The sequence below is a fragment of the Medicago truncatula genome, chromosome 6 (genome assembly GCF_003473485.1).
Source record: "Medicago truncatula cultivar Jemalong A17 chromosome 6, MtrunA17r5.0-ANR, whole genome shotgun sequence".
NCBI classification, from domain to species: Eukaryota; Viridiplantae; Streptophyta; class Magnoliopsida; order Fabales; family Fabaceae; genus Medicago; species Medicago truncatula.
Genome location: NC_053047.1, coordinates 32407254 through 32479342, shown reverse-complemented (window position 1 = coordinate 32479342; position 72089 = coordinate 32407254). Strand labels below are relative to the sequence as shown.

The 72089-nt window shown below is 32.6% G+C and overlaps 3 protein-coding genes and 3 long non-coding RNA genes across 11 annotated transcripts; 2 read left to right on the top strand and 4 right to left on the bottom strand.

Moving 5' to 3' along the window:
* Positions 1 to 12268: 12268 nt before the first annotated feature.
* On the top strand, positions 12269 to 13447 carry LOC120575887 (uncharacterized). Its single transcript, XM_039826722.1, has 3 exons — positions 12269 to 12391; positions 12497 to 12844; positions 13206 to 13447. Exons 1-3 carry the CDS (start codon positions 12326 to 12328, stop codon positions 13284 to 13286), a joined length of 495 nt encoding a protein of 164 aa, XP_039682656.1. The 5' UTR covers positions 12269 to 12325; the 3' UTR covers positions 13287 to 13447.
* Positions 13448 to 23921: 10474 nt separating this feature from the next.
* Positions 23922 to 25321, top strand: LOC120575907 (uncharacterized). Its single transcript, XR_005642153.1, has 3 exons — positions 23922 to 24054; positions 24507 to 24701; positions 24961 to 25321. It is a non-coding gene; the product is annotated as an uncharacterized lncRNA (long non-coding RNA).
* Positions 25322 to 30024: 4703 nt separating this feature from the next.
* On the bottom strand, positions 30025 to 32710 carry LOC25496607 (uncharacterized). 2 transcript variants are annotated; one of them, XR_003012837.2, is made up of 5 exons: positions 32523 to 32710; positions 31831 to 31906; positions 31535 to 31605; positions 30483 to 30795; positions 30025 to 30402 (listed from the first exon to the last, which is right to left on the bottom strand). It is a non-coding gene; the product is annotated as an uncharacterized lncRNA (long non-coding RNA). The 2 variants fall into 2 exon arrangements; XR_003012836.2 differs by having other exon boundaries at positions 30027 to 30795; positions 32523 to 32702.
* Positions 32711 to 41535: 8825 nt separating this feature from the next.
* On the bottom strand, positions 41536 to 45077 carry LOC25496606 (uncharacterized). The gene is made up of 2 exons (XM_013597170.3): positions 44817 to 45077; positions 41536 to 42362 (listed from the first exon to the last, which is right to left on the bottom strand). Exons 1-2 carry the CDS (start codon positions 44982 to 44984, stop codon positions 41829 to 41831), a joined length of 702 nt encoding a protein of 233 aa, XP_013452624.2. The 5' UTR covers positions 44985 to 45077; the 3' UTR covers positions 41536 to 41828.
* A 543-nt stretch (positions 45078 to 45620) lies between these two features.
* Positions 45621 to 49261, bottom strand: LOC25496605 (uncharacterized). 5 transcript variants are annotated; one of them, XR_003012785.2, is made up of 7 exons: positions 49045 to 49261; positions 48356 to 48449; positions 47825 to 47897; positions 46898 to 46979; positions 46436 to 46540; positions 46204 to 46299; positions 45621 to 46063 (listed from the first exon to the last, which is right to left on the bottom strand). It is a non-coding gene; the product is annotated as an uncharacterized lncRNA (long non-coding RNA). The 5 variants fall into 5 exon arrangements; XR_003012787.2 differs by lacking the exon at positions 46204 to 46299 and having other exon boundaries at positions 48356 to 48472; XR_003012784.2 differs by lacking the exon at positions 46204 to 46299.
* A 7532-nt stretch (positions 49262 to 56793) lies between these two features.
* On the bottom strand, positions 56794 to 59883 carry LOC25496603 (uncharacterized). Its single transcript, XM_013597167.3, has 2 exons — positions 59575 to 59883; positions 56794 to 57504 (listed from the first exon to the last, which is right to left on the bottom strand). Exons 1-2 carry the CDS (start codon positions 59740 to 59742, stop codon positions 56974 to 56976), a joined length of 699 nt encoding a protein of 232 aa, XP_013452621.1. The 5' UTR covers positions 59743 to 59883; the 3' UTR covers positions 56794 to 56973.
* Positions 59884 to 72089: the final 12206 nt, after the last annotated feature.

The following is a 72089-nucleotide window of genomic DNA, read 5'->3' as shown; positions in this document are numbered from 1 at the left end:
TGATGGCATGTGATTGGAGGGTTCATTGATTTGAGAACCACTTTATCTGTTTATTTTCTTTGAAGTCAATTGCTTTTGTTCTTCATCTTCATGTTCTAAGTTAACCATGACTGGTTGTTTGTCTTAATAGAGGGAATGAGAACCAAAAGTTAAAGTAGGGCAAGATCCACAAACAAGAGAGTTAAAACATAAAATAATTATAAAAATTACCTTTCTTTGTAATTGATGGCATTCTGCTTAGTTGGTTTGATCTAGAGCCAATAAGGCAGTATACTGATATTAACGAGGAAGGTGGAAAACGAAAGAAGGTAGAAACTTGTTTATTTTTTTTGGCTTGTTGGTTGTTGTAAAATAAATTTCACATCAAAGTTGATTGTCTCGTGGTCATTGAGATTTATAGTATTCTTTAGAGAAAACCATTAATATAAAAATAAGAGGAAGAGGCTGGGAAAGGCTTGTATATTGGAATATTTTAAATTATATAATTTACAGCATGCTTTTTTTTTTCCTTTTCAAAATATAGTATTTGAAAAAGGAGTAAAATAGAAAATGCAGACTGCATGCGAGAAGTATAAGGGTGGCAAAAGAAAAAGCGTTTATGCATTTGTTAAGATTGGATCTTTTTGTCAAGGCCCAATCCACGACCTCTAACCCTAATTTATGTCTATCTTATTACTCATTATATAAAGAGCCGCCGATGCATATCTTTTTCTTATGCATTTTTATTCTTTATTTCTCGATTTTGATTTCCAATTTATATATATTTTTTTTTATCAGCTCTTTGTATCATTTGTTATTTGTTTCCAGTGTTGTTGTGTATTCTTTGTTCTTATACAACAACTCATCGCTTAAACGATTTATCGATTACTAAATCTATGATTTGGTTTACAAATTGAAGAGCAAATCGAGTCTCTTAACAATAGTACAAATGATTTCTATAGGAGTTTTGATCTTACAATTTTATAGGATCGACTATGTTTTTAGTTTTGGGTAAAGTTAAGATCTACGCTCAATAAAGATGAAGGCAAATATCTTGTCAAAAAAAAAAAGATGAAGGCAAGGATGATGGGTTAGATGAAGATCTTCTTTAAAAATTAATTATTTATCGTACATATCAAATCGCTGAAGTACCACAGGTATATCAAATACTTGTTAATATTTGTCTTTATTATAAATAGGTATTGAACTTTCAATTTTATAACACAAATAAATTATTTATTGAATTGATCATATTTTTATCCATCTATTATTTTCTTTAAAATATTTCTGCATTTATATCATTTTTATAATCTTATGATGTATGTGATAGTATATTATCTTTGTATTTAATTGATGTTTCTATCTAATCGTATTTTATTGTTTGTTAAAACTTTGTTTTAATTTAAAGTTTTTATTCTTTCTCTATAACATTAATCAAATATTCACTAAAATGATTGTTATTTGATTCATGTGTTTTTTATACTTTAATTTGATGCTTGGGACTCCAACATTTTTTTTGTAGTATTCATAAAATCATATTCTTCTTTATGCAGTCCCATATTTGAAGCAATTTTTAGCTTAACTGTATCTTCACTTCTCAAATAACTACAAGTGTGCTAAAAAGATATTAATGAACCTTAACATTAATTCAAGTGTATATAATCATGATCTTTGACAAAAGGGTATTAATGAACCTTAACATTAATTCAAGTGTATATGATGATCATAACATTTGACAAAAGTGTGTTTAATGAACCATAACATTGATTCAAGTCAAATGGGTGTTTTCTCTCATGTGAAGGTTCATATAATGCACTATAAATGCTTGACATTTGGGCATTAGTTTAACACGACAACAACAATTATACATAATTTTGTACAAAATTATGTTACATTAACAACATAATTCTCCATCATTCTTTTACTTTAAATCATCCATCAATTCTCTAATGCATTAGTGAATTGTTGGAACCATAAATTTGTAAAATACTGTTAGGAGATACGCATGGTGTGGTTGTGCAATACACATCAAGGAACTCATAGTATTATGAAGGGGATTCGCCGATCATTCCTATTGCATCCAATATATAGTTATTGGTGGGGGCGAATCGAACCTAAAGGTTAGTATGGCAACCCCATGCGCTTTGAGTTTTACATGCATAACCATTAAACTTTTAAGGTTTCAAGTGCAACAACCTCTTCCCAACAATCAAGATATACAACAATATTTGAAATTTTTGTGCACTCTTCATCATCTTCTTGGTGAACTTATTGCAGCAGACCTCCAACACAAACAAAATCCAACAATATAAATCGAACCTAAAGATTGTTGGATTTTGTTTGTGTTAGGGGTCTGCTGCAAAAACTTGACCAAGAAGATGATGAAGATGAGTATGATGAAGTTTGCAAATAAATTTCAAAGATTGTTATATATCTTGATTGTTGGGAAGAGGCTGCTGCACTTGAAACTTCAAAAGTTTAATGGTTATGCATGTAAAACTCAAAACGCATGGGGTTGCCATACTAACCTTTAGGTTCGATTCGCCCCCACCAATAACTATATATTGGATGCAATAGGAATGATCGGCGAATCCCCTTCATAATACTATGAGTTCCTTGACGTGTATTGCACAACCACACCAAGCGTATCTCCTAACAGTATTTTACAAATTTATGATTCCAACAATTCACTCATGCATTAGAGAATTGATGGATGATTTAGAGTAAAAGAATGATGGAGAATTATGTTGTTAATGTAACATAATTTTGTACAAAATTAATGCCCAAATGCCAAACATTTACAGTACATAATATGACCCTTCTCATGAGAGAAAACACCCCTTTGACTTGAATCAATGTTATGGTTCATTAAGCACCCTTTTGCCAAAGGTTATGATCTTATACACTTGAATTAATGCTAAGGTTCATTAAACACCCCTTTACCAAAGGTCATGATCATATACACTTGAATCAATGCAAAGGTTTATTAAGCGCCCATTTACCAAATGTTTCAATATATATGAAAGATCACCTAACATGTTGCTGTAGAACAATCACTATCAAGGTGATGCATGACATGAATTTGACTTCATGAATATTGAGGAATTTTTCATTACGTAAAGTCCATAGCTTGCATCATTCTTTTAGTGAATGATCTAATGTATAATTTGCCCTTATATATAGTTAAGCTCCAACTTAACATTGCAATGCTTTTGTATCATAAAGAGAAAATAGATTTTTCCATGGAATCCAGTTCCAAATATGAAGTTTTAGACAACCAGAAAGTAAAATATTCTTCTTAAAGCGATATGTTTTTTAGCGGACTTCTTAAGGACTGTATAAAGATGTAGAGTATGAGTTTTTTTTTTTTTTTTTTATAATACAGAAAGATGTAGAGCCAATAAGTGTGGTGTTCCCTCATGCCAATATGTGTTGTGTTCCCTCCTACCAGAAGCAAAATGCCATTAGTTACATAGAAAGTTAATTTTATAATTTTTTTATATTTTAACTTTCTTGATTGTGGATATTACCCTTCTTTAACTTTTGGTTCTCATTCCTCTATTTAGATAAACAACCAGTCATGGTTAACTTAGAAGATTGACAAAGAATAACAGGAGCAATTGACAATTTTTAATACCTTATTATCATCAAAATTCTCAAAAATTAATGTTAAATACATTTTATTCCAACACAATTTTACCTTAAACCCATAGTTCTGTTTCATCTCTTTCAGTACTCCATACCGATACATTGTTTCTGATTTTGATCTCGGGTTGTTCTCCACAACGATTGATTAATTCTTCCCCATCCCGATCGTGTTTCATTCATTCATTCCAATCATTTCAAGTATACCAAATAGAACCTATTGCTTTTAAAGTGAATTTAAAATTTGTACCACATGAATGATGGAATTTTCATGTCTATTGATTTTGGATTAACATATGATGTCTTTAGCTATGTTTTTAGTGTAATTATTTGCATTTGAAGGTAAATTAGAAGTCTATTAGAGGAATTGTCAATAGTTTGAGGAACTTTTTGTATTGTTTTCATTCGTGTCGTTTTAATTCACACTTATCTAAAACTCATTTGGGTTGGCCTAGTGGTGTTGGCTTGGGATCTTGGAGTTTCCTCCTCCTCAAGGTCTAGGGTTCAATTCTCTCCGATATCAATTTAGGTGGGTTAGTTTAGCTTCTTCAAAAATTAAAAATTCACTCTTATCTAAATCATGCAACTCAATAGGTGTTTTGAGTGTTTTGTAGTGAGAAATCCTGTAAATCAACAAATCAAGACATCACGTGAAGGATTGACGATATGAAGATTGAAGACAATGGTTGTTAGAAGTTTTATGAAGAAAATACAAAAGTGAAGAAAATTTATTTCAAGTTCCAAGGCGTCACAAGATCGAAGAAGGGCCGAAAAAGGGTCGAAAATTGCTGATAACACACAGGAGAGATGCCTCATGCGCCCCTGTGCATGAGGCCACGCGCCCTGTGCATGGATCATCTTTAGCTTTTGTCCTATGCACATGAAACCATGTGCCCCGATAATGGGCACGACCAGGAGTTGCTATTTTCCAATCCGTTTTGGGTGGAAAATGTAACACCCCATTTTTCCAACATATAAATAATATTAAATAAATCAGAGTTCATCGCAAACAGGATGTCACATTTCGTTCTTCAAAATATCATTAAATGTAAATAGAGTTAAATCCACTATTTAATTAAACAACTGCTTTCAATAATTGAAACAATGTCGCAGCGGAAAATATTCAACGTTTAGACAATCCTTGGCACTAGGGCCTCAACATCAACAACATAATAAAATTTCACCTAAAAGTAGTCCAAGATCAACTTAGAAAGGGATACGTAACAAAGGAAAACAAAACACATAAACTTCCTCATCCCGTTACGTATCAGAGCATGACTCCTATGACGACACGAGGAATCAACTCACATCAGCGGTTACTCCTGGTTATCTGCACGTTACCCAACTACAAACAGAAGGGGTGAGATTTCACATTCAATAATAATAAGTAATAATTCTATAAAAAAAATTAACAACACAAAACAGCATCAATTCATCATTAACAATACTAATAAGCAATAATTCATGTAAAAGAATTTAATTAACACAAACAGCAACAATTCATCATCAATAATACTTCACAGAATTCCACATATTTAGGCTCTCTGGAACTCGACATATTAAGGCACTCGTGAGGCGAGCAAGGTCCACTCGCCGTGGCGAGCGATGACAGCTCTCTGGAACTCAACATACCTAGTCACTCGCGAGGCGAGCAACGTTCGCTCGCCGTGGCAAGCGATGACATATAGCTCGACGGGCAGAAACCAGTTTTCACCCAAAAATCCCAATTTTAACTTCCTAAATCCCAAATTTGATAAGAAACATTGCCTATTATTATTCTAAAACTAGAACATCAATTTTTATACTAATTCATTGGATTACCTACACTTTCAACAATTAAATTACAATTTAAACCTAACTTCTATAACATCAAAACTATCAACAACTACAAAATTAAACCCTTTTTCAGAATTATATATGTTGAGGCAAAATCCCTAATTAATTTTAAAGATAATAAACTTTAATGATTAAGGATTAAATGGACTTTGATTAATTCCTTGCTATTTAACTTGTGCTCTTGAGTGTTTTCACTATGACAGGAACAAGGTTTGAATCATACTAAGATACATAAAATCAAAGGACATTGAATCCATGAACCAATTCTGAAGTTCAGAAAGTTAGTTCAGAATGTTGATCAGAGAGTTGATCAGAACGTTCTGATGATAGTTCCGAAGGTTGTTCATAAGCAACCCAGATTCATCAATAACATGAAGAACATACAAATACACTTGACATGAATAAAAGGTCCAGAAAAGTACATCTGCATGGATCTATCAACAAATAAAGGCATGGACAAGGAACTATGTCAAAAGGATCTTTAATGTTCATCCAAGACTATGAACATTAAAGTACTAGGAATATTCCAAAGAGAATATTGTCCTAGATAATGCATTCAGTGCACTTCAGTTGTATCTTACTATTAGGTTTGATTACATTAAAAGTTAAGTCTTACAAATCAACCTAAAGTAAGAACAAATGGAACATTCTGAGATCAGAATGTTTACTTCTGCACATGTTTCCATCCATGAACAGTGTAGTTGGTAGAAAGATGGAAAAGCTAGCAAAAGGATATCTTGCATCAGAGATAACGTGTACTCTGATATGAATCAAGCAAATCTCCTTGAAGCATGGGCCTGAAGATGCAGATCCACTATCCTCTCTCTCCTGCACCAAATCCAAGACAGATTTGATTCAAATTTATCCTACTTTTTCAAGAAACTTTTGATGCATATGGAGAAGTAACTTTTGAAGGATAAAACTTGAACAAATCTCATGTCACGTATTGAAGGACCCAGAAACTCATCAGACATTCATCCTTGATGAACCCAGATGAAGAACATCATGAATATCAAACATTCTGATGAAGAACACAACAACATTCTGATGTTCATCCTGGGAACTCAACAACATTCTGAAGTTCAGAATGTTCACCCATATTTTCAAGTAAAAGCTTGTGGGGCCCAGGACACGTGGCATAACACCATTGGTCACCTTACAAGGGCTATATGAGCCCAAAGACTCTATAAATAGAGATCAAAAGCTCAAAATCCCTAATTATATATGTTGAGGCAAAATCCCTAATTAATCTTACTCTCCAGCTCCCAAGTCAAACTTTCACCAGTTACTCCACCCCAAACAACCTTCACTAGAGGTATATCTTTGCCTCTCAACTTCTTCACCTCACGGTCTTCAATCCTCAACGGTAAGGTCTCAACTGTAAGGTTGTCTCTAACCTGCACATCATCTCTCGGAATAACATGCGAAGGATTCGCTACATACTTCCGAAGTTACGACACATGAAACACATCATGCAAGTTCGAATGATAACTTCTTCTTCATCCTCTGTTTGATTCTCAAACATTTAAACTCCACACAAATTGCAAAGCATACATGAAAAACAACTTGAGGTTGTTTTGAAGCTTTAGCATCTGAATTGATCATCACTGAAGATTCTTTATTATCTTCTTGTAGTGTAAATCAATTCTTTCTGTTATCTCTTTAAAGATAACACTTCCTTCCTTTATTCTCTTGTCTGATTTCAATCATTCAAGCTTCAAACATCTTGTAAAATCTCATCCAGCTTTAGGGGTACTAAAGTGTTAGTTTGAGCTAAAGGTGCAAAAGTCTAAGTGGGTAACTTAGCAAGAAGAAAAGAAAATCTTATCTAGCTTTAGGGGTACTAAAGTGTTAGTTTGAACAGAAGGAGCAAAAGTCTAAGTGGGTAACTTAGCAAGATGATGAGTCATTTATTATATATTTTAATATGTTATTTAGTTTAGTTTTAATTAGATTTAAGTTTATTTTATATTAGTATTATTTCCTTTTCGAGCTATTTTACTACAATTGCATATTGTTATATTTCAAAAACGAATATTTGATGGATTGAGTCTTGGAGCAAAAGAAAGAGGTTTTAGAGCTGATTCGGTACGAAAATATGAAGATTCGGAGACAAAAATATATCTCCCTAAAGTCAGAAGCTTGGCACGGCCCGTGCTAAGGTTGGCACGACCGTGCCACCTCCCAGAACAACTTTTGCTGCTTTTGCTTAGATTTTAAGCTACTCTGTTTTAGTTTACTTGTGGAACATTCTAGTGATTGCTTAGATTTTAAGTCGAATGTAAACTATAAATAGAGTAGCTAGCCATCACAAATATTCATCTTTTCTTGAAATGCAATATGTGACAATTGTCTTTCTAATAAAAGTTCATTTACTTTCTTGTTATTTACTTTTATGCTTTCTCTCTTCTTCTCCTTGTCTACGATGAACATTAGTGAGTAGATTTCTTCTTGTCTTGGGATTGTTGGATAAGTCTAAATAACATAATCCTAATCAAACCAAGCTCTAAGCCTTAATCTTATGTAACCCTAATTTCTTATCTAAATTCACCGCTTTAACATGGATCAACCATTATCAAACTGTGGAAACGAAAGTGGAGGGTTTGATAATTGTTTATCCATCATCTCAAATATCAATTCATAAAACGAAAGTGGAGCTTTGATATTCGAACAAGTGAATTTAGACAAGGGTTTCAAAGGCAGCGAAATAGTCTTTGAAATCTTTGAGACATATAGTTTCGATCTTCAAGGGAACTAATAATGATCAAGTCAGCGAAATAGGCTTGGTTGTTAGAGGAACCAAAATCTAATAGTAATCAAGTCAGCGAAATAGGCTTGGTTGCTAGAGGAACAAAGAGAAACTGTCTTGAGAAATTAGGTCTAACATAAAGTTATAAGCTTATAGTTTGGTTTGTGAAGGACTTGTCATTTAGAGGAACCAATAATCCCAAGGCTTTTATCTTTTCTTTTATTATTTTCTTTTAATTAAAAATACAAACTTTTCTACCTTCTAAACCTTCAGTCTAATCATTATTTAAAGTTAATTGAATTCCTAACTCCCTGCCGGAACGATACTCTATTTTTACTACTTCGGTAAGACCGTGCACTTGCGGTTTTATCCCATCACAAGAAGAAAAACAAATTTCATCTAGCTTTAGGGGTACTAAAGTGTTAGTTTGAGATGAGTTTGTAAAAGTCTAAGTGGTTAACTTAGTAACAAGGTGCAAGCCTGCTGAGGCTTAGAGAATACAGAGTTGTAAGTGTTCAGGTGAACACATATTGTAAGGTGCAGGATTTGAGAGGTTATCTCAAGCATCATAGTGGAAACTCTCACAAGATTGCGATGAGTGGACTAACCCACATTGGGGGAACCACTATAAATTCTCTGTGTTGATTCTCTCTTCCCTATACTCTTTACTTACTGCATACACAACACACACAAACACATTTACTTTATTAAACTGTTTTTGCAATCAGACATCAGAACGTTCTGAAGTCTGCTTTTAACTTAACCATTCCAAGTTTCAACTTGAGAATCAATTTTAAGTTACAGGTTTAATTTTTTAAAGGGTCACAATTCAAACCCCCCCTTCCTTGTGACTATTTTATCTACTTCAATTGGTATCAGAGCCTGCCTCTTTGGGTTGAGCACTTAACAGTGTATGAGGAAAAGATCTAGAAAGAAGTAATGTCAAAACCTGCAAACCAAAGTGCATGTCACATATGCAACAATGTGGGATATTTCAAAAGTAAAATCCCTCTGAAGAAGAAAATGCAAAGATGACAACCAGAGATGATTTTGAAGAAGTCAAGACATGAGTAAAAGACAACACATAAAGTGAAGAGGTAACAAATTCTAATGCTTATTTTTTATATAAAGTGTTTAATAATATGTCATATGACTCATGCATTTTATCTCAAAAAGTATGAACTTTTAAAATAATAATTTTTCTTGCATAAAGAAAGAAAATGTGAAACTACTAATCTTGAATGATATTTCTTAAAACCATTCAAAAATTGTAGCACTCTCATTTTAAAAAATTTGAGAAACATAAGATTCTCAATGAGCAAAAATCGTAAGATCTAGAAAAGTCTAGATTTTTGAAATAAAATGTTATTTTGAAAAAGAAGTAATATTTTGAAAAAGGATATAGTGAGATGGGATCTTAGATCTAGGAGTTTCTAGGTTGAAATCAATACGGGTAGGTCCTAGGTCTTTAGTGTAAATGAGGAGTTTGCTGAGAGCTATAGAATAAGGACTACACTAGTGGATTTCCTTTCTGGCTTGGTAGCCTCTAGAGTAGGTGTGTTTGTCACCGAACTGGGTTAACAAACTTGTCGTGCCTTTTATTTTCTTGTCTTTTATTTTGTTTCGTTTATGTTTACTGCTAGCACGATGTTGGAACATTAAACGGAACATCTGCTGTCTGTGCATCTGAAATTGAAACATCACATAGAACAACTTCTAACTAACGTGCTAAAATTCAACATATGTTATATTTGTCTTGATCTGTCTGTTTTCTGCTAGCTCGATGTTAAAACATCTTACTCGACATTATGTTCGTATCTGATGTTGAAACATCGTATAAAACGTCTGAAAGCTAGCCAGCCAAAATTTCAGAAACTCATCATTATAGTGGAATAGAGAGCTGCTCTCTTCCCCTGAATAGGTCAGTATTATACCGAACTGGGTAAACAACTTCTTTTGTGTTTTTCTTCTTCTCTCATCTCTTGCTATTATTATTCTTGCTTGTTTTATAATTGTCATCCATTTGATATTGGTTGCTTGGTTAATTTACTCTACACATCATGTTTTATTGGTGTGATTTTTCAACGAATTCACAATAATCCATGTGTCACATATGGAGTGGTCATTATATTAGGGAATAATGAAGCCTTAAGATAGGTTTTCTTCTTCCTCATTCACAAAATTATATTTACAATAATTTATATCTTGCTAAATGATAATAAAATTTAATCATTTTATTTAGTCACATTATGTAAAAAATAGGCACATTAAATACACGAAAATCCTGAGATATGAGGGAATTCGAAGGACTAAAGTCATGTGGAGAAAACAGGAAAAGAGCTGAAGTATGTGACCTATCATCATATATGTCTAACCATTGTTTTTTCTCTTACTATGGTATGAAATTACTTGGTTTGTTGTAGTATTTTCTTTTTCCAATGTATTTTGCTTTGATAGTAATCTTTTTTTCTCTCTTCTGTTGTCTGGTCTAGAGAATAAAAACCGAGCTCATGATGGTCCCGTAGTGGCAGAGTCAGGATTATACTAAAGTCTGGGCAAAAAAAATTACAACACATTTATAAGGGTTTACATATGAAATTGCAAGCAAATAATAAAAAAATCTAAAGAAATTTCTTTAGATTAGAAGTTAAATACTTTCATGAATGTGTCAATAAATTAGAAACTTTGCTGATTGTTTGATATAGCAATATAGCATAATTGTTATAACCACTTTGTAGTATTTTTTGGGCCTGTTGGTGTGTTTGTGTGAACTGTGATGCTTTTATTTGACTAAGTTATAACAGCATTTTTTAGCTTGTCACGTAGGTGTTTTTGGGGGGCTTTGCTGTCATGTAGCTCTGTCATTCTTTAGCTGTGTTTTTTGCTACAACATTCATGCATAAGTTAGAAAAATTACTCATTTTAGCATAACACTCTTTATACGTGGTTGTAAAGAATTAAGTCAACATACTACAATAATAAGTACTATGTCACATTTGAATTTGCGATTAAATTTCTGCCCAGGCTCTAAGAAATTTCTGGCTCCGCCACTGATTTTTTATGATATCATAACACAACAAATTACTTTAGTATTATTCAGGTTTTATGGTTTTGTCCCAGTTTCATTATTATCTGAACTATATGATGTGAAACCCTTGAATTGAAGTGATGATCCATCTGTTAGCTTTCAAGATAGTGTTATATTTTAGAATCTCAAGTGGATTGTATAATGAATCTACCCATTATTGGTCTGTAGATGCACTAGGTATGCTTATATATCGATATAAATAGATTTAGTCTTGTGGTGTCTCTTGTTTACATATTTTTTTAATAACATAACATTCATATCTCAACAGATGAAGAGAATGATGCAATTCGAAAACTCCATTTGCTGGTTAAGGACATCAATAACTTGCCTGATGGATTGCGAGTCATTGTGGATTTTGATGAACAACATACACCTATTGGAGAGGCTGCGGGTTTTCTTTTTGGAGTATGTGGATTAGTAGCAACACATGGTCCCTTTTTCCCTATAAGTTTGGATAAGTGGTCAGATATGCCAGCTAATTATTTTGAGACACAATGGAAAGAACTCTTTGAGGTAAAATAATTTTAACTCTACTTATGTTTTTTATAGTTTGTCTTTGAGGGTTCAATTGGCAAAAAGTGGAGAGAGTATAGACTTAAACTATTTGATGATAACTTCGATCCTACTTTGAGCAAGAATGAAATTGTCAACAATAGACCTGAGAATGTTCCCTTGGACCATTGGGTGAAATTTGTTGAATATCGCTTGAAACCCGAGACTATGGTATACTTCATTTTTCATTATGTATTGATTTTTTTTTTAAATAATCAGTTGTTAAATCATAAAAAGTAATATACTCTCACTTGTATAGGAAATGTGCAAGCGAAACAAAGAAGCGAGAAAGAAACAAATTTTTAATCATACGTGCGGCGCCATGACTTTCGCGAGAAAAAGACATATCTTAGTATGTTTGTCTATTACTATATGTAACTAATTCATTGTTTAAGTTGACTATTAAGTTATTTGATTCATAATTATACTTTTTGTTCTAGACTCTTGAGGCTGGTAAGCCTGTCGGTCGGGGTCCAATGTGGGATATGACCCACAAAAGGGTAGATGGGAAGTATGTGAATGAAGAAGCTCAGAAGATAGGGGTAAATTGATAATCTACCTCCCAATTTATTTTAAATTTATGTTCATTGTTTTAGAATTGAAGGAAATGAATGTCATTCATTGGTTATTTATTATTTGGTTTGTAGGAGAAAATTTGCAATCATATAGCTGAAAACCCTGATGCTTATTCTGAAATTTCTCCAAATGATATTGTTGGCAAGATATTTGGAAAAGAGCATTCTGGCCGTGTTCGAGGAATGGGCATGAGAGTGGTTCCTACTATTGCTTTTAAGCATACTACCACACAACTTAGCGGTATGGAGTTTGGCTCTTTTCGTGGTAGTACTTCAAGCGGAAGTTCTGCATTGGTGAACCAAAAACTTGCAACTATGGAGGCTCAAATGACAGCACTTGTTGGCTACATTAAAGCAAAGGAAGGTGGTTCACTACCTCCAGAGTTAGCTGCTGCCTTATTTCCCAATGATACACAACAGGTATAACAACTACTCAAATGCATTTATGATTTTGTGCATGTGTCTTTCTGGAGTAGTATCGGCGCTGCATGCTTGGGAAGCATTGATATTATTTGATGATATTTTACAAAATGGATCTGAATGCTATTGGACTAATGAAATCAATACTGCTAATTTATTTTCTATCAATTAAATGCATTTCTCTAAGTTTTTCATCATCAATCTTTATATTCATCAATTATGAAAAATTGATTTTAGATAATACTATCAATTTTAGATAATACTATCTTTACTTTGATAATAACTTTTACTTTGCTTAGGTTCTTGAATTGGCAATAATATCTTGCTTAATATGAGTTAACAATTATAATATTTTTCGCAGGTATCAAACGTAGGAAGTGAATCTCCAACATCCAATGACATAACTAGATCATCAGATGAAAGCAACGCACGTGGAGCATGAGAGTCCTAATTTTATTGACATCAGTTGTCTAGTCATTTTTATGTTTTGAAACTTGTTATTTTGAGAATAGCTAAAGATGGTGGCAATGGTTTGTGTAACTTTATGTTTGGAGACTTGTTTATATTTGAGACTGGTTTTGGATATTTGTATCAAACTTCACTTGAGTTGAATTATAAATAAATATATCAATGACAATGTTCAAAATTTGTTTGTCCTTTAATTTTGTTCAAAAAATAGAAATGTACAATTATATATTCCTATGAAATAATAATATTATAAATAAAATAATTTCAATTTTTTGAGCATTGTGTCATTTTATATGTCAATTGTGGCGGCTCAATAATTAAATATCAGAAGTAAATTCTGGCGGTTAAAACCGCCGGTACTTTCTGCATGTTCCGGCGGTCAAAAATGCCAAAAACACCTATTGGCTTTGTCACAATTATGTAATTAATGGCGTTTGAAACTGCCGCTATATACAATTAAATAACCGTCACTTTAAGCCAAGTATAAAACGGCGGACAACATGGCGGCTACGTAAAAACTGCCGCTTTAAACATTGTGGCAGGCAAAATTTCGGCAGTTTTTAAAACGCCAGAATTGTGCATAGTGGCGGCTAAAACCGCCGGAACATACATTTTTTAGCCGCCGAAAAACACGCGTTTTTTTGTAGTGAAATTGCCCAATTTATAGGGGTTTATATAAGAAATTCAGAGGAATTTACACAAAAAATTGCAAAAAATTTGGGCCGGAGCCTGTGCAACTGCCCAGGCTCGCCGAGCCTTAGAACCGCCTATGCCGTAGAAGGTCCTTCCATCAAATCTGCCAATAGGACTCAGTTTGAGGTTCAGGGAGAAAATGTAAACTTTATTATTTGGAAGTTATTTCAACAATTTGTATGTCATTCTTGTTTTCCATTGCCTGCACCGTGCTCTTGGTTTTGTTTAGTTTCTATTATGCAATCTATCCTTGAAGAAAGTTGTTCAAAATTCACAAGAGCTAAGATGCCATGCCACAAAACTTTTATGATCCAGTTTTTGTTAATTATACTAATTTCTTGTTATCCCATATAAATGTCCTTGGTGTCTTGGTGAGTGATTTTAAAATTTTCTTATGCTCGTGTATAGTCAAAATACTCTCGACCTGTCATAACCCGGCCATGGTATCTTTATTCTTCGTTGTGTACTTTTAAGTGTGGTCAACTACGGATCACAAAGAATTATAGTTTGTTCAAATTCTCCTACACTAAAATGTTATAGCCCCGCTATAGCCTTTATTTTTATTTTTTTGTGGTGGTTGGGTTCGAACCCCATACCTTGCATGATTTATGCATTATCCATACCAATTGAGCTAAACTCACGAGGACATAGCCTTTATTTGACAACGCTGTTAAATAGTGTACCGTGGAAAAATATCAATTTGTTCAAATTCCACAATGCTATAGCCGCTATTCGTCCATCTACTAAGGTTATATGTTAGAATAGAAAACTTTTTCCAATTACTGTGTTATAGGATCATTGCAGACAATGTAAATTTATAGTGTTATGACTCATTTTCTTGTAATTTTATGACTCAACTTGAGGAGAAATCCAATGAATCAGCTGAAGAGCAGAAATCCATTTCTCCAGCTCAAGTTTCAGACTCTGACATGGTAACTGAGAATGCTGTACCTAATGCCCATTCTATTAAACCTTGTTCAACAACCAAGACTCATTTCCCTAGGAACACAAGGAGGGTAAGGAGTTTGGTCCTTAAGAGTCTGATTATTTCTTCAAGAGTTTGTGGATGCAGTGAGTTACAACATCATAATGTGTAAATTCTGGTTTAGTTGGTATTAGGTATATATATATTTTGCTGCACCAAGAAATGAGTTCATTATTACTAGGGTTGTTGGTGGGTGGGTTTGGGTTGGGTTTGACCAAACCCAAAACCAAATTAAATAGGGTACTTCAGTTTGGGTGGGGTAAAATAACCATCCGTTATACTATTGGATGGGTTTGGACAAACCCATTAATTTTTGGGTTTGGGTTGAATTGGGTAATGAGTTACTTAACTTATTTTTCTATTTTTTTAATATGAAATGACTAAATGACAAGTCCTCATAATTTTGTTTTAAAATAGTACTCTATTTTTAATTTTCTTAAAAAAAATGTCTAACTTATTTTACTATAATTTTATGCATCATAGAATATCTAATAATAAACTTTATCATAAAATACTTGCAACAAACTAAAGTTGAATGACATAAAATTGCATTAGTATCAAAATAACCAAAAAGTGCAGCATATTGATTTGTAAGTGAGTATGTTTTGATTTTCAACATATAGAGTAAAATGTGTATGTTTTGGAAATATAACTTTCTTCTACCTTATGAAAATAAAGATAAAAAATATTAACATTATTGGATAAGTGAGTTTTTTGGATTTGAGTCTGGTTTTACCCGAAATCCATTTATTTGTATGGATTTTCTATTTTTAGAAACCATACCCACCCAATTACCCAACCCAACGCATTATTTTAGGTTTTTTGGGTGGGTTTGACCAGGTTTTCTGGGTCGACCCAACCCATGAACACCCCTCATTATTACATTATGTGAATATGTGGATCATGCTCTTTCTTGAAGGATGCTTTTATTTTTATTTATTGGAGATATATTATTTACGGAAGTACTGTTTCTTGATGTAATTGGGAGATTATTACTTCAATAACTGAAAATACAGTTTCTACAAAGTTATTGGCATTATTCAGTTAAATATTATACAGTAACTAGCTTATAGGCAAAAGAGTCGAGGAACGTGCAAATGCAACTGCAAAGGTGCACTCTGTAGATGTCATACTTACAATTTCGAGCAACGACAATCTATATTTATTAGTTTTGTATGTGCTATCCATAATCAACTATAAGGAATAATGATATGTAAGGAATAATGATTTTTTGCTATATCATTCACAAGGTATATTGGCACAATATATAGAAACATATTTGTTGTCCTAATAATTGCTTCCTACAGCTATGGTTTGACTTTCTCTAATCAATTACAGTGTGATATTATTTCTTGATCACAGATTAACTCTCATCTTAAATGCTTAATAATACTAGTATCTCTTAATTTAAAAGCCTTGGTCCTGTAACCTTAACACGCCCCCGCAAGATAGGGGTACCGTCAGATACGCCTATCTTGAAACGAAGATCTTGATGACGTTGCCTAGACAGAGGTTTGGTGAGGCAATCTGCTAGTTGATCTTTAGTGGAAACATGTTGAACCCGAATCTTTTTATTTCTCACATGATCTCTGACAAAATGAATATCTATGGCAATGTGCTTCATGCGACTATGGAAGACGGGATTGACAGTGAGATAAGTGGCACCAAGATTGTCACAGTAGATGGTAGGAATAGTGGGTAAACTGACATGAAGTTCAGAGAGAAGTGATGACAACCAGAGAACTTCTGCAGATGCGGATGCTAGAGCTCTATATTCAGCTTCAGTGGATGATCTTGCAACGGCTTTTTGTTTAAAAGACTTCCAAGAAATTGGGTTACCACCATAAAATGTAACATGTGCAGAGGTGGATGTATAATCATCTCTATTTCCAGCCCAATCGGCATCACTGAATGCATAAAGATTTTGAGAAGAAGTGTGCTTCAAGTGAAGTCCATGAAACATGGTGGCTTTGAGATATCAAAGAAGTCTTTTCAAGGCTGTAAAGTGTGTAGATGATGGATGTTGCATGAATTGTGCAAGCTTATTTACAGTGTAGGCTATGTCAGGCCTTGTCATGGATAAATATTGTAGAGCCCCTATGACGCTTCTGTATTCCGTACTATCTGCTGCACTTGCGCCATCAGATTTAGTAAGAGGAGAGGATGTAGACATCGGTGAATGGACAATCTTTGCATCTTTCATCTTTGTGCGGTCAAGTAGATCATGAATATATTTATGTTGACTCAGAAATAATCCTTGAGTAGTAGGAATGACTTCAACACCAAGAAAGAAGTGAATGGAACCTAAGTCTTTGATGGAAAACATAGTGCCTAGTGTTGAAATGCACTTAGCAATTGCATGGTTGTTGTTGCCTGTAATTAAAATATCATCAACATATACCAAAGTGTAGAGTTTGACATCACCTTTGAGATAGATGAATAATGATGGATCAGATTTGGAATTGACAAACCCATAGGAGAGTAAGAAAGAATGTAAGGTGTTAAACCATGCCCGAGGGGCCTGTTTTAGGCCATACAAAGATTTCTTTAGCCGACAAACATGATTAGGGTAATCTGGATGATGAAATCCCGGTGGTTGTTGCATGTATACAATTTCTGAAAGCTTACCATGCAAGAACGCATTGTTTACATCCAACTGGTGAATGTGCCAGCGTTGTTGAATGGCCAATGTAAGAACCAACCGAACTGTTGAAGGCTTAATCACAGGACTGAATGTTTGATCATAATCTAGTCCAGGACGTTGATGAAATCCTTTCGCGACTAGACGTGCCTTGTATCTATCAATGGAGCCGTCTGGCCGACGTTTCACCCGAAACACCCACTTACATCCAATGAGATTAGACGCTGTGTTTTTCGGAACTAGATCCCAAGTCCCCTGTTGCATCAATGCATTAAATTCTGATGCCATGGCGGCACGCCATTCAGAAGAAGCCATTGCTTGTGATACACATGTAGGTTCAAGCGATGATGGTAAAGGATGTTTTGTGACCAACAAATACTTTTTGTTTGGCTTGTGTATGTTATGCATGGATCGTGTGATGGGTCTCAAAAATTCAGAGGATGACGTTGATATGCGCTCCAATGGTGGTGTGGTTTGTGATGAGGATGTAAGCGTGGGTGAAGGTGATGGTTGAATGCTATTTGTGTTTGAAGGAGTGGGTTGGGTTGATGGAGGTGTGGTTGAATTATGGATTATGGTTTCTGAGGTTCTAGGCTGATGTGGGTGGGCCAAGATATTAGGGAGTGGGAGCCACGGATGTTGGGAAGTGAGCAGTAATGGAGGTGAGGTTTGGGGGTTTTGATGGGAGAAAGGAAACTGGTCTTCAACAAAAACAACATGACGAGATAAATGCACTCTTCGAGTGGCTCGGTCTAGACAAATATAAGAGTGATATTGTGTAGAATAACCAAGGAAAACACATGGCGTACTACGTGGGGATAATTTGTTTGGAGCATATGGACGTAGCCAAGGATAGCAGAGACACCCAAAAACTTTGAAATTTTTATAGGATGGAGGTTTGTTGTGAAGACATTCAAAAGGTGATTTGTGACTAAGTAAAGGAGTTGGCATTCTATTAATAAGATATATAGATGCTTGAAATGCATAACACCAATATTTTGAGGGAATGGAAGCATGACTTAATAGTGTGAGAGCTGTTTCAACGATGTGTCGGTGTTTATGCTCGGCTAGTCCGATGTGCTCTGGGGTGTATGGTGGGGAGATGAAATAGGATATTCCATGTGTGGAAAAATAGGATTTTAATTTTAGATATTATGTCCCTCCATCAGTGTAAATAGATTTAATTTTAAAGGAAAAATAGTTTTCAACGGTTTTTTGGAATTGGGGAAAAATTGTGACAACTTCTGTTTTTTGTTTTAAGGGATATAGCCATGAATAACGAGTGAAGTGATCAACAAAAATAAGATAATAACGATAACCATTGACAGAGGTTATTGGAGAGGGACCCCAAACATCAGAAAAAATTAATTCAAATGGAGTAGAAGTTTTTATTGATGATTCATGAAATGGTAATTTATGACTCTTATTCAAGAAACACGAGTTACATGTAGTACTGAAAATATGAGAACTTGAAGGTAAAAATGTCTTGAGAGCTTGGTGGAGTGTCTTGGGTGAGGGGTGGCCTAGTCGGGCATGCCAAAGGGTGTTGGTGGACCTAGATGCATGAAGATTGATTGGTAGAGTATGGAGTGAGGGTTGAAGGGTGTAGAGATCACCACTAGTTGGACCGCACATCAACGTTGCCCCCGTCTTGAGATCCTTCACAGAAAAAGAGAAAGGGTGAAATTCAATATACACATTGTTTTGTTGACAAAATTTGGCAACAGAAATTAAATTGTGACTTGCTTTTGGAACACACAAAACATTTTTAAGATTAAAAACAGTAGAAGGAGTAGAGAAATGAGTTGAACCCATGTGTGTAATGGCTAAACCTGAACCGTCTCCGATAGTAACTGAGTCAGGACCTTCATAGTTTGAGTGAAGACTTAAGTTGTTCAAGTCTCCTGTGATGTGATGATTGGCTCCACTGTCAAGGATCCAATTTGCATTTGCAGCAGCAAAATTAGCGTTGGGACTGGATTGCATAAGTTGTGGGCAATACTTGGCTATATGGCCAGGAAAGTCACAGAATTGGCAGCGTGGAGGGGGACGATTCGCTCGAGGATTGAAAGTTTGACAGGGAATAATGATATGTAAGGAATAATGATACCATATAAGGAATAATGATATGTAAGGAATAATGATTTTTTGCTATATCATTCACAAGGTATATTGGCACAATATATAGAAACATATTTGTTGTCCTAATAATTGCTTCCTACAGCTATGGTTTGACTTTCTCTAATCAATTACAGTGTGATATTATTTCTTGATCACAGATTAACTCTCATCTTAAATGCTTAATAATACTAGTATCTCTTAATTTAAAAGCCTTGGTCCTGTAACCTTAACATCAACACAATTGGAAACAGGTTCAACAACTTGACTGAATCCGGATGAGCCCACATTATATCTCTCATGACATTTGAGTCATCTCTTCTTGTACTCCAATTGACATTATTTTCTTCATCTATCAACGTTAGCAACTATTGTATATCTGTTCTATTACCTCTCACCTTTTTTCTAGTGTACTCTTCTTCTTATATATTTGTGTGATTCGAGTGACATTCTCTGGGTCTCTCTCTTGCAATGATAGAAGTATGTGTTTAGGTGGAACAAGACGTTTTCCCAAATCTTCAACATGTTTATGTTCATCTGCTTTTAGACGTCCTGCAAATGCATGACCTTCCAATCTATCAGGTAATTACTCGTGGTTGTGTGTCATACCCCAAATTTGGACCGTTTAAAATCTTTTTTGTCCATATTTTAAAATTGTCCACATCCTCTTTTATTCGTTTTTTTACCATTTAAAACTCGTGTTTTTAGTCTTTAAACATTTAAAAAACTTTTATCTTGCATTTAAGTCCCCGCTTGCATTTTTACAACAATCAAAATAACTTCATCTGCATTTTTATAACGCATTTTATAGTTTTTTTTAGTCATAATAATCAAGTCATTTTAAAAAGTTTAAATTTTAATAATTCATTTACTCCATCTTTATTATTGTCTTTGATTCTCATAATTTAATTTCCTTTTTTAATTTTTTTTCATCATTTGATTTTAACTTCCTTTTTTTCTTCTATTGTTTGAATGTCACATTTGTTTCATTTTCATTACATATATTTCCTTTTTAATTTTGTTTTTTTTATTGTTTTTCTTTAAGTCTCTAATTTTAGTCCTGTCCACATGTCACATTCTCATTGGTCCTCTAAGTCAAAACCCTAATTTACAGTAGTATAAATACCACTGCATTTATTGCAATCAAGGGGGGGGGGGGGGGGGGGGGGGGGGGGCTGCATTGATTTTCACACAAACACAATTTCCTTCTCTCTCTCCTCTTTACCAGATCAAACACCACAAAAATGATGAACACTTCATGAATCCTCATAAACATTCATGAACACAAAATCACAAAAATCATGTAAACCATAACATCACCTGCGATTTTACCAACAAACAACTCATCTATTATCATCTCGCCACTTTCTACATCCAAACGAGTTCAAAACGAACAGAATCAAGAGGAAGCACAAATCCGAGCCGGTTTTGTGAAGAAGAAACGAAACCGGATCCGTAACTAGAAGAAGCTGAAATCGAAACCAAAGAAGAGAGGCGGATCCGTTCGTATTTCGTTCGTTCGGTAACTTTTTTTTTCGAAACTTCACTTGCAGATCTAGGATTATTTGGTGTTTGTTTGTGAAAATTATTTAGATTTTTGAAAAGAGGAGACAAAAGGATATTCGAATATGTAAAAAAATTTGGAAACGGTTGAGTTTTGAACTCCGGCGCGGTGGTGCCACCACCGGCCACCGCGCCGGAAAATTTTATCTCGCCGGAGAAGAAGAAGTAGGGGGCGCTGCTTTTTTTTTAGAGAGAAGGGAGAGCAAAATATTTTAGAGAGAGAGTGGAGTGTTTAAAATGAAATAAAAACCAGGAATATGCTTTTATACTACTCCATTTGAACCGGTCTGATCCTTTCCTTGAACCGAACCAACTTTTAAACCGGCCTCAGTTTTAAGCCGTTAGATCTTTGATCTAACGGTTGCTGTTGTCTCTTGATTGTGTTTCGATAAATGTACTTATGGTGTTCCTTTTAGTCTCGCATTTTTTAACCCTTGGATCTTTGATCCAATGGCTGGGATGAGATCTTGAGATTTAGATCTGGACCTCTGGATTCATCCAACGGTCCAGATTAGATCCTGCTGAGTCAATATTTTTATTCCTTATTTTTAATTATCTTTATTTTTAAATACTGTTTTTACACTTTTTTGACATTTTGTGTCTAAAAAAAATTCCAAAATTTTTTTTTCACCATTTTAATTTTCTTTAATTTTAAAAATCCATCCTATTTGTTTCCTTTTAATTTTTTTTGTTTATCTCTTATATGATGATCTTAATTATTATTTGTCTTAATTCTTGCTTATTATTTCTTATGTCTCATTCATCATAATATTTCTTGTGATTACTAACTATTTAATTTTTGTCTTGAATCATAGCATGCACATTTAATTTTCTCATCATTTTATTTTGTCATTGACTTAGTGTGTATAAATAGGAAATTGATGTAAGTTTTATTTTCTTGCATTTTATTTTGGCATAAAGGCCTTAGGGTTGTATTTAGGAATTGATGTAATAATGTAGGTAACACAAGCACCGACACTTGCACCAACACTACCACAATTTATTTAACGCTTTCCGCTGGTTTTTCTACGACGTTACGTTAGTTTTCACCGTTAGTTTAAAAAAATCATTTTCTCAAAAAATCAAATATGCAAAACTTCAAAATCATTTTCTTAATAACATTTTTCCTTTATTTTCTTAATCAAACTCTCAATCAATTTTAATTCAACTTCAATCATTTTCAAAATTTAAAATCAATCAACCTCACTCATTTCTTTTATCTCATGCCGTAAGGCCTCTTTCTCTTCTTAAAACCCATTTTCAAAAATCTTAAAATCAACCTAACCCACCAAAGAAATTTTTGAGTGGAACTACGTCGGTTTTGATCCCTTTTCCAAAAGGGTACGTAGGCAGAGGATTCGTCCTTCCAAATCAAATAAAAATAACCAAAAACATACTTCTTCTCCCTCCATTCTTTCACTTAGATTTTTAGGTAATAATTTTTCAAGTAAGCAAAATGATTTTAGCACAAGATAATCTAGGTAAGAGGTTCCTACGGAATACCGTAGATGCTTAGGGTGCTAGCACCTTCCCTTCGCATAACCAACCCCCGAATCCAAAGTCTCGATAAGGGTTTTTACTCATTTTTTCCCTTCCCAAGAATAAAAATCGAGAGTTCAAAGATCGACGATTCAAATCAATTAATGGTTTGACATCCGAAAATCGGGGAGCACATTGTGAAATCCACATTTTACCTAAATTTTCCACGCGAGATCATCTTTTAATAGAACTTTAGAAAAAGTGAAAAACTAAAATATAATTTTTTTAACAAGAAACTAATACTAAAATGAAGATTTAAAAAAAATATAAGTAAGCAAGTTGGAATTAAAAAAAATAAAAAAATAACTCCACTGGAAAACTAGCATATATGTTTCCGGTTCCTTGTTTTCTAGATTGAAATTATTTGGTATCGTATAAGGGGTCAAGATCCTCTTCATTTATAAATTTTTCCGTTTGTTGCAATTTGGAGAGAGATAGACACAAAAAATAAGTGGTGGGTCCTATCACTAAGTGGGTCCCACCATCATTAATTATTTTTTACTTTTTATGTGTCTTTATCTCTCTAAATGGAACAAATGAAAAAATTTATAAATGGATAGGATATTGACCCTCGTATAAGTAGCATGAACCGGAAAGCTAGTTTCCTGTTCTCCGGTATATATATTCGGAACGCAAGCATTCAAGTATTCCAAATTATTTTCGAAAATGTTTACCTGAGTGTTTCAAAAAAATTTGGAAACGTTTATATGAGTATTTAAAAAAAATATTGGAAACGTGTTAGAGAAGAACAAAAAACGGAAATACGTACCTGGAGGTGGGGTGAACTCATACTGAATTAGGAGATGTTGAAAATGGGGGTGAAAAATTTATGTTTAAAAGGTTAAATAATAAAAGGGTAAAGGGTCAAATTTCCTTGTTAAACGGGTAAAGAAGTCCAAATCGAAAATAGATTGATATAGTGGGCCTAGCCCAATACGCTACTATAAAACAAAGTAACCAAACCCTAGTTTTCTATTCTAACAATACATAGTTGCCGCCAACAGCACCATCCAATCTGAATTCTAGATCTGTGACTTTGGAATCCTTCTTATATAAACATTTTCTTTCATTTCTTCTCATTCTTCTTTCATTTATTCTTCTCGATCGTGAAAAAGGATGAAGTTGTTCCGACCTCCGATCCAGTTGTTCCTACCTCCGATCCAGCTGTTTCGAACTCAGATCCTGCTGTTCCGACCTCCGATCGTACGATTTTGACCCAAAAAATGGTTTTAAGTTAATAGCGGCCGCTTTGACCTGCTTTTGGTCCGCCCCGCTCTATCAGATAGCGATCGCGAAACCCGTTTTCTTCAAACGCTCCACCTCGGAGCGCTGCAATATTTTTGGCCACTCCGCGCCGTGATAGCGCTGACGGCTGCTATTGACAATATATATATATATATATATATATATATATATATATATATATATATATATATATATATATATATATATATATATATATATGATGTTTTCAAGGAGATCGAAAACGGGAGTCTTTCGCTATTAATCAATCAGCTATCCATATATCAGATCTGTTTCTTAAAAGAATCGATCATGATGAGATCCCATGTTATTTATCTCGTTCTATCAGTAATTGCATTTTTATTCCGCATACTTTTCTCCTTTTTAATATAGTGATGTTTTATCTTATTTAGATTTCTGGGAGAGAAGACAAAACTCAAGTCATGCATTATAATTTTGGTCCTGATCCAAAGGAGATTATTAATGTTATCTCATACATGTGTTGCTTTTGTATTGTGCTTTGCTCTATTATTTGTGTTTGGAATGCTCAACCTAAATCTCCATCAAGTGTGATTTCCTTGATTAAATCTGATAAAAGAATGACAAAGGTAAAATCATAAATTAATGTGTCTATTTCTTCATATTTACTTTTATAGTTTAATTTGAGGAGTACCATATATTTTGAGCTTTACTTACAACAAATATGAGTGTTAATGTTATATGTATTCCAATCCAACTAAATAAGTGATCTTAATGATGTAGTCCTCTGCAACAAAATATAAACAAAATGAATCCAAAATGTAAAACGTGTTTGGTCAAGAAGCATTTGATTATTTAGATCTCGTATGCTTATATATTTTGTTACAGGTCAAGATATTTTGATGTCCATGAATTCCGATCCTTCTCAATGACCTTATGCGTTCATTGATATCAGAAAGTTCAAGCTTCATTGAAGAAAAATTGTACAAAAACAGAAGAACCTTGTGGCATCTCAGTAGGTGTTGTTGAAGACAAAGCGCTCACGTTGTTTTCCTCTGTGCAGTTCTTCATTGTCACTCGCTCAACAATCACTCTCACCCAACCTTTTGTCAAACAACGAGGCGTAAGAAACTAAACAATTTTTTTTTCTTCATTTGATGGGTTATAACAAAAACCTCTGAATGACGGTGTACGTGTAAATTGTGATCAGCACAAATGGAAAATAATTATTAGTTAATATTCTATTCTATTACATTCTAATTTTCAATATTTTTTTTTTTTGGAATGCTCAACCTAAATCTCCAACAAGTGTAATTTCCTTGATTAAATATGATACAAGAATGACAAAGGTAAAATCATAAATTAATGTGTCACTTTCTTCATATTTACTTTTATAATTTAATTTGAGGAGTACCATATATTTTGAGCTTTACTTACAACAAATATGAGTGTTAATGTTATACGTTATCCAATCCAACTAAATAAGTGATCTTAATGATGCAGTCCTCTGCAACAAAATATAAACAAAATGAATCCAAAAATTAAAATGTATTTGGTCAAGAAGCATTTGATTATTTAGATCTCGTTTGCTTATATATTTTGTTACACGTCAAGATATTTTGACGTCCATGAATTCTGATCCTTTTCAATGACCTCATGCGTTCATTGATATCAGAAAGTTCAAGCTTCATTGAAGCAAAACTGTAAAAAACGGAAAAGCCTTGTGGCATCTTAGTAGGTGTTGTTGAAGACAAAGCGCTCACGTTGTTTTCCTCTCTGCAGTTCTTCATTGTCACTCGCTCAACAATCACTCTCACCCAACCTTTTGCCAAACAATGAGGCGTAAGAATCTAAACTTTTTTTTTTTTTTTTTCATTTGATGGGTTATAACAAAAACCTCTGAATGAAGGCGTACGTGTAAATTGTGATCAGCACAAATGGAAAACAATTATTAGTTATTCTATTCTATTACATTCTAATTTTCCATAAACTGAACAATGTAATTAAAATAAGCTAAGAAATTGTGATCAGCCTTGAAGCCAACAAGAAGGCCTTTGTGAATTAGTATTGACTTCAAAGGAAACATTTACTTGTATAGATGAATTACACTTGGAACACATTCATTGGTCGAATTTAGACTAAAGTTTATGCAAATTTGAGTAGCAGACAAATAATAATAACTTCAAAAACCATGAATTATGGCTTTATTGGGCTAAACATTGTTGAATGAAATAAACCAATTTACGCAATAGTTTATATATACTATTGCAAAATGTAATCCAAAATGTTTTGTTTTGGTTTTTTTCGGTGGGCTAGGGGAAAAGAAGAAATTGAAGAAGCATGGAAATAAGAAAAGCCATGATTCAAGCTCAAAGGGAAGATGGAAACAAAAAAGTGAAGTAGCAAGAGGGAGAGAAAAACAAATAACAAAAAATGAAGAAACTGAACAATGTGATCTTAATCTTAATTTATGTTAGAAATTAGTTTTCTAATATAACGTTCTATTTATTTTTTATTATATTCTTTCTTGTTAAAAACTTTGTTTGCACTTTCATTTCTAGCGGTTGTGATCCGTTATAACTTAACAAAGTTTTCTTTTATATTTTCAATGATACCTCTTCTTGCATGATAAGGACGACGTTATGCATGTACATTAGATAAACAAGAAAGATAATGGGACAGACATAATTTGGTCTCTGAAACACCACCATAGGCAGATGATAGGGTGGATGAGTGAAGCAAGTAATCCATGGTGGATGAGTTATTTGAACCATTGGATGCGTGATATTATCATGCACTATTTTTTCTCTCACTTCCCATCATCTCTCTCATCTTGCTGGGTTTTTGTTTCTTTTCTTCTACCTCATCTTTAGGTGATAAAAACATAAGAAGAGGGGTTGAATTGTGTTAACTTTTTCTTTTGTTTAACTAAGTTCAAAGTTTAGAGTCTGATAGAGTTCAGATTCTAGAACCATGTTCAGAGTCAATTGCGGTGGATATAAAAGAGATAGAGATAGAGAGAGAGAGAGAGAGAGAGAGAGAGAGAGAGAGAAGAAAGAGATACAAACAATTATCCTGGTTCCTTCTACAATCCGAATGTAGTCCAGTCCCCCCTTCCACTCCCAAGGAGATTTTCACAATAACCACACAAGATTATAATTGCTCAAGCACACAAGCAAGAGACTTCAAATACTCATGGAAACAAGCAAGATATTTCCTATGTAAGAGACTTCCTAAACAAACAAATTACAAAGAAAAAGTTTGATTGAACACTAGATCTACAATCATTGGTGTTCACAATACAACACAGATCAGACTCTAAGACTTAAGAATTTCTAAGATATGATGGTTTATAAGAAATTCTAAGTGGGTTGACGCACATAATGAAAAACAAGGGCATAGGTACATGGACAGTGAGGGATAAAGGCACGATCATCAACCCTCAATTCTTGACAAAACAATCACATTTGTTTTGTAGGTGATAAGCAAGTATCATGTTTATTTTTGCTGCTAAAATAGCAACTCTCATGAATAATGTCATTGTATGTGGATCTGGAGAAGTATTTGGGTAGTAAATTATGAATGACGTGCTTTTGGTTTATAGCAGCATTCTCGAAATTGTAATTATGCTATTATAAAACTTTATGTCTTTTGTTTTTTTGAATGCATAAAGTAAAAGTAATAACTAAGAAGGAATGTCTGTTTATTTGATAAGAGTGTATGGGAGGTTAGCATATATTTTAAAATTAGAAGGGGTGTTTGTGTTATTTAAAGAGATCTTAAGGAAGGTAAATGTAATTTTCTCTTAATAGTAATAAGGAGAAAATAAAGTAAATTTTATACAATTACTTAAACCTAACTAGTTTTTAAATGAATGTCCTCACGTGTTAATAGCATAGGTACACACATAATCTCCTAAGAAAGATCATTTTATTACATTTTGAAGGGTGTTTCCGATGTTTTCCAATTTTAATAAACTTTCTTGGAGACGTCATTGTTTTCCAATAACCCTCGAATTTTAGGCCACTATAATTTCAAAAACAGGAGACTATTATTGTGAGCATGATTAAATACGGGATTTGAAGGGAAATTAAGTTCAACATATTACCTATAATTTTTTATGTTGACGTATGATGATAGGTCATCTTACGTTATTCTTAGCATGTATTTCAATCATTTTCAGTAGGTTTTGGCAGCAAAAAGGAGGAGTATTGGAACGATTGTCTATGATTTCGGGAATTTTGTAATGTTTTCTATATGTGAGTCTGTAATTATAGTTTTCTCGAAACATAACAATTTTAGGGGGTTTTTGAAGTAATTCACGAAAAAATCATGCAAATCAGCAATCAAGACCATCTGAAGAATTGTCAAGACTATGGGAAGACCAAGAAAGAAGATTCAATAGGTCTCATGAGACTTTACATATGAAAGAATTTTGTTCCCAAGTTATAAAGCAAGTTATTTGAAGAGGAAGACCTAAAAATGACGAAGATCGGAGAAATTTGGCCCAAAAAAGAGTAGTCATGTGCCTAGGGCATGGCAAACTTGAAGGATGCTCCTAGGGCATATTGCATGCACCTAGGGCATATAGAAAAATACTCTATATATATGCGCCTAGGGCATGCTATATGCGCTCCAAGCATCTCAAATGCAAGGGGCGCAAGCGTAATTTTATTTGTTTGTTTAGGTTTAGCCCGCGTTTTTAGCCAACACAATTAGAAATCTCCACTATAAATAATAACCTTCCTCATTCAGAATTTCTCGTTCAGAACTGTGGCAGTTCAAGTAGAAGGCTACTTTAGAGCTTTGGGAGAATCTATCTTCTCCTTGATTTTCTAGGGTATGTTTTTATCTTTAAAAATTTGTTTTAAGTTACCATGTGTGGCTAAATCTATTTAGGTTAGAGTTCTAAGATGAACCTCTGCTTATTTTTGTTGGATATTTATTTAAATTAATGTTGTTTATATTTTATTTATTTTTTTGTTCGTTATTAAGTTTTTATTAGGAAATTCCTTAGTTTATTTTTGTGATAGATGCAACCCTAGATTAGGTACTTAGGTTGTGACATGGCATAACATTGCTATCAATAACTGGTTTCTTATATTTTGATATTTATGTCCTTTTATTGATAACAATCTGTCTAGGAAGCAAGTGATTATTAACTAGCGAAAGATATCGAAAGAGAGTTGACTCTTGTTGTAGGCACTTAGGAAGCGACATTACCAAAACTGAGTGGTGCTCTACCGAACCTAGGATGTAACTCAATAGTAATTAAGGAAACAATTACCTTCTTGAAGGAAATAAGCTATAGCCTAATAGAATCGTTCTCTTGAAACCCTAAGTAAGTAGACATTGATTAGGGCTGCCCGTTTGTAGAGCTACTAAGAGCGTAGAGAGGCTGTGGTATGAGTGTCCTAAGATTCATAGATGGGCAGAACTAAGGGAACCTTCGCCTTCATTGCATTGGGAAATACTGGAAAGCCAATTTAAGGGATAGAGCAATTTAAGTTAGTAACATCCCAACAACCTCATCACTTTTGTAGTCTACCCACTACTACAGAAATAAGTTTTCACATCAGTTAGAAACTACTTTTCACATCAGATGGCAACTGATGTAAGGTGTCATGATGTGGAATGTGCACGTCATTTCACATCAGGTACGAACTGATGTGATAGCAATATTTCCACATCTGGCTTTTTTCCACTGATGTGATACATTCTTTTTAAAATTTAAGATCAGGGTTTTCACATCAGTTTTATATTAGACTCTGAAGTAAAATAATTATATTTATCATCAGTCTTCAATCCCACTGATGTGAAATCTACACTTTTTAAAAAAAAAAATGCTTTATTAATACTGCTTACAAAATTAGCTTGAGACCATGTTCTTTTCTTTTATTTATATTAGAAATATGAAGAAAAAAAATGATATTTTAATGCCAAAAAGGAAGCTAAAAAGCTAACAGATACAAAATTTAATTTATAACCCTCACAAGTATACTTTCAAACTTATGCAAATTACATACAAATGGAAGATTAAACTTACTATCTGGGCACTTCATGTTCCTGCAGAATTTACTACCACATTGGCAACTAATGCTTCCCTTAGTTATAAATGAAAACTTCAATTTTGTGAATTTGCCAACTTCTCACATGATAAGATTGATGAGATGGAGCCTCAACTACAACCGAGATCTCAATCAACCTTGCATCTAAACATCATGCCATAACGGAATACACAGTCCACATGGTGTTGTATCAAGCCATTTTGAATAAGCTCCATAATGAGTGGTTCCAAACAAATATGAACATAAAAGCTAGAAACTTACCCTGTACAAACTTACAAGGAGAGAATTCATAAATTTGTAAGTCACGTGAGAAGGTGATTACATAATTTTTCTTTACATTACCTGTCTGGAGTAACTAGGGTACAAGAGGGAGTTTCGGAAGCAAGGCCATGATTTGTATGAAACAAATAACAGAAAAGCAAAACATAAAACAATGATAGTTTATTAGCTTGCAAAAGATCACATTCAGATGGAGAAGTCGCACAATTACAAAGACATACACATATAACCCTCGTCCCTTACACAAATCAAATATAGGTGAAACCCCTAAATTATGTAAAACAAATATATGCATAGAGAAAACAGTCCCAACTACCGAATCATTATGCACGACAACGCGGTGCACAGCTTCTCACAAACCAGACGAGCGCCAAACCTGTATCACAAAAGGGCAGTCAAAGAAAACATGTGCAAGATCTTCGTGAACAAAGTTACTGATTGTTATATTCAGTAATTGGTAAACATATTGAATTATTATTAAAGATAAAACGACGGCGAGTATGAGATATGATAGAGAAATCAAAACCTTACTAAACAGATTGATAAAGCTTGGGTATTCGGTAAGCAAATTTGGTTTGTCTAACTAGAACTGGAATGAAGGGACACCCACTATTGGTTTGTTTAACTAGAACTGAAATGTTTAAATTTGTTACCCACCATTAATTTTTTAATTTGTGGTTCCGAAATCGGTTCTAATATTGAAAACTACTTTGAAAGTGAGGCCTTTACTGCCTTGAGATTTTAGTAGTGATTTTTACAAGGTCTATGTCCATCATTCAAGTGTCTCGAGATTATATTCTAACAACTTGAAGCTTTTCTTATTCTCAAGCTCTCTAAATTCATCTGATTTTGTTGGTTCCTCTGCTATATATGTTGTACAGCAATTACAATATTTGTATCTATATTATATCTAAGGGTGGATAATGGTGTTGCAAGACTTGTAAATAATCAATATATTGAAGGTTGTGTTTAGTAAACACATCACAGTTGCAAAAGACAAACCAAATTCGATTGAAAAACCTAATTAAAAGGAGTTAGGAACATAAGAACCTAACTAGAACATAAGAACATAATAATAAATATATCAACAACCTAGAAAATTTGATAAAGCTTACCAATTCATAAAGCTTCACTTCACTGTGACGGCGAGTATGACGACGAGTGGTTAAACGATAAACAGCGTGGTCTGTTCATGAAAGAAAGGAAAATGGAGAACTTATGAAAATAGTTTATTACATTGTTCATAAGCTATTTTCAACTTATTTCAATCCGTTCTCCAAAATAGCTTATCAAAACTGCTTATCGCTTATATGAAAATAATTTAACTACATTTTATCTTTTGCTATAGAAATAGCTTATACATAAGTGTTTATCATCATATAAGTGATTGTAATATAATTCAAAAACTTACAAATGCCAATGAGCAACACAAAGAACCATTTCACCACTAGCAACTAACTCAGATACAACTTCCTTCTTCTATGCGCCTAAAAATATTAAATCACAATCCAATATCATTGAACAATAATAATTACAGAAAAATTATTTAACTAATCACTTAATTGCAAAAACAAAAACAAAATTAACAAAAAAATAAACTAAACCTGTTCTTCTCGATAAGAGAAATTCTCCATTTTGAAAATACAATACAGATTCTTAACAACAAAAAACACTTCTATATTTTGAAAAGAAAAAAACATAATCTAGTAACCCAAACAGATGAACACACATAAGCGAAACAGTTTAAAAGACAACAAATCAAAACAATTATAAAATTATGAAGCAATAATAAAAAATAATAAAAATAAAAACAAAAATGATAAAGAAAAGTGTACCAGAAAATGGAAAATAATTCTTGGGTGAAGAACAAGAATGAAATGGAACGCAAAAATAGCAAAAATAGAACAAAGGTAGAGTCAGGTTTCACGATTTGGGTTTCTGGTGGAGTCAGGATTGGGTCACGATTTGGTGGAGTCGGAAAATGGTTGCGATTTGGAGAAGAAGGTGGAGTGATTTTAGAAGCTGATATCTATCTATGCACAAAAACGAAAATTGAATTACAAAACCCTAACCATAACCGAATTTGAGAGAGAGAGAACTCACCGGAGGAAAATAGAGAGTTCGATTGAGCTTCGACGGGATTCTTTGAGAGTTCGATTGAGCATCGATTGCAAGGACGGTGGCTTGATCGCAAGGAAACGGTGGTTTTTTTATTTGAGAGTAGGACGATTTTTTTGAGAGTGATAAAGTGAAAATTTGTGTGGATACGTTTTACGGATAGAGGAATGGATTAGTTAAAAGTGAAAATTTGTTTTTACCTCAGGCAGTTCTCACCCACTGATGTAAGAATAAGTTAGCCAAAGTTTTCTTTTAAATTGCGAAAATGCCACCGCGTGTTTTTCCCCTCATTTCAATTATCCACTGATGTAAATGTTCTATGCTATTAGGAATTCCCTTCAGATGCTTATGTCAACTGATGTAAAAACTCACAGTGTGTATCTTTCTCTTCAGATATTTTCCGTGCTGATGTAAAAACTAAAACCCCCTTGATGTTAAATGTATATTTGGTAGTAAGATTAATAAACACCACATTAGTGTTACTTAACATCCAACAATATAAACAGGGGAGATTCGAAGAATCCTAACCACTACTTACTTTTCTGCAACCAAAACAGGTAAACTTGTTTTGTTGCAAACAGATAAAGATTGCAACCTTTCTAACCCTTTATCTTTTTTATCGTCAACTTACAAAAATAAGTTTCGCGTGTTGTTTGGACGAAATAACAATTCTTGTGGATGCGATACTATACTATAATTATCATTTTATTACTTGATAAACAATTTAATACACTTACCATATCCGACCATCAACGTACTAGTTCGTAACCGTGTCAATATACTTTGTTATTACAGTTAAATATATTTCTTTCATTAAACCGTTGATTTTCGTGTACTGCATGTGAAAGTGAATTCATAATATTGAATCAAACAAATTCAAAGTTAGATACTTAAATTACCAATGTGTTTGTTGCGTAAATATTTTACACTGTCTCATCATCTTTGAACTTCTTATAAATGTGTGGTTATGTACCCTTTTACAATACTAGCAAATGTCGGAACCCCTCCCTCTCTCTCTGATATGCTTTATAATTTTCCTCTTAAATTTATGAAGCGTAATGAGAAAACGACCGCATAGTATGGAATTCAACAAAAGTCTGTATTACATACTTATGAGAGAAATTTATTGTTGCGTAAATACTGGAGACCATCCCCTCATCTTTGATCCCATGATAAATGTAAGGTTTCATTCACGTTTACAATACACTAGCAAAGGTCGGCACCACTTTTCATAAACTACCACCTCTCTCTCTCTCTCTCTCTCTCTCACTCTCTCTCTCTCTCTGTGTATGCTGTTGTCAAAGCGGCGCGGCCACCCCAAAAATTGACGCGACGAGGGATGCGGGCGCTATTTCGATAACACAGATACTAATACTAAAAAATAATATTATTAACTAAGGAGTAAGAAAGTATATAAAAAAAAAATATTTAATATAGATCAAAACTTAAAGATAATTAATTAATTTTCACTAATAATTAATTTATTTTCATTTTTAATTAATACTTAATTGATTTTTAGTATTAATATAAATGAAAAATATACTTAGTATTAACATTTAGTATATTTTATGAGCTTATAAATATTTAGTATTATTACACATTGTTAGTTATTTAAATTAATTGATTTTTTTTAAAAGAGACATATATTTAATTTTTTTGTCTAGCAGAAAAGAAAACAAAAACAGGTAAAGAAAAAGACTCAATGATTGTTAAACGGGTAAAGAAGTCTAAATCGAAAACAGATTGATAGAGTGAGCCTAACCCAATATCCTACTATAAAACAAAATATGTACCTGGAGGTGGGGGGTGAACTCATACTGAATTAGGATGAAAAATTTATTTTTAAAAGGTTAAATAATAAAAGAGGTAAAATGGAATTTTTTTAAAATTTGTAGGGGTGAAAGTACATGTGTTGGGGTATAGGGTCAAATTTCCTTGTTAAACGGGTAAAGAAGTTCAAATCGAAAATAGATTGATAGAGTAGGCCTAGCCCAATATCCTACTATAAAACAAAATAACCAAACCCTAGTTTTCTCCACTTTCTATTCTAACAATAAATAGCTGCCGCCAACACCACCAACCAATCTGAATTGTAGATCTGTGACTTTGCAATCCTTCTTCCATAACCATTTTCTTTCATTTATTCTCATTATTCTTTCAATTCTTCTTCTCGATCGTGAAAAAGGATGAAGCTGTTTCGACCTCCGATCTGTTCTGACCTCCGATCTAGCTGTTCCGACCTCAAATCTAGCTATTCCGACCTCAAATCCAATTGTTCCAACCTCGAATCGTACGATTTTGACCCGAAAATGGTTTTAAGTGAATATCGACCACTTTGACCGACTTTTGGTCCCCCCGCTCCACTGGATAGCGGCCACAAAACCCACTTTCTCTAAACGCTCTGCCTCGGAGCGCTACAACGTGGTTGGGTGTTTTTGGCTGCTCCGCGCCGCAATAGCGGCGGTAGAGGCTGCTATTGACAATATATATATATATATATATATATATATATATATATATATATATATATATATATATATATGATGTTTTCAAAGATATTTAATATATATGATGTTTTCAAAGATATTTAAAACAGCCATCTATACATCAAATATGTTTCAAAAATGAATCGATCATGATGAGATCCCACGTTATTTATCTCTTTCTATCAGTAATTGTATTTTTATTTGGCATAATTTTCTCCTTTTTAATATATTGATGTTTTTTCTTATTTAGATTTATGGGAGAGAAGACAAAACCGAAGTCATGGATTATAATTTTAGTCATGATCCAAAGGAGATTATTAATGTTATTTCATATATGTTTTTGGAATGCTCAACCTAAATCTCCAACAAGTGTGATTTCCTTGATTAAATATGATACAACAATGACAAAGATAAAATCATAAATTAAAGTGTCACTTTCTTCATATTTACTTTTATAGTTTAATTTGAGGAGTATCATATATTTTGAGCTTTAGTTACAACAAATATGAGTGTTAATGTTATACGTATTCCAATCCAACTAAATAAGTAATCTTAATGATTTAGTCCTCTGCAATAAAATATAAACAAAATGAATCCAAAAAGTAAAACATGTTTGGTCAAGAAACATTTGATTATTTAGATCTCATTTGCTTATATATTTTGTTACAGGTCAAGATATTTTGATGTCCATGAATTCTGATCCTTCTCAATGACCTCATGCGTTCATTGATATTAGAAAGTTCAAGCTTCATTGAAGAAAAACCGTAAAAAGAACGGAAAAACCTTGGGGCATCTCAGTAGGTGTTGTTGAAGACAAAGCGCTCACGTTGTTTTCCTCTGTGCAATTCATCATTGTCAGTCGCACAACAATCACTCTCACCCAACCTTTTGTCAAACAATGAAGCGTAATAAACTAAACAGTTTTTTTTTTTTTTTTCATTTGATGGGTTATAACAAAAACCTATGAATGAGGGCGTACGTGTAAATTGTGATCAGCACAAATGGAAAACAATTATTAGTTATTCTATTCTATTACATTCTAATTTTCCATAAACTGAACAATGTAATTAAAATATGCTAAGAAATTGTGATCAGCCTTGAAGCCAACAAGAAGGCCTTTGTGAAATAGTATTGACTTCAAAGGAAACATTTACTTGTATAGATGAATTACACTTGGAACACATTCATTAGTCGAATTTAGACTAAAGTTTATGCAAATTTGAGTTGCAAATAAATAATAATAACTTCAAAAATCATGAATTATGGCTTTATTGGGATAAACATTGTTGAATGAAATAAACCAATTTACGCAATAGTTTATATATACTATTGCAAAATGAGCCAAAAGGTTTTGTTTTGGTTTTTTTGGGTGGCCTAGGGGAAAAGAAGAAATTGAAGAAGCATGGAAATAAGAAAAGCCATGATTCAAGCTCAAAGGGAAGATGGAAACAAAAAAGTGAAGTAACAAGAGGGAGAGAAAAACAAATAACAAAAAATGAAGAAACTGAACAATGTGATCTTAATCTTAATTTATGTTAGAAATTAGTTTTCTAATATAACCTTCTATTTATTTTATTTTTGTGTAATTTAAAAGAAACTATTCCAAAAAATGTCCAAGGTTTTTTTTTTTGTTTAACATTTTTTATTATATTCTTTGCTGTTAAAAACTTTGTTTGCACTTTCATTTCTAGCGGTTGTGATCCGTTATAACTTAACAAAGTTTTCTTTTATATTTTCAATGATACCTCTTCTTGCATGACAAGGACGACGTTATGCATGTACATTAGATAAACAAGAAAGATAATGGGACAGACATAATTTGGTCTCTGAAACACCACCATAGGCAGATGCTAGGGTGGATGACTGAAGCAAGTAATCCATGGTGGATGAGTTATTTGAACCATTGGATGCGTTATATTATAATGCACTATTTTTTCTCTCACTTGCCATCATCTCTCTCATCTTGCTGGGTTTCTGTTTCTTTTCTTCTACCTCATGTGAAGGTGAGAAAAACACAAGAAGAGTGGTTGAATTGTGTTAACTTTTTCTTCTTTTTAACTAAGTTCAAAGTTCAGAGTCTGATAGAATTAAGATTCTGGAACAATGTTCAGAGTCAATTGCGGCGGATATAAAAGAGATATATATATATATATATATAGAGAGAGAGAGAGAGAAACAATTATCATGGTTCCTTCTACAATCCGAAAGTAGTCCAGTCCCCTCTTGCACTTCTAAGGAGATTTTCGCTATAACCACACAAGATTATAATTGCTCAAGCACACAAGCAAGAGACTTCAAATACTCGTGGAAACAAGTAAGATATTTCCTATGCTTAAGCACAAAAGCAAGAGACTTCTTAAACAAACAAATTACAAAGAATAAGTTTGATTGAACACTAGATATGCAATCATTGGTGTTCACAATACAACACATATCAGACTCTAAGACTTATGAATTTCTAAGATATGACGGTTTATAAGAAATTCTAAGTGTGTTGATGCACAGAATAAAAACAGGGGCATAGGTACATGGACAGTGAGGGATAAAGGCACGATCATCAACCCTCAATTCTCGACAAAACAATGACATTTGTTTTGTAGGTGATAAGCAAGTACCATGTTTGATAACAAATTTTTGCTGCTAAAATAGCTACTGTCATGAATAAAGATGTCATTGTATGTGGGTCTGGAGAAGTATTTGGGTAGTAAATTATGAATGACGTGCTTTTGGTTTATAGCAGCATTCTCGAAATTGTAATTATGCTATTATAAGACTTTATGTCTTTTGTTTTTTTTTTTTTAATGGATAAAGTAACGGTATTAAGTCCCCGTAAGCATAGCTCAGTTGGCAGAGACAATGCATTATTATATACAGGGGCCGGAGTTCGAACCCCGGAAATCCCACTTATTCACTTTAAAAGTGAATTTCTAGCCAATAGGCTACCTGATCAAAAAAAAAAAAAGTAACGGTATTAAGTAAGAAGGAATGTCTGTTTATTTGATATGAGTGTAGGGGAGGTTAGTATATATTTTAAAATTAGAAGGGATGTTTGTGCAATTTAAAGAGTCCTCAAGGAAGGTAAATGTAATTTTCCCTTAATAGTAATAAGGAGAAAATAATGTAAATTTTGTACAATTACTTAAACCTAACTAGTTTTTAAATGAATGTCCTCAAGTCTTAATACCATAGGTACACACATAATCTCCTAAGAAAGAACATTTTATTACATTTTGAAGGTTGTTTCCGATGTTTTCCAATTTTAATAAACATTCTTGGAGACGTCATTGTTTTCCAATAACCCTCGAATTTTAGGCCACTATAATTTCAAAAAGAGGAGACAATTTTTGTGAGCATGATTAAATACGGGATTAGAAGGGAAATTAAGTTCAACATATTAATTATAATTTTTTATGTTGACGTACGATGACAGGTCATCTTACGTTATTTTTAGTATGTTTTTCAATCATTTTCAGTAGGTTTTGACAGCAAAAAGGAGGAGTATTAGAACGATTGCCTATGATTTCGGGACTTTTGTAATATTTTCTATATATGAGTCTGTAATTATAGTTTTCCCGAAACATAACAATTTTAGGGAGTTTTTGAAGTAATTCACGAAGAAATCATGAAAATCAGCAATCAAGACCATCTGAAGAATTGTCAAGACTATGGGAAGACCAAGAATGAAGATTCAAGAGGTAATCATGAGACTTTACATAGGGAGGAATTTTCTTCCCAAGTTCTAAGGCAAGTTATTTGAAGAGGAAGACCTAAAAACGACGAAGATCGAAGAAATTTGGCCAAAGAAAGAGCAGCCATGCGCCTAGGGCATATGACATGCGCCTCGGGCATGGCAAACTTGAAGGATGCTCCTAGCTAGGGCATATTTCATGCACCTAGGGCTTATAGAAAAATACTCTATATGCGCCTAGGGCATCTTATATACGCTCCAAACATCTCAAATGTGAGGGGCACAAGTGTTATTTTATTTGTTTTTTTAGGTTTAGCCCGCATTTTTAGCCAACACAGTTAGAAATCTCCACTATAAATACTAGCCTTCCTCATTCAGAATTTCTCGTTCAGAACTGTGGCAGTTCAAGTGGAAGGCTACTTTAGAGCTTTGGGAGAATCTATCTTCTCCTTGATTTTCTAGGGTATGTTTTTATCTTTAATAATTTGTTTTTAGTTACCATGTGTGACTAAATCTTTTTAGATTAGAGTTCTAAGATGAACCTCTATTTATTTTTGTTGGATATTTATTTAAATTAATGTTGTTTATATTTTATTTATTTTTTGTTCGCGATACGAAACTCGCTTTCTCTAAACGCTCCGCCTTGGAGCGCTATAACGTGGTTGGGTGTTATTGACAACATATATTTATATATATTTATATATGATGTTTTCAAAGAGATCTAAAACAGCCATCCATACATCAAATATGTTTCTTAAATTTATCGATCATGATGAGATCCCACGTTATTTATCTCTTTCTATCAATAATTGCATTTTTATTTGGCATACTTTTCTCGTTTTTAATATATTGATGTTTTTTCTTATTTAGATTTCTGGGAGAGAAGACAAACCTCAAGTCATGGATTATAATTTCAGTCATGATCCAAAGGAGATTATTAATGTTATTTCATATATGTTATTGGAATGCTCAACCTAAATCTCCAACAAGTGTGATTTCCTTGATTAAATATGATACAAGAATGACAAAGGTAAAATCTTAAATTAATGTGTCACTTTCTTCATATTTACTTTTATAGGTTAATTTGAGGAGTACCATATATTTTGAGCTTTACTTACAACAAATATGAGTGATAATGTTATACGTATTCCAATCCAACTAAATAAGTGATCTTAATGATGAAGTCCTCTGCAACAAAATATAAACAAAATGAATCCAAAAAGTAAAACGTGTTTGGTCAAGAAGCATTTGATTATTTAGATCCTGTTTGCTTATATATTTTGTTACAGGTCAAGATATTTTGATGTCCATGAATTCTGATCCTTCTCAATGACCTCATGCGTTCATTGATATCATAAAGTTCAAGCTTCATTGACGCAAAATTGTAAAAAACGGAAGAACCTTGTTGCATCTCAGTAAGTGTTGTTTAAGATGAAGCGCTCTCGTTGTTTTCCTCTGTGTAGTTCTTCATTTTAACTCGCTCAACAATCACTCTCACACAACCTTTTGTCAAGGAATGAGGCGTAAGAAACTAAACTACTGTTTTTTTTTTTTCATTTGATGGTTTATAACAAAAACCTCTGAATGAGGGTGTGCGTGTAAATCGTGATAAGCACAAATGGAAAACAATTATTAGTTAGTCTATTGCATTCTAATTTTTCATAAATTGATCAAATTAATTAAAATAAACTAAGAAATTGTGATCAGCCTTGAAGCCAAGAAGGCCTTTGAAATAGTATTGACTTCAAAGGAAACAATTACTTGTATAGATGAACTACACTTGGAACACATTCATCGGTCGAATTTACACTAAAGTTTATGCAAATTTGAATAGTAGACAAATAATAATAACTTCAAAAACCATGAATTATGGCTTTATTGGGCTAAACATAGTTGAATGAACTGAACCAATTTACGCAATAGTTTATATATACTATTGCAAAATGTAAGCCAAAATGGGTTTTGTTTTGTTTCCCTGGCCTAGGGGAAAAGCAGAAATTGAAGAAGCATGGAAATAAAAAAAGCCATGATTCAAGCTCAAAGGGAAGATGGAAATAAAAAAGTGAAGTAGCAAGAGGGAGAGAAAAACAAATACCAAAAAATGAAGAAACTGAATAATGTGATCTTAATCTTAATTTATGCTAGAAATTAGTTTTCTAATATAACGTTCTGTTTATTTTATTTTTGTGTAATGAAAAAGAAACTATTCCAAAAAATGTCCAAGGTTTTTTTTTTTTTTTTTTTGTAACATTTTTTATTATATTCTTTGCTGTTAAAAATTATGTTTGCACTTTGATTTCTAGCGGTTGTGATCGGTTATTACTTAACAAAGTTTTCTGATAATATCCAAGTGCTAGCTGTGACCATATGAAATTTTAGACAATTTGTCTTTCTAACTTTTAATTAATTTGACATGAATTATATGAGCATGGTTGTAGATTGATTAATAGCTAAAGTCTTGTCACTAAGGTAATTGTTCTTGTAAAACTTGTACATTTTTCATGTATACAAAATTCAGTGTGATCATGATAGTCAGATATGTTTTTGTCCAACCAAGTGCTTCAAATAATTTTAATACTAAATCCTCTTTCGAACCCCGGCCCCTACATATATATGCATTATCCCTCACCAAGTGAGTTAACATCATGGGAACTTATCGTAGAGGTTTTAATAAGATTTTTTTTTTGAAAGGAGGTTTTAAAAGTAGCCTAGCGGCTAGAAAAATGTGTCCAGGGTTCGAACCCCGTCCCCTGCATATATATGCATTATCCTTCACCAAATGAGCTAAGCTTATGGGGACTGCCGTAGAGGTTTTAATGAGATATTTTTTTGAAAGGAGGTTTTAAAGAGATTATTATTTAATTGAAAGCAAATATTGGCTATGTAGCCTTACACAATAGAAAACTAAACCAAAGCATTAACAAACCCATGTTTTACATGGTCTAGTATGTGGAATGAGTAATTAATCAAAGAGAAATCTTAAGCCCTATTTACACAATCCGCTTCCCTAAAGAATTTTAGGACTTTATTGAAAGATAAATGACTCTAATCATAACAAATTTCATATTTTGCTTTCCTAAATTTTTGTTCAATTTATTTTTTTAGTAATATTGCCCCTCATGGATCATTCCTAATAAAATCCATCTCTTGACTGCTCCTAGGGCGGGCCCCATCCACATAGTCAAGATTGTAAAGTATACAAACCATTAACATTGAAGAGAGGAAGGGTAACAATGGCCCAAAGATCCAAAGTTGAAGTGTAATTGCTGTATAGAAAAGCCTATTTCCAATTATGTTCAACAACATTGCCTTTCCAAGATGTTGGGTCAAATATTCTGGTGTTACCATGGACTTAACATTTTGTGGAATGCAAATTAGCATATTCACTTGATTGATAAATGCTGTTGATAAAGTGAGACAAACAAATGAGAATGATAACATTGTTAGTACTATGGCATATTTTAATACCACAACAAAATCACCATGTGCTCCAAAAACTGATTCTTTGATTGGCTTTTTAACACTATAAGTGCTGCTTATAATTGCTCCTAAGCCAGCACATAGGAGAATAGATGTTGTTGACATTAGGTTTGTTCCCATTATTAAGTTACGAAGAGTTTGTACTGCAACGACATTCTTGTTGTCAATATCCTGCAAGTTGATTTGGTATTTTAGTAAGTATAATTTGGATGAAATAATGAAAGGATATTTATTATATAATCTTTATACACTATACAAAGGTTGTTTATACAAATAAATAAAATAAATTTTTTTTCCTTCAAAAAAAAAATTTTGTTTCTTTTTAATAAAACTATTTGTCTTTTGTGCCCCAAAAAAAATGTTTGTCTTTTAATGTAGATATTGATTGTTTTGATTCAAAGATCTTAGGTTATTTGATAGTGTGTTTACAAGTTTCATCATTAATTATAAGGACATTATTCTTAAAGTATTTGTAGTCATGATTTAATGTGAAATGGGAAAATAGTAATTCATAGAGACTGTTATATGAATTTACTAATGATCATATCTCATGGGTCATGAATATGATATATAAAGTCTTCACATAAGTATGAATATTAGGAGTATACCAAATTGACCCACCATGAGAATACTATATAGTGAGTTATGTAGAGTCATGAGATATTCTCATAGTAATAGTGGTGTTGCTACCTTCGACGTGAAATCACTATGATTCCTAAATGTGGATTATAGTGCTTTGTTGTCTTCTCAAACATTGTATGTAAAAAGATGATTATAAAGCCAATTGATAGGCAATCCACGAATCATGGTGAATGGGATATTGAACTAGACAATGATTACATAGTCTATTCTGGTGTTCAATAATGGCATAAGAGTAAAAGGATAATATGGCATTCTTGTCACTAGGGTAACAGTGATGAGTTGCTAGATACTACTCATTGTTTATAATATTATTACCAACAAGGTCACACACATAAGGACAAATGAATGAGACATTAAATAAATAAGTAGAACTTATATATAATTCATCAGTACGATCTTACAATGCACCAACGCAATGTATGATCCTCACAAATGAATCTATAAATACAACCTTTGTGCTGAAGCAAAATAACAAATGACTCAATTCTCACCTTCAAAAACCCTAGTTGCATTCTGTTTCTAAGCTTCCATTCGACCTAGTTAGCATTGTGACTTGCAGGATTCCATTCATGCGGATGGAGAAGAGGTGTTGTTCGTGCGACACTCATGATCAACCATCTCAATTCTACTACAACGGTACTACTCTACAAGAGGTAATCACCTTACCACTAATGCATAATCATTCGTAATGATTCATCGAAGGGAAAAATTATATATTTTGTTTTGTTTATTGATTGTTTTTATATATAATTGAATAAATTTGAAGAGAACATTATATTGGAGATATGGATTTCAAGCAGTATATGTGCCCCATCAAATAAAAAAAGGCTAAAAAACAAATTGATAATTATTATATCATATAATACTCCTATAAAGTTAAATTTATTTCATGAATATTCCTATATTAATTACTCTTAATTCTACAAATCTAATTATTTTAAATATTCTCTCACAATAAATAAAGACATAAATGAAAATAATAATTGTGTTAACCCTCCGACTCTCAATAAAAATGATCTTTGATAATCTGAAGCTCAACCACCAGCTAGTCAAATAATTAATCTAAAGCTCTCCGATTCTCTAATTTGATAGAGCTCATTAATTATTTGAGCTCAATTACTTGGTTGACAAAGACGAAGCTAGTCAATTTTGTACGGGGTGGCGAAATATAAGATTTTTTTAAATTAACATATTAAATTTGATTCATAAGAAAAATAATCACAAACATTTTACTTATATAAAATGTAGATTAAAGTAACACAAAAAAAAAAAAAAAACTAACAATAGTCATTTATTTAAAAAAAAAAAAGAGTTCAACAACACTTCAAGAGTGAAATTCATCTATTTGACTTTGTCTATATTTACAATCTTAACAACTAAGTAATTTTATTTCTTAGTTCTATCTTTACAATTTTCATTGCTTAAGATATCGAAAACGTCAAAATAAAACAAAATAAATCTCTTAAACAAATGATAATCTTTTGAGTATTTTATTTCTCTTAACTTTACACAAACAAACATATTCTGAGTATTTAAATATATTTTGTTGGGATAGCTAAATATAAAGTACACTTATTAATACAAATAAAAGTATATTTTTTGGGGTAGCTAAAGCTACCCCTCTCTACAACATAGCTCCCCGCTCCTCTTGACAAATTTGAAACTTAACATCTAATATATTTAAAAATTGTCCAATATTTCTTATAAAAAAGAACCGGAGCTTAGTGGGAGTAGTAAGGATCTTATATATCGACACAATTAACATATTGATGATCATTAGATCAAAATCACGTGGATAAGATTTCAATATTTGATATTCTTATTATTTTAAATAAAATATATATTAAAATATAAATAGTCCGATCTTGATATGTTAAAGCGTCAGAATCCCTCAAAAATACATAGGTAAGAATCTAATCGTAAAAATATCATGTTAAAGAATAGAAATATATTTTAAGGGCATTACATATAGTCGTGTGTTACCTTCATAATGGCTGGAACCCAATGCCTTCGACCATCTGCGTCTCTTCCAAATGTTGTGTTCATTGGCTGAGATCGAGTAATTTTCCATAACAAGAAATGATATAAAACAAGGATGAGAAACCCACATGGTACAAACATTATATCCATATAGTATTTTTGCCACTCCATATGTAAAAAAAAAAAACTTTCTCTATTTGTGACCAAAAAGAAAAAATACTTTCTATTATTACTATTACTTTTCCCTTTGAGCTAAATGCATACACACTGATATCTTTTGTGCATCTATATATATAACATATTTTTCAATGAGTGTGGCTACACTGAAAACCTAATGGTTACATTGAAATATTCTTGTTTTTTTTTTTTGGTACAAAAATATTCTTGTTTTCTATTCATGAAAGGAATGGGATGATAATGGCTAAAACATATGTTCAAATGACACGCTCTCTTTTTATTTCTCTGTCATTTTAAAATAATAGATATATATCATATACTTTGTCAAAAAAAAAAAAAAAGATATATTACTACAACATTTTCGGTCTATAACAACGGCTGAAAACCGTTTCCTGATTCGTTAAAAGCGTTGTCTTACCTTTCGACAATGCTTTTTCCAGCGTTGTAGTCTAAGGCGTTGCCTTACCTTCTGACAACGGTATTATTGTATATAGGTTTTTGAAACAGATAAAAACCGTTGCCATAACTATTAAAGAGAAAAATTAAAACCATTGCCATTGATTCTAGAGATCAAAATTTTTATTATTAGACCTTTGCCCTACCTTTCTGTAAAAATAATAACCATACTGATTCTGTAAATTAAATTTCAACAACAAAGTAAGTTGGTAAATCCAATCAAAATGAAACAGGAATTGCAGTCAAAAAAATAAAATGTGCTTGCACACATTTGCTACAAACATCCAGCGATACTAGCCTAAACTTACCCTCGCCTACCACTCCACCAAAAGACCACTAATCTCACCTCCAACAAGAACTGATACGCAGATCAACACTTGAAGGACCTATTTTGATTCACTTATTTTGATTTGATTCAACCTTAGCACAAACCATACCTCTACAACACCACAAACTTCTAAGTAAAGGTTTAAAAATAATAAATAAGTAATTTACACCACAAACTCTTATGCTAAAATCGAGCATATTCACGAGTCGTCTTTTCACGCTCCTCTTTCAACTTGTCTGCCTAAGCAACAAAAGGAGCCTTGTCTTGAAATACACATAATCACATAATCCTGAAAAAACACAATTTAGAATTTTAATCAATTTCCTTCAATGAAACAGACACAAATTACTCACAAAATCAGACACCACATAAGAAAACTCGAAACAACGTTCAAATTTCACAAAATAATTAAGAACAATAACAATATACCTGCACCTCATTACATAGTTTAAAGCTCTAGCACTCTCCAAACAGGAACAAAAAATAAATCACTATATCCCTAATCTTCAATCAATCAACTAGCACCTTGTTTACATCATATACAAAAAACAGATCATAAATGAAGGAATAGACAATCAACATAACTCATAACTAGACAATAATACAATCACAACATCAAAAAGTCCAATCTATTGCAACCGAAGGGACAAAAAGACCATACCTCACATGATCTTCTCTCCACTGCAACTTGCAAACAATGAATCGCATGTTGACGATCTAGTCATGAACTAACTGGTGTGCTATCCTTATGCCTTATATAAAACTCCTAGAATAACCAATTTTTATATCACTAACTGTAAAAATAATAACCATACTGATTCTGTAGATTTCTCTCAAGTATGTGAACAATTGTATGCACTAAATAGAGCTTTTTAATAATGTATGCACTAAGCCAATCAACCTAAAAAAAATTCAACCACCTGATAAAAAAAACAACACTCGCAATGCACACAATCTCTAAGCCACAATGTCACACACACATAATGCAGAAATGCCAATTATTTACAAGGGACTAGCTAGATACATAATGGGATGTTGATCTTACATATACATTGACCAAGTTCACATAGATAGACTAATAATATACTTTATTTCTTTGGCATGTGTTTGTTCCCATACATACCTAATAATATTGATGCAAGTAAGGCAGAAAATAGAATCACTTTCTCTCCAACCAAAGGATTAAGTATTGGAAGCATCACAATCTGCAAGCCAGCTTATTATAGTAAGTATTTAAAACTAGAAACTCAACTTACCTATAACCAACTTATCAAACATTAAAAGAAGTCGGGTTAAACTCAATATTATAGAAATGAAAACTGATATAAAGCAAAGAAAAACAAATATGATTATGGAGAAAAAGCCACATCTGATTCAACCTACTATTTAGCAACCTAGATTCATTATGAGAGAATTATGTCACACTTATCCTTAAAAAGAAGAATCACAAGAAACTAGCTTGCTTTGTTTTTATTATAACCATTACAATCATCAGGATTGAGGGATCAGAGGAAGAATTTTCTCTGAGAATCGTTATATATACTTGAGAAAAGATTGAACCAATTCTGACCATCATCAGAAGTTCTGAGAACTGATTTCAAACCAATACAAGGAATGGTTATCCTTTGCACATTCCCTTAAGGCTATAGCATAACACAACACAACTCATCAGTGACATTACATGGATAATGAGTTCATATTTGTGACACACATAAAAAACATCAACATATAAAGAATAGTAGCAATGCTAGAATGCTAGTTACTGCAAGTTCTGATACTTCCCCCACACCCACATCATGAACCTATTACTTACAAGGATATCACTTTCAAATCCAGACAAAGAAAACACTAAATCAAATTCAATATACATGCATAGAAAAATCATAAAAAATTAAACAAATCAAAGAAAAATGCGCTGAAAATTACCATAATAGCGTTATTAACTAACTTAACCGTTATCAGCTAAATGATCAGTAGCTCGCTAGTCGCTATCAGCTAGCTTATACGTTATCTGCTGTACGAAAGAAGGAACAGAAGGGATGAGACTCACCGGAGAGTACCGTGAGTTAAGACATGACGGGAACAAGGAATTGGAGAAGTTGCACCTAAAAAAGCAGACCCTGCTGAAACAGGAGAAACAACAAGGTTTTGAGGGACATGTGTGAGAATCACGTTGATATATATATACACTATGAAGGAAGACTAGAGCTAGGACATTTCTATACAGATTTATTTCATTCAGAATAGTACTCAACATATACTATCTTTTTTTCAAGCTTTTGAAATTTCCCTTGCAAGTGAACATACTGTTAAAATTACTACAATTATTAGTTTACCCCAAAATCATTTTTCAGCCTTCCAAAATGATACATTTTAAAATTTAAACTAAACACTTTCAGCCTACAATCACATGTTTAACACAATCACGATTATGAATTGTCAACATCATTATCATATAAAGTAAAAAAGCCACCTATTTAATGCCTATAAGATTTACATAACTTTTTTTATTGAAACAAATTGAAGAGACTACAAATAGATAGATATGTTCAAACTCATGGAATTCTAAAATACTACTTACTCATAAGAGCACGATGTCATCAGGTATTTTCATACCATCTAAAGTAGCCCACATTCCAAGTTTAGTAACCTCCATGAGTCCATGACCTGTGTTACTGAATATCACAAGTGTGTTAATCTACAAGCAAAAGGTAAACAATGTGTTTGTTTTTATTTTATAATAAAAAATGGTGATTACTAAATACTAGAAAACATTGAAGAGATTATTAGATAAGGAATAAATAACTAGCATTTTCATGGTTAATTGTGAGTTAGCAGAAGAATAACATGACCCCCCAAAACTTACTCCAATTTCCCTAAAAAATCAAATTTGTTACTTCAATCATCCATAAATTGAAGAAGATGAAGCTTGAAAAAAACCTAAATTTTTCGATTGAAGCATGACGGATCGAAGGAAGTTAATCTCCGAGAATCCAACATGTGCTCCATCAGTGAAGAAGATGGTGAAACAACTCAAAATCAACAAGAAAAGTTAATAAACAACTTAGAATCAAATCAAAAGTATCAAAATCAAAAAGAAAAGTTGATACACAACTTAAAATCAAATCAAAAGTATCAAAATTAACCTAGAAATATCAAAATTAAGAATAACCTTCAAATCGGTAAGCAAATTTAAGAATCAATTTAGCATCAATTCAGAAAATCAAATCCCTAAACAAAGAGATACCGCAATATAGATACGGAAAATACCGTGGATTCACACAACTAAGAGGAATACGCAAGAAAAACTTTGGATTGGAGAAGATTCGCGAGATCCAGATTCGAAGGTGACACAAATCAGTTGAGAAATTATCGGCAGTGGAATGGAAATTGAGAGATGAAGATGTGAGAGCGATTGTGATGAGAAAATTGATCTGAGAGATGAAGATGTGTATGGGGTTCGTAACCTAGGGAAAGTGATTGCGATGAAAACTTTGATAGTTTTAAAAAAAGACGACATTAATATTAATTAATACTAGACCATTGACCCATGCTAACGCACGGGTCATTTTAAGAAGTAAATATTCATGTAAAAATAAAACAATGTAGTTCGCTTGAATGTTAAAATTTTCGTGAATCAAAGCATAATGTCAATTACGATAGACTTTGTTATTGTTCCATAATTCTAAGACGCAGTTTATGTTACTTTAACATAACATATAATTTTAAAAGGGAAACTGAAGTTCGTTGACATGCAAATAGTTTCAATAAGTAAGAAAATGAATAGTACACAAAAAAGTCATACACATTACGGAAAACTTCTTTGTACACCACATTTGATGCAACATTGGTATAATCGCCGTCCTCGTCATTAATCAATATTTTTAAACCACCCCTCGAACAATACGTGTGAGTAAGATATGATGGTTGAACAATAAAGAGTATTACTTATCACGATAAGCACAAAATAGTGGAACAAAATTAGGAAATGCACAACATTTTAGGATAAAGATTAATATGAATAAAATGAAATTAATATTTTTGATGAGGCATTTTTTTTACTTAAGAATTGGCATGTAAATAGGGAGGGCGCATAACAAATGGATGCACTTGAAGTGGAATAAATTTAGGAAATGCCCAACATTTTAGGATAAAGATAAATACAAATAATATGAAAGTAATATTCTTGATGGGGCAGTATGTTTGACTTAATAATTGACTTGTAAATAGGGTTTAGGGGCGCAGAACAAATGATTAAGATAGTTGACTCGGGTGAAATGTAGTAGTTACTTGAATGAGAAGAATTAGGATTTTTAGTTTGTTTCCACCCAAAACATATTTTAGAGATGTGGATGAAATCTCTTATTTATTTGAATGAGAGAAATTAGGATTTTAGTTTGTTTCCACCAAAAAGTTACTTTAGAGATGTGGATGAAATCTCTTAGTTACTTGAATGAGAGAAATTAAGATTAGGATTTTAGTTTGTTTCCAGCTAAAAAATATTTTAGAGATGTGGATGACATCTTTAGTAGTTACTTGAATGAGAGAAATTAAGATTTTTAGTTTGTATCCACCCAAAACATATTTTAGAGATGTGGATGAAATCCCGTAATTATTTGAATGAGATAAATAAGGATTTTAGTTTGTTTCCACCAAAAAGTTACTTTAGAGATGTGGATGAAATTTCTTAGTTACTTGAATGAGAGAAATTAGGATTAGGATTTTAGTTTGATTCCACCCAAAACATATTTTAGAGATTAGGATTAGTAATTGCTAGTAATAATGTTACTAAAAGTGTCACCAAAAGGTAGTAATTGTTACTAATAATGTTACCAAAAGCTATGCTAATAAAATGCTTCAATAAGACAACAATGCTATTAAATATAGTTTGAGGAGCACAAACACAAATATATAAATCAAAAACCAAAGCAAGCAAGGCTAAATTATTTATGAAATTCAAGGGACATTTGCTAAATTCAAAGACAAAAAAAATAGATGCTTCCAAAACTCTAAGAAACTAAAACTTAAAATTCAAAGTGGAAAGGTGTTGCACAATTTATCTAAACATGGACTAATTGTAAATAACATCAAGGTATATGGTATCACGTGACCCAACCATCAGAGCACCCCCTTTGATCTTCACACCTACACGAAAGTTGCTTGCAAATTCATCTTGTCCAGAAGGAAATGCATAGGAGGATCAAAAACCGGGTAGGGGATACTCTTGTGAAACCTATCAGTCAACTGTATATCAAACTATCCGTCACCAACAAAAACAAAGGTAATCCAGGCACCAAGATCGATTCCGTAAAAGTCAAGAATCGCTTTCCGTCCCTTTGTGAGAAAAAATGCTCTGTTTACTTTGTCGACCAATACTTCAAACTTGTTGGACTTAGGATCAGTCAATATTGCATAGCGCCCAATTTGATCTCCAAAATCACCGCCAAACATGTTTGGCAAGCATACTGCACCCTAAAAAAATAACAAACAAAAACATCACAAACGTTGATAAAATAGAATGCAAATAATTAAGAATAGGTATATTTCGCAAAAAACACATACATCATCAATGTCATATTCAACGATATATGATATGTATTTCAGTCTCAGCTTGTTGATTGCTTTGTCAAGATCGGAAAGAGTGTTTTTCACCAACGGACCTACAAAATATTAAAAGGGATTGAAAGATTGATTTATACTATACAACAGCGAGGAATAAGAACAAAAGTCTATATATTTAGTATAAACCAGAGTGGAATGAAGATATGGTTACCAGTGAGGCAGTGGTATGACAGCAAAGTCTGAATGTTTATGGAAGCCATGTTGATTAAGAAATTTCGGTTTAAGAGAAAAGTATGGTTTTAGAAAGAGATTTCGGTTTAGGAGAAAGGATTAAAATATATTGGTGAGGGTTTGGAGGAGGGGAGTTAGGAGATATGGTTTATGGAAATCAATTAGATAGGTTTTAGGAGGAGTGAAGTTAGGAAATCATGGTTAGGGTTTGGAGGAGGGGAATTAGGAAATATGGTTAGGTTTTGAAGGAGAGAAAAGTTTCTAAAATATTAGGTTAAAATTAGGGAGGAGGGGAGTTATGAGATATGGTTTATGGAAATCAATTAGATAGGTTTTAGGAGGAGTGAAGTTAGGAAATCATAGTTAGGGTTTGGAGGAGGAGAATTAGGAAATATGGTTAGGTTTTGAAGGAGGGAAAATTTGCTAAAATATTAGGTTAAAATTAGGGCAACAAAACTTTGTTTAGGAATAAGAAGATTTGTTTAAGGGAAATTAATATTAATATTAATATCATTAAAAAGTAAAACTAGTGAAGCAAAGACCACGCAATTAAAAGTAGGTTGCCTTTTCCATTTTGCAAAACGGTTTTTCCAGCTCCCTTTAAAAGTGGCGTTGTATTAGACCGGAAATGTTGTAGTGATATCATATACTATATGCATACAAAAATAAGCATTTGGCTTTATCAAAAGTTGACTTCTTATTTCTTTTGTTAATTCTCTGATTTTTAGGGGAAGAAGGCTGTTGTAATATGAAATTATGTTGTGAAGTAAGTAAAATCTGGCCAAGAGTTATTTCACCCTGTAATAGATTTTGGTGTCTCCGGAACGACTCATCTTTTAATGGAGTTATGATACACTTCCCAAATAAGTTTTTTTGTTGTTGAAAATTAAACACTAGCCAAATATATAAGTTATAGTTTTCATCATCCTTCTTTAGGATCATATTTTTTATTTTAGATAAGATAATTTTGGAGTTTTTGATTTCTGCAAGGGTTTCCTCTTCCATAGGGTTTGTCTGATTGTATTAATTAATGCATCACCTCAAACAAAAATGTTTCCTCAAGCTCTTTAAAACATTTGTAACATACCATTTTCAAACAATGCAAAAGTAGCCTTCATGGTAGGTTGGTTCTAACGGAAGGAGACACCCTCATACACTGACGTGCACGACTAGTTAATCAAGTTTTGGTCTCTTAGTATGAAATTTTGAGTTCTTTCTTCAAAAATCAATATGATATGTGAATGTGACCAGTTAGGTTTGTTAGAACATGGAATTTGAAATAATAATATCTTCTTTGTGCTTTTTCTTTGACAACAAATGTAAAGCCGAATGATTTTAGAACAAAAACATTTAATGTAGGATATGAATCCATGACTTGCCTCAGAAGTATTGGAAGCCTAAAACTCTATTTTTTTTATAAGCAACAAGATTTAATTGAAATGAGTACAAGGGGTACTCAAACCCACTACAACATAAAAGATCACCGACTAAGACAAACAAAAACTGCCAATGAAAGTAAAAAAATAAAAAAATAAATAGGGTTTTACAATCAGAAAACAAAACCCTTGATTTCATCCCTAAGGGCCTGTTTGTTTGGGCTTATTTTGATAGGATCCAAAGAAGGGGTGGTTTGATAGGATCCGATTTATATATAAAAAGGAGAACTAGAGTCTAGAAAAAAATTCAAACGTGTACTAAAGGATATAAAGATATAACATATATATTTTTTATTTAAGTGGGGGGTGGGTATTAGATTTAATTTTTCATTAGAGGTCCGTAGCATTTGGAGGCCCGACCTGGTTGAGCACCTTGCACACCCTCAAGGCCGAAACTCGAATCTGAACCACCGGGCATCTTTCTTGCATCATGGTTGATGTTGACCTATATAACCATTTGCATGATCACATTCTTGTAGAAAGATAAGGATGCACATTCTTTGATGATGATGAGTATGAAAGATTACCATTGTCAAAATATAGGGCATTCAGTGGAAATATTTAGGAGATTGAAACCTCATGTATCCCATAAACATAAACATGATAATCAAAGCAAGAAAGTCATGATATATAGGCCTAAAACCCTGAGAATAAGGAAGGAACCAAAGAACAACATGATCAGAATCGAGACAACAAAGAGAAATTCAGAAGTGCTATAGAGATTGTGAACATAGAAGACTTTCAATATGATGCATCTCATGAACTAGGGGTTTTGAATATTGGGGGAGTGATTGTATAGGAATTGAAGAACTAGGGTAGTTTCAAGGAATTCCTGTAATCAAACATTCGAATTCTAGTGGATGTCCTTGGTGGAGGCATTTTGCATCAAGAAGAGTAGACGTAGCCCGAAGCGAAGACGAAAGGGTGAACTACTATAAATCTCGGTGTTCTCTCTCTTCTCTATCCTCTTTAATTTTGATTAATTGTGTATTTGAAGCTTTAAAAATTGAAAGTGTAGAAATTAAGTGTGATCTAGGTTTAATCTTTTAAACTTGATTTTGATTTGTCTTACATTACTATAACACCTACACAATTGTGTTAATTAGTATCATTGATTAATTGTTTTTAGGTTTGGTTTGAGTTGTGCTTGTTTTGTAACTTTTGTGAATTGTGTTAAGATTACTTAGAATCTCTCAATTCAAACTTGATCTTAGTTTGAATATAGTCTTGTTATTTATTATCATGGTTATTAAACCTTGCATAATCCGATAAGTCGTAATTTACCTTTACTAAAAACGCTTTCGCTACAAACTCAATTTAATTTTAATATGCTATTCACCCCCACCTATAGCGCGTATTACATTGCCAACCCACCAACAAGTGGCATCAAGAGCCTGGTCTCTTCGCTAACGGTTTATCATTGGAAGAGTTAATATGGCAAGTACGGAGCCAAAATGGGCGTATAATATAGCACCAATTTTTGACGGCGAAAATTACGACTATTGGAAAGAATTCATGAGCATTCATATCCAATCGGTGGACATGGATGTGTGGAATACCATAACCAACGGGCGGTTTCAACCGCAAATTGTTGCTAATGGTGTCACACAAGACAAACCAAAAGCCGATTGGAGTGACGATGACAAAAAGAAGGTCCAATACCATTTGAAGGGGACAAACCTACTCATATCCTCTCTTAAGGTGAATAAGTATCATTCCGTCTCTCATTGTAAAATCGCTAAGGCTATGTGGGTCGTGTTGGAAACTTTTCAAGAGAGAACTGACGACGTTAAGCAATCTAAAATTAATACTCTCATTCAACAATATGAACTTTTTCGCATGGAGGATGGTGAATCCATCTCCTCTATGGAAATGAGGTTCACTCATATTGTTAACAAGTTACAAAACCTAGGAAAGGACATCTTAAACCAAGATTGCACTAATAAAATCTTGAGATGTATGACTAAGGATTGGCAACCTAAAGTGACGGCTATTAAGGAATTACAAAACTACCTTAATACCCTTAGCATTACCACTCTCTATGGTAAACTCAAGGAGCATGAGCATGAGCATGAGATTTATAAGATTGAAGTCTAGTGAGGAAGACCTTGAGAAAAAAAGAAAAGAAACCAGTTGTTCTAAAAGCCTCCTCGTCTAAACATCGAGATTGTGACTCCAGAAGTGAATCACCTAGTGATGAAGAAATGGGGTAGTTTGTTAGACGCTTTAATCATTACATCCAAAAGAATGGGTTAAAGCATAGTGATTAGAACCTTGGGAACTCTGAGAAGACTCTCCTTCAAGAGGATGAAAAGGGTCCAAATTGCTATGGATGTGGAAAATCCGGTCACCTAAAGAGTGAATGTCCCGAATTGCTTAAAACAAAAGGCAAATCTAACTCATCTGATATGTCAAAAGGGAGAAGAGTTTACATAGCATGGGAAGATGAACAAATTTTACTCTACACGAAGTGACTATAATAACGATGAAGTTGCTAATCTATGGTTCATGTGACAACAAAGACAAAAGAATAAGCTTCTTGAGGTTAGTGATTTGGACTCCGACAATAATCCTTCATATAAAGAATTGCAAAATGTTCTTATAGAAATGCATGGAGATGCTATATGAATGCCTATAAAAAATAGGCTCTCAAAAGAGAACCATTCTCAAGTTAGAGGCTGAAATTTTAAAAATGAAAGAAGATTTTGAACTTTTTAAAAGGAGTATGCATCTCTATAGAACAAGCAATTTGCAATTTCCATAAAAGAGTCACCTAAGTCAATTGTATCAATAACACCTAAGTCTAAACCTAAGGATATTGATACATTTGAAGCATGTCCTAAGTTACAAGAAGAGATCACATCTCTAAAGAGTAAAATAGAACAAGCCTCAAATGTTCCCATGACCTTTGCTATAAAATCTATTAACAACAACTATCATTTTAAAAACTCCTCTAAGATGATTCGCTGCAATTTTCTTGTTGAGGAATAATTGGGTGTTGACTGAGGTTTGACTTTTGGCTGGGGCGCAAATTTTGGCTATTGTGGGGTTCTGTTGCCGCTTCCGACACAGTTTGGGTGAGGGGACAATTCCGACCAAGGGGGCCATAACAACCACAATTTATGTAAATAAGGTGGATGCCTTCATATTGGACCTTATACCAGAGTCCATTGACCCAAATTTTTCCTACAACAAGTACAATGAAGTCTACTTCGACATAGACTTTAGAAAATCTACCTCTTTCAATTTTCAAAGTATTGGTGTCTACTTTAATTGGTCTTCCTATTGCTGAAGCCATTGCCAACATGAAACTTTCATCATAATAAACTAAGTTCAGACTAGGAAAACGTAATGAGGGGTCAACCTTTGCATTAGAGGATGCAAACTAAGGAGACCGGTGAGAAACTGCTAAGTAGTGATAAAAAATCAGCCATGACCCTCAGGTGATAATTTTTTCTTTGGCTACAGTTAGGTCGATTTTCACCATGTAGAATCCGTTATTATTATCCATGATTTCAAATTATTATCCATGATTTCAAATCCTCCTTGCATTTTCCAAACTTTTTGGAGACAATCCTTGATAGTGTTGTAACCAAGAGTTTTCCGCATAAGTTTCACAACAAGAGCATCTTTCCGATTACAATTTGGTAACGCTTGATAGTCAAAATGCTCGTATAAATATAAATCTAAATATAAATATACATAATTATACAATGAAATAGACAATACAAATATTATCTAACATATATACAAACATGTTTTCCTTTAAGAACACACAAAGGGTACAATATATAAGAAATAGGAATTAAACATTTCAATATCACTGTTAAAAAAATAGGATTAACCACTCTAATTAGAAATGGAAAAATTATTAAATTTGTTTTGAATTTCGCTTAACATAAAAGTAAGAATTTCATATTTTTCTTTTCTAAAATTTCTTCTATAACTTAATTTTATTTAGTAATATCTATCAAGGATCATTCCCAATAAACTCCATTTCAACATTCCTAGGGCGGTCCCCACCAACAAAGTCAAGATTGTAAAGTATACAAACCATTAACATTGAAGAGAGGAAAGGTAACAATGGCCCAAATATCCAAAGTTGAAGTGTAATTGCTGTATAGAAAAGCCTAATTCCAACAACATTCAATAACATAGCCTTTCCAAGATGTTGGGTTAAATATTCTGGTGTTACCATAGACTTAACACTTTGTGGAGTTGATATTAACATATTCACTTGATTGATAAATGCTGCAGATAGAGTGTGACAAATAAATGAGAATGATAGCATTGTAAGTACTATGGCAAATTTTAGTACCACAACAAATTCACCATGTGCTCCAAAAACTGATTCTTTGATTGGTTTTTTAACACTATAAGTGCTACTTATAATTGCTCCTAAACCAGCACATAGGAGAATGGATGTTGTTGACATTAGGGTTGTTCCCATTATTAAGTTACGTAGACTTTGGACTGCAACCAAGTTTTTGTTGTCAATATCCTGCATATATTTACAAGTAAATTATTATTTTTATTTTTTGATGATAAAAAATGAATTATTAATGGAAATATAATGAGATTGTAAAGTATACAATTATAAAATAACTAATCTTTCTCTCGTGATAAAACTATGGACTGCTTATTGTCTCATTAAATATATTTTTCTCTTAGAAATAAATAGTTAGCTAGGTGTTTTTTTACGAAAAGATATATAGTTAAATTAACCTTCAACTTTAAAAATTATAAATAACTTATAATAACAAAATATTTCTAAAAAAACACTTAAATAATCGAAGGGACACGAAAAGCATAGTAAGGTATTTCGTAAAAGCAATCTTACTTATGGCTCTAGTTTGATATTTGAAGTATCATTCGTATCATCCTTAAAAAAAAAAATCATTTTAACAGTATAGTTTACTCAAAGCATTAATGTAATGTATTGGTAACCAAAAAAAAGCATTAATGTATTTGTTTGGTGGCTAATTAAGCTCATATGATAATATCCATATAACTTTTTTTTTGAGCAAATTATCCATATAACTTATTGATTCAATCTTTGAAGTGTTACATTTTGCTCAATTAATAAAAAACAAAGAGTCGCATATTTAAATTGATAAATTACCTTTTCAATAGATTTTTGTTGTATAATGTCTTTCTTTAACAGTAAAACGTTGTTAGTTTTTTAGGGCATAGCAGAATGTTGTATGTATATACATTTAGGATTTAGGAAAAAGAAAACACATCTAAATCCTAAATGTTAATCTTTTTTTAATCCGTAAAAATATTGTTATTTAGAAGTTTTTTTGTTGTGTAAAGTAGGTATTCTGCATGCGCGCAACTCCAAAGACTAATCTCTCAAGTCTTATGGAACTCAAATGGGTGGCAAACTCTCCTTAAGAATTTTAATGCTGCTACATGTCGAAGCATGAATTCAAACACAGAACCCTGATCAAACTAGAAGAATCATGTGTCATCTCATTTAAACGTTGTCGAGTTGTTATTTAGAAGTTTGAGATATCCCCTATCTAGCTTCTCACATCATCCATTATAAAATATCCACTTTTAAGTACTTAAGCGAATCTCACATTTACAAATTATTCATTTATAACTTTTTAATAATCGTATATACTAAACATTCAATCTAACACCAATGAAAAAAGTTTTAAATGATTTCGACCAATATTTTTTTTATCTTATATCAATAATTCTATAACACCAATGAAAAAAGTTTTAAATAATTTCCACCAATAATTTTTTTTTCAACTTAAGTGGGGTTCTTACGTGGGACATAAAGCCAAATATAACTCATTTGGGGGGGTTAGATGTGGACCAGCTGGATATCAATAAAATATTTTTATATATTCTCCAATTTTTATTATTGTAGAATGATTTTTTAATTTAAAATGATGAGTCCACTCTTGGACCATTTTTCAGAGCTTCATGTTAGACAAAGCTCAGGCATTTTTATTTTTTCAACTTAAGCATTCACATCCTAACACTTAGACTATTTTTCAGAGATAGAACCTTGCACCTTGTCTTTAAAACTTTTGAGATGGATCTTTGCTCACCAATTGACCTATTTGGTACAACCATTTATATAATTTACTAGTATATTGTTTTTTCCTAATTTACCCTTTAGGATAGGAGATTCGTTTATCTTCCTCAATATTTATTCATTACTTACTTACTGGTTTTTATTACTCAACTTACTTATATATTTTTTAGGGGACTCAACTTGCTTATTGGTTAGTACCAAAAAGATATAAAATAATTAGAAATATTGATGTAAACAAATAATGAAGGTAGTTGCAACTTGCAACTAAACTTTAAAAGAACCTAAAAAATTTATTTCGATAACCCAAAAATTTTATTTTATAGGCAATCCATCATCATATCATTACGCATAACTAAAGTCTCATTCAACAACCCAAAAAATTGCAACATCAATTTGAATAAACACATGTAAATTAAGTCCCCTACAAACATCATTTATAATAATTTCCTCTTATAAAAATTTTCATTTGCAGTTCAAAAATAAAATAAAATTTAAAGCTATAGTTTTGTGTGTTACCTTCATCATGGTAGGAACCCAAAATCTTCGACCATCTGCATCTCTTCCAAAAGTTGTAGTGTATGGCTGTGATCGAGTCATATGCCATAACCAATAATGATAGAAAACAAGAATGAGAAACCCGCATGGTACAAGTAGCATATCCATATAATATTTTTGCCACTCCATATTCTTTCTTGTATGAATCGAATACGATAATCGAGGTTTATAACACTCACATACGCATCAACCACTTGTGCTAGATCTTGATTGCGTAATTACTATTACTATTAATTTCCTATTAGCTGAATACACACCCACAATTATATGTTTGTGTACATCTATATATAACATATTTTTTGGTTACTGGCTACTTTGAAAACCCAATGGTTTATTTTTAACATTTATCTTCTTCTATTCATGAAAGGAACGAGACGAAAACATAAACGAATAATAGATTTTCTTTATTTTATTTTTTTCCTTTAAAAACTTTAGATATATGCAAAAAGACATGTTTGGTGTTTACCGGAATTAAACATTTAATAACTCGAGCGCTTAGATGAGATGATACGAGTATCTTTTAAATTAACTAAAGTCCTCAGCTCGAATGCAGCCTTAGACATGCAGCATAGTTAAAATTCTTAGGGAGAGTTGTCGTCTTTTTGTGTCTCACATGACTCGAGAGATTAGTCTTCGTAGTTGCACGCAGAGGACAACCGGTCTAAAAAAAAATTAACATTGAATAACATTGTGATTTAATTAAACCTCCCCAAATAAGTTTATGCTTACAACTAGAATTATAATTATTTATCGATGGGACAATAAAAAATTATTAGTTTATGTTTTAAAATTTACATTTTGTTTATTTCTAGTTTATAAATAACAATACACTACTACTCTTTCACTAATTTAATAAGTATTCTTTTATTAAATCAATTTTAGATCATTTTATTAAAATGGTACAGTGAAAAACACTTATGATTTAAAAGAAACAAATAACAGGACAACGTTTTATTAAAACTAGTTACAAACCCGTGCTTCGCACGGGTTGAATAACGTATTTTTTAAAAATTTAATTCCGAAGGAGAAATCTTATAAATTACGGAAAATTGTTGTCCTTTATCATTGTGAAAATCAAAACTGCGTAAACTAAAATTTTACAACACAGAGCCTAAAACACTACATAAAAAATAATATAACAACTATTGTAATCTCTTATTCCTTAAAGTTAACCCGAACGCAAAATTTTGCCCTAGATTTAACCTAACTTCTTTACTTAATTTTACAGTATTAACCCTATTTAATTTAATCAAAATGTTAACGTTAATTGTTAGGGAAATCAAAATAAACAAATCGCTCCTAATTTATCTCCTTAATTTTACTAAAAAAAATTATATTAACCCTAGATTTAATTTATGCAAAATATTATCTCTTATTTTTAAATGTTAACCCGTGACGCAATATTTAACCCTAGATTTAACCTAATTTTTTCATGTGACTTTACTATATTAACCCTAGATTAGGGATGGCAATGGGTACCCAATGGATAGGGTACTATAGTATCCATCCCCATACCCTCATTTGTAAAAAATGTCCGTACCCGAACCCGTACCCTCGTGGGCAACAAATTTAATGCCCTTCCCCATACCCTATGGGCACTTAAGTGCTCATACCCCCACCCATTACCCGCACTTTCTCTATGAAAAGACAATAAAAAACATCACAATTGAAATAAAACTATGATCCAAAATTATTTAAATCAACTAATAAAATAATACGAATTGTAGTATTTAGCCAAATAAAAAAACATCCAAAATATCCCTCAAAAATTAAAATAAAAACATTCAAATAATCGTAGTATTTAGGTTTAAACTTAAATAGCTTAGATTTTAGGTTTAGGTTTAGACTTAAATAGCTAAATAAATTAAATAATTGTACACCAAAAATAAATAAAGTATTTATTATATTATATAAATATGTACATGCGGGTTGCGGGGCTGGGTAGTATAGTACCCTTACCCGTGTCCATACCCATTAAAATTTGCGGGTAATTACCCTACCCGTGCCCATATCCATGAAAGCGGGGTTTTACCCTACCCATTGTGGGTATTTTTTGCGGGTATCCATCGAGTCTGGGTCCAATTGCCATCCCTACCCTAGATTTAATTTATGCAAAATGTCATCTCTTATTTCTGAATGTTAATCTTTGATGCAATATTAACCTTAGATTTAACATATTTTTTCGCGTGACTTTACTATATTAACCTTAGATTTAATTTATGCAAAATGTCATCTCTAATTTTAACCTAATTTTTCCCTCCACACTTTTGCATTTAATGTTTATCTAAAGTAAAATAAAATGATGTTCCCAATTATATGTTGTTTTTTTGGAAAGGAATAACCGTTAACCCGTCTCGCTATACTTAACCTAATCTCTTACTTATAAATGTTAATCCCTCTTGCTATACTTAACCTATTTTATTTCTTAAAGTTAACCCGAACTCAAAATTTTGTCCTAGATTTAACCTAACTTCTTTGCTTAATTTTACTGTATTAACCCTATTTAATTAATCCTGTTTAATTTAAATAAAATGTTAACGTTAATTGTTAGGGAAATCAAAATAAACAAATCGCTCCTAATTTTTCTCTTTAAATTTACTAAACAAATTATATTAACCTTAGATTTAATTTATGCAAAATGACATCTCTTATTTCTAAATGTTAACCCGAGACGCAATATTAACCCTAGATTTAACCTAATTTTTTCGTGTGACTTTACTAAATTAACCCTAGATTTAATTTATGCAAAATGTCATCTCTTATTTCTAAATGTTAACCCGTGACGCAATATTAACCCTAGATTTAACGTATTTTTTCGCGTGACTTTACTATATTAACCCTAGATTTAATTTATGCAAAATGTCAGCTCTAATTTTAACCTAATTTTTCCCTCCAGACTTTTACATTTAATGTTTATCTAAGGTAAAATAATAACCTTAGATAATCACGGCATAAAAAAAATTCTTCGAAAGAAAAGATGTTAAAACAACGGAACATTGTGATTCATCAGAAAATATGTATGAGCTGATTTAGAGATCATATAATCAGTTTATGAGATTAGGAATTGACATAATTTTTAGAATGAAAACAATTGAAACTAATGAGAGTGATTGTTTTGCGCTTTCCTTTTAGAATTGTTCTTGACACCTCGTTTGGGAAATGCTAAACAGGGAAATAACAACAATATTAGTCTAATGCATATTAACATGGATAAGACGTATGCGAATATAGTTACATATAATTTATAAAATAAAGGTAGCATAACTGATTTTAAGCTAAAGAAAATGTATCATGACTTTTAATTTATCTTCCTAAAAAGGCTAGATAAATGCATTCATGTGCATTATATGAACCCCGTTGACCAATTAACATTGTTGAAACAGATGGAAATTAAGCATCGCTCCCGCATGTGCATCTATAGCTAGCACCATTTGACAATGATGTCTTCGAACATTTGGTGAAACTCTCGTAATATTATCCAAATTGGTTAAGATTGAATTTAGTTGCTTTCCAATTGGTGATGCAATATGTATCCTAACACAAATATGCACATGAAATAAAGAATAATGCAATATGTATTTTTAATTTGTGCGTAAAAAATTCAAAGAATGTTTGTACATAAAAAAAAAAAGCAGACCTTGACTAAGTTTATAAATTCAACAATTGGCCTTACTTGAGACAGATTGAAAAAATCGATGTACGAAGTACATCGATAAGAAGTCGAACTCTGACTTAAGTTCTGACTGATGCTTTGACTCTAAGCTTGAGAAGTGTTAAGGTCACGACAACAATTCAAGAAACATGGTAAAAAAAATCAAATTAGATTGTGAAATAATAATTTACTCTAACACTGTATTGTGAAATCATAATGCAAACTTACTAAGTCTTAAACTTCTCAACAACCGGATAATGTAGGTTGATGAGCAGCCTCGAACCTGACAAATTGTTACATATATTTGGGTTGCCATTGACTACAAAATGGAAGCAAAGAACTCGAGGTAAATAGATGGTAAATGATAAAGCTACGAAATATTTTTCCCATAGTGTTACATCAACTATATTCTCACTGCATAAGGAAATACATCTTTCAGGTCATTATCAAACTTATACAAAATCCTATCATCTTATGCTGACAAATAAGAAAATAATACCTTTTATCTTTCAACACAATATTCGTACACAATTTCTTTCTAGTCCCAATTGGAATTATCTTGACAATCTCATGAAGAAGCCCGATGATTTCTTAAAAAAATTACTTTTATAAATGCTGGAATTTATACTATATGATATTATATTTGTTGGTGTCATGGAAACCTATATGTTTAGTTTTTTTGAATAAGAAAAAGATATTGAAATATAATATTAAAAAATAAAGAAAAAGTTCCAAGCGTGAGTTGAAAAGAGGTGTTTGTGAAATAAATTGTGGAGAAGTAGTTTTTTAAAGTAACATTCAACAACTTCTAGTCAAAGCTCATTCCGTTCAATTTTATGCGTTCAAAAAATGTTCTTTTTTTAGTAAGTACTTAATTGATATTGTGTTTGCCCTAAATTCTCCTTAAAAATGTAGAGAAGTTTGAAAAAAGTCGGGTCAAACGATACCTTAATCTCCCACAACGGCAATGTAGAAGCAACTGAATTTGGGAGAAAAAATTGAAAAATAGTTAAAAATATAAAAATTGGAAAATTGGAAAATAATTAAAAGTTATTAAAAATATTAAAATTAGAAAATAATTAAAAAAAATTGGTTAGGGGCAAAAATGGAAATTCATAGGCAACCTTCAAAAAAAAAAACTCAGCCAATAATTAATTTACCAAATTGCCCCTAATAGGGGCAAAATGGTAAATTCAAAGGATATTTCTTTTAATATAAGTATATAGATTTACTAAATAGAGTAATATCTACTTTTAGATCATGCTTATAGTAGACACTGCCCTTTATTTATCATTTCATTAGGGGTGCAAATTATTAACGGCAGTAGATTTGTTCTTTTCAATTTTATATTTCAATACTTATTGTTCTGGCTTTTGATTTATAACTCCTATGCTTTCTTTCTTTTTGTGGTGCAAATGAAGGAATTTTATCAGAGATAATCCAAAATCATAAATACAATATTATGACATAGTATAGAATACGGTAAACATGTACTTTGATCTGTATGACATTGAGTGAAGCTGTCAGAGATACCATGAACGGAGTAGGGTTGAGAGAGTTTTATCTCCCTTAATTTCTGATATCTTTAAAATAAGAGTGTAGAATGAAAAGTTATATGACCTAATGGAATAGTCAATTTATATAAGCACCAGCAGAGAGAAGAACCTCTTAGCTGACTTACTTTGAGAACCGGCTCAATCTATTGCGGCTTGTTTCTAATTACAACCCATTAATAACTATCATATTATTCATTGCAATATATAATTAGAATTAATAGTTGATATAATAATTTATTATTTTGATTCTTAATTAAGGTTAATCCATAAAATTCAACAATTCTCCCACTTGGATAACCTTAATCATTGAAGTATCAACTATTTATAAAAGCACTTGTTATTATAACAGTATAAACTTAACAGTTGTAGCCTAAGAGATAACTTTTATTCATTCAATAATATTGCAGAGAGTTTTCTTAATTTCTGGTTGATTCTGGAACCCTATTTTTATAAGTTTGTCGCTTGCAAGCCTGTTCTTTTTCTATATAAGTCTAGCGTTGCTGGTCGACGCTTCTGACTGTGTTAGTTGGTATCAGAGCATGTTTCTCTTGTTCTTTTCCTAACGTGATCAGCCATGGGCGATCAACCGATGACGAAAATCACAGCTTTAACTGCGACAATCAAAGTTCTGTCCGATCAGATGGCAGCGTTAACAACTAAGGTTGACGACATCAACAACAACAACAACAACGCCAACTACCTCAACATCATCAACAACAACAACAAAAACAATCTGAATAGGGGAGGAGGATCAATTCCGGTTATTAGGGTTCATTATAACAACCATACTATTGTTACGTACCGAAAATCAGAATATACCCATGAATCTGATTTGGAATACTATGAGCGTAGATATTACAACATGTTGAAGGATGATTACTACAAGTTTAAAATCTCCGATAAATGTAGAATTATGTTTAGAATACTATGGAAAAATGGATTTTACTTTTATATAACATATCATAGTTGCACAATATAAGAGAAGAAAAAAAAAATTATATGCGTAAGAATAAGTCACAAGAGGTTGAAAATTAAATTACGAATCACCTCATAGAATGTGACATTCATCCTTGTACTTAGAGTCAATGACTTTTGATGACTTAACAAGAATATTTTTTATTTATTAATATCGACGTCTTAAAATATTCATGAATAAAGAATAAGTCATTGTAACAAAATATATGTATCCAGTTGTAAGGATGATAATTGTTTTAAAACTGCCTCAATTCTTAATAAGTTGTTTTGGTAATATTTAATGGATAAACAACAAAGAGGCGTACAAATTTTAATTCATAATTATAATTTTAGAATAAAAAATGCAACAATGTATAATTCAAACAATGAGATTTTTTTATAAGTTACCTGACAATGTTGAATGATTAATAAAGTTTGTGGTGAACCAACTTCGGTTGGTTTGGATAATGCGGTTAATAAGCTCTCTATAGAATTGATCCTCTTACCTCTCTCTAAAAACTCAGCCACCCTCAACCTTTTCTTTTCTCTTCTCCCAAGTCCAAATCGATTTATACACGATGTAGGTGGTACGACCAGTAACGCCCTATTTAATTATTAGATTATTTTATTGAGTTTAGAGTCTAATTATATGATTTATGTGATTAAAATGATTATGTGGTGTGTTGTTATTTTATTAAGTGGTGTTATTTTATTATTTAATAGAATAAGATTTGAAAATAAAATAAGATTAAGTTGTGAGGCCTGTTTTAGAATTTAAAAGAGTTTAGTGGAATAAGATAAAGAGGGTTGAGGGAATAAATAGGAGAAAACCTAAGTCAAAAAAGTTTTCACGTGAAACAAAACGTTTTGGAGAAAAAGGGAGAAAACAAGAGAAGAGAAGAACCGGAGCAATCGTAGAGCTTCGTTCATCTAAATTAAGGTAAGGGTGAGACTAACTCTCAATAATCATAGTGTTTGTGAATTCTGAAATTGATTTAACATGTGGTTGTTTATGAATTTGGGAATTAGGGTTAAAATGTAGAATTGAATTGTGGAAAGAAGTAGATAATCTGATGGATTAGGGTGATAAAGGATGTTTAGATTGTAGGTTAATTACAGACTAAGTTTCCAATCAATATTGGGGTTTGAGTCGATGGAAATTGGGATTTTCGTTTGAAAAGTCGGTGTCTAAACGTTTTGCAAATAAGAGATTATGTGGGGTTTGGGAAATCGATTTTTGGGTGGTTGAAACTTGAATATTTTTGTAGATTATGATAGGGCTAAGTGTCAGGAGCGTGTAGGCAAAAACGGCATCGAAAACGGGTTAACGGTTTGATTGTATTGTGTTTCAGTGAGTCTGAATTAAATGATTAAGTAGTTGTTAATTTGAGTTACATATATTTATGTGGAAAAGGTATGATATTGAAGATAATGTTGTTATACCATTCAAGTTGTTATTATTAATATTGCTATGTTGCAAGTTGCTTATGTTGTTGTCTCTGCTGTTGTTGATTATTAATATCATTAAGTTGACCAAGTTGTGGAGTAAGTCATAATTATTTATGCACAGTTGTTGTTGTCGTTGTCATTGTCTACGTTGTCGTCGATGTTGCTGAGTTGTATGTTGATATACACAAAGTTGAGTCCATTGCATACTCATAAACCGTTGAGGGCTCATGCCCTGGAATGTTAATCATTCAAACTGTTGAGGGCTCATGCCTTGGAATGTTTATCATTGAAATTGTTGGGGCTTATGCCCCGGAATGCGTAGTCATTCAAACGCGTTAAAATGGTACCACATGCATGTGCATTGTCGCATTTGTCGTTGTGTCGTTGCACAGTCGTTGTTGTTGGTTGAGTTGTTTTCGTTATTGTTGGTTGAGTTCGTAGGTGTTGTTAATGTTGATGAAATATGAAGCAAGACTGTTGAATTATCCGTTGTTAATTAGATTGTTAAATACAGTTGATGATTTATATACCTATTATTATTGTTTGTGAATCTCACCCCTTCTGCTTTGAAATGTTGCCCTTCGTATGGGTAACTTGCAGGTGATTGAGGATAGTTGCTGTCGTGAGTGGACCTCCTCTCACGTGTGTCTTAGGTGCTCATATACGTAACAGGATGGGAAATATTGTCGTTGTATTCATCATTCCTTATGTATCATTATGAACCTGTTGGTGTTGGATTAAATCCTTAAAGATAATTATGTTGAGGCCATGTGCCAGATTTATTGAAAGTTGTTTAATGTTGAAAATAATTCCGCGGCGATGAATTGATATGTTTTTACCAAAGTTATTATTTAATAAATAGCATTTTATTCTATTTATGAATTTTTGAAAAGTAGTGTGACATTCCGTTTGTTGATTAACTCTGATTTTATTTATCATTTACGTTGTTGGGTTAACGGGGTGTTACACGACCGGTGGTGCTTACCCTTCTTACGGTCACAACAAATTTTTTCAGTCGGCGTAGTATTTTGCTGCTCCATTACATTCTAGATCTGCCGCCATGCCCTGTTTCTCTGCGCCGCAGTGCTCCATTTTCCGGTGAAGGGGTGTTTTTTTGGTTTATTTTTTGGGTCAGCTCTCGATCTCACGATGTGATCTCCTTTTCGAGGTGTTTTGGCTGGCGGTCGCTGTTTGTTCGGTGCTCCGCCGTGAAGCTCTCCTTGAGCGTCCCCACGTCTCTGTTTGTTTTCTCTATGCAAGATTTGCTGGTGGTTTGCTACTTTTAGATCGCGGTCACTATTCATGTTCGGTAGTTGTGGGTATGCTTGTTGTTGGATTGCTCTCTGTTGGTGTTGCGCCTTGTTCTTGCTCGTGTTGTACAGGCGATGGCTTTTCTATTTTTTATTGTTTTTATGTTTTTTATTTATTTTTCTGATCGGAGACTACTGGTGGTATCAGACGTGGACTGTTTTGTGGTGGTGTGTTTCATAACCCCGAAAGGGTTGTTGGTAACTAACGTGTTGAACACATCCCTCGATATGGGTTCAAATATGCCTGAAATTGGTTGTGTTGGTGGTCTTGTGCTTGATTCTCTGATGTTTAAGGTATGTTGATATCTGCAGGTGTAAAGTCGTCAGGCCTACCTCTGCATCATTGTTGTCTTATTTTTCGTCTCAGTTCTTGTGACTGATCTCAGAGTGTTTTGCTAGAAAGAGCTCCTATGCCTGCTACTTTGTTTAGAGGGTTGCTGGTACGTGGACTTCATACCATGTTGGCGGTAGATCCATTCGCCTAGTTTAAACACTTTTTTATTCTTAAGAATGTTCACTCGACATCTTTTTTTTTTTTTATAATATGGTTTCGCGCCCGTACGCGGCTTCGTTGGGTTGCGTCCGTGTGTGAGTGTTTGTTTTGTTAGGATTGATTAGGGTTGATCGCATGGTTTGTATTATCACGTTGTATCCCCGTTTTGATTGTACCTGGGTCAGGTCTAATGTCCCCCCAGTCTATGTATCATCTTAATTTTATTTATAAAAAAATTTGCCTAAAATAAACTTAGGTTGGTTTGAATGTGTTGGCTTGGAACCTTAAAGTGTATTTATCTTCAATGTCTCAAGTTCGATTCGTTATGGTGCATATTTAGGTGGTTTCTTTAAAATTTAAAAAGTTTGTGGTGTTTATTTTCTTATAGTGATACATTTGCAGACCATTTAGCTATTTTTTTTTTTTTAAATTCAATGATAAAAGTATGTTCTTTAAAAAAAAAAAAGGTTGTCATCTGATCGTACCTGATCAGAAGGTGACTGTCGGTGCTTTGAATGCGGTGGTTTCAGTGGTGGTGAAATGCGCCAAAATGCTTCTTGGAGCAGATGTGGGGTGTCTACCTGCAAGCACTCCGACGCTCAAGTAAGTAGAGGTAGAGGATTGCAGAGGAAGAGAGTGAGGGTTTAGAGGAAGAGATAGATTATACCTTGGGACTGCTGTGAGTCCCCTATTTATAGAGGTAGAGGATTGCAGAGTCGTTGTAATGACACACCTGGCTCTTGCGGTTACGAAATCGTGGGAAGTGTAACCGCCATAGAGTTGATTGCAGGAACGTGCAAAGAGACGATGTGGTTCGTTTGAACCAATCTCTTTCTCCCCGTGCACACCCCCTTGCGTGGAAGGGGTGTGTTGCAAGTAACATAGCCAAATGTGGTGTTTGAACTTTGGATTGTATTGGGCCAAAGTTCATTTTGGCCAGTCCAGAACATCATCTAAATTTATTCTTTTTTATGAAAATTAAATAACTTTATTTTATGAAATATCAAAAAATATATATACATACTATTAAAGACTACATTTTATCCTCGTGAACTTAACTCAGTTGGTAAGAATAATGCATAATATATGTAAAGTTCGGGGTTCAAACGCTGGCTACCACACAAAAAAACTACATTTTACATTAACTACTTCTGATTATTGCTTGGTTTAAAACCTTCACTTAGGACAGAAAAATGTAGAATATACAATTCAAATATCTATTTGATTTTTTTTTTTAAAGAAGATTTATTAATTGTTTTAGAAAATATAGAATATATGAGTAAATGATACAAAATTCTTACAACTGATTAAGTATTTTATTTTATTTTATTTCCCTTAAGAAAATATAAATAAACGTTTGACGTGTTATATTAGTCGTAAAATAATCATTTATTTCCTTTAGTTAATATTATTTTTTGCTACTCCGATAATTTATTTATAAAAAAATGATTTCTTGAAACAGTACTCTGTATGGGCATGGAATTAAATAAATATTAATTTAAACTAAATTGAATAGTAATTTTTTTTTGGATGGCAGTAAAAATAATTAACCGTACCTTTCAACAAAAAAATTGAACCGTAATTTGAACGTTAAAAATTAGAATTGAATAATTAAAAACGCAAACCAAATAAAACGTTATATCGGCGACGTGAATGATACGTAATAGTTTATGATTTTGTTTTTGAGAAGAAACAGTTTTTTGGTGACTTTTGAGAAGAAACAGTTTAATATTTATGATTAGGATCAAGATTAAGATTTAGTTAAGAGTAATTATATTTGAACAACCATTTGATATAATTTTTGATGACAACTTTTTTTCCTCTTTTTTTATTGGTTAAAAACAATGGAGAGAGAAAAAGGAAGAGTGAAAATAAGAAGATAACGTGAGTATGAGAGAGAAAATTATCACAAAATAATTGCACAAATATAATTTCTCTTTAGTTAATATGTACACGTTTGCTTAATATATAATCAAATTACACGATAATACTTCTCTCAAAAAAAATTACACGATAATACCGATTAGTTACTTTAATTATTTTTTTCTGGTAGTGAGTAATTTAATTTACAAGTATATATCGATCTTTCTTCAGCTTATGCAAAATGAATTTTAGTTAAGTATGATAGAGAAATGACTTCTTTCACCGCATTTAAACAATACAATGTCCTAATCATTTATAGTCATCAATCAAACAAATTGTGTGAGCTTCGGCCACTGAACTACTAGACCAAACACAAAATATGTAAAAGAGGTTCTCAAGAAATTTAACCATAAAAATGCAAGCCCGTGAAAACTCCAAAGCATTTTACATAGATATCCTAATCGTATATTCATAGTGCATACTGCTAGAATCAACAACAGGAAGAATTAAAAGAAAGCCAAAAAAGTATTGAACAAAGAAACACTCTACAAACCAAATCAAAGGAAACTAGAACACACCACAAACAACTAAAACCTCTAACTCAACAAACCTACTATATCGTCGGTTGTTGAAAAGTGCCTTAAAATCAGTTTTTTTTTTTTTTTTTATTCTGAGATTTTGCGACTCAGACGTTAGATTTTGCTTCATGGCAACTTATTACTATTCCTTCCAAGATTTTCTTGATGGAACAATGGTGAAACTTGAACAAAACTGAGATCAAAACTGTTATAACTGAAACAGTTTTGATTTAGGGTTTCTAGGGTTTTGGCGATTTTGAGAGAGAGAAGTTGAATGTGTAAAATTCTGAAAATTATTTTGAATGAATGAATCTATATTATTTTATTTACAACTGAAATGAAAATTATTCTGCCATCAAAGGACCAAAGCTTTTGTTGCAGCTGCACACTTCCAAATCATTTTTAGGGCCTTTCTTGACTCGACTGATGCTTGATCCTGAAGACACCGAGAGAGCAAGAAGTTATATGCAGATTTTACCAAAAAATCAAGCACAAGGTCACCTTTCCACGTCCATTTACAATGTTGTCCATACAAAATTAACTACCTTCGGAGAATATATAACGTTGTCACGCTAATTAGTTCATTGGTTCATTTAGTAACTACCTTCAATTGGCCTTCAA

What these genes read in the sequence shown, in the direction of transcription:
- LOC25496606 (XM_013597170.3), bottom strand. Translation starts at nt 44,984, where the DNA reads ATGGAGTGGCAAAAATACTATATGGATATAATGTTTGTACCATGTGGG. An exon ending in GGGTTCCAGCCATTATGAAG is followed by an intron (nt 42,363 to 44,816) that starts GTAACACACGAC and finishes ATCAACTTGCAG; the next exon opens with GATATTGACAACAAGAATGT.
- LOC25496603 (XM_013597167.3), bottom strand. Translation starts at nt 59,742, where the DNA reads ATGGAGTGGCAAAAATATTATATGGATATGCTACTTGTACCATGCGGG. An exon ending in GGGTTCCTACCATGATGAAG is followed by an intron (nt 57,505 to 59,574) that starts GTAACACACAAA and finishes AAATATATGCAG; the next exon opens with GATATTGACAACAAAAACTT.
- LOC120575887 (XM_039826722.1), top strand. Translation starts at nt 12,326, where the DNA reads ATGTGGGATATGACCCACAAAAGGGTAGATGGGAAGTATGTGAATGAA. An exon ending in AAGAAGCTCAGAAGATAGGG is followed by an intron (nt 12,392 to 12,496) that starts GTAAATTGATAA and finishes TTTGGTTTGTAG; the next exon opens with GAGAAAATTTGCAATCATAT. An exon ending in TTCCCAATGATACACAACAG is followed by an intron (nt 12,845 to 13,205) that starts GTATAACAACTA and finishes TATTTTTCGCAG; the next exon opens with GTATCAAACGTAGGAAGTGA.